This window comes from Petromyzon marinus, chromosome 7, assembly GCF_048934315.1.
Source record: "Petromyzon marinus isolate PM22_M1 ecotype Great Lakes invasive population chromosome 7, UKy_Petmar_22M1.pri1.0, whole genome shotgun sequence".
In the NCBI taxonomy this organism is placed as follows: Eukaryota; Metazoa; Chordata; class Hyperoartia; order Petromyzontiformes; family Petromyzontidae; genus Petromyzon; species Petromyzon marinus.
Window position 1 is genome coordinate 9,585,001 of NC_133673.1, and position 62,231 is coordinate 9,647,231.

General features: G+C 47.3%; 1 protein-coding gene across 2 annotated transcripts; it reads left to right on the forward strand.

Annotated features, from left to right (window-relative positions):
• The first annotated feature begins 29,272 nt into the window (after positions 1 to 29,272).
• GPR19 (G protein-coupled receptor 19) lies at positions 29,273 to 42,057 on the forward strand. Of its 2 annotated transcripts, XM_076065340.1 has the most exons (3): positions 29,273 to 30,449; positions 32,421 to 32,507; positions 39,997 to 42,057. In XM_076065340.1, the coding sequence occupies exon 3, from the start codon at positions 40,025 to 40,027 to the stop codon at positions 41,204 to 41,206; it is 1,182 nt and encodes a 393-aa protein (XP_075921455.1). In that variant the 5' UTR covers positions 29,273 to 30,449; positions 32,421 to 32,507; positions 39,997 to 40,024; the 3' UTR covers positions 41,207 to 42,057. The 2 variants fall into 2 exon arrangements, with proteins under 2 accessions (XP_075921455.1, XP_032804883.2); XM_032948992.2 differs by lacking the exon at positions 32,421 to 32,507 and having other exon boundaries at positions 29,283 to 30,449.
• The last annotated feature ends 20,174 nt before the right edge of the window (positions 42,058 to 62,231 follow it).

Sequence of the window (62,231 nt, forward strand, 5' to 3'; positions counted from 1 at the left end):
CTCGTCGTCGTCTTCTTCTTCTTCGCCACGGGCATGGAGGGCGCAGTCGGAGCCGGAGGGCTCGCGGCGGCCAGGGCATTGCTGGGCTCGCCCGGCAAGGAGGGCGCCCGGCGGAATCTGTTCGGCACCCGGGTGGACGGCGCGGCACTGCGCAGGGAGCTGGACGAGCTGCTGCGCGAGTCCCTGGACGCGGCGCGCAGCCGCTGGTCGTTCGACGTCTCCTCGGAGACGCCCGTGCCGGGGGGACACTTCGAGTGGGAGGCGGCGAGGGCGCAGAGCATCCCGGCCTTTTACCGGGGTCGAGTCGCGAGCCGGAGCCGGCGACCGGAGCCGGCCCGGTCGACGGAGACGCGGAGTCGTCCGCCCGGGGCCGTGGAGCAGACCTCGTCGCCCGAGGACGACGAGGTCTGCTGCGCGGGTCCCGCGCGTAAGCGGAGGCGGCAGCAGCAGCAGCAGCAGCAAGCGCGGATAACTGGTGAGCGGTCACCTCGTTCGTATCGGCTCGCGCGTCCACCCCTCGCTCATCATCATCAGCAGCAGTATCTCGTGACCAATCTACTGTTGGCTGAAGGCCGTCTCTGACGACCATGTGACGCGCGGTGTTTGTGAATGCATCGAACAGCAGCTGCGCACGTGCCAATTGCAGCGTCCCATGTCGGTCGTGTTGGTGTAACCCGTGCACCGTCGCAGCGTGGATGGTATTTGGCTACGGTCAACCGGGCTGAGCAGCTGGCTCTGCGCGACTGCTGTTTATCTCTTAACAGATATGACCTTAGCCCTGACCCATAAGTTTAGCCATAAAACCCGAACCATAACCGTGACAGATGACTGTAAACTAACATTGAGCGTGACTTCTCTCTTGAGCGTGTTTTTTTTGTTACGTAATATTGCCTAGCATTATATTATTCACAATGTGGACATATTCGGATTTTTTTAAAGTGTATATTGCCCAAAAGTCCTTGCTAATTCTCATGCTCTCCATTTACCTACTTTATATCATTACTGGGTATCACGCATTCGATATTGTAATTGTATATGTGATTCCTTATATTAAATAATTATAATAATTATCCCAGAGCATCATATATACGTTCACTCTCGTATGAGTACATTTATTTGTAATTCAATACATTAAATTGTTATAATCAACATCCCCGGGCATCACCTTACATTCACTCTCCCTATTTTATCAGCACATGTATGTGTAATGTAATATATCCATGAGTAAAGTGATAGTCAAATGGAACTCTAAACATTTAAAGATTTGACCAGGACCTCCGCTCGAGTTTTTAGTAAGAATCATCTAACCTGTAACGTGACAGACCCACACATGCTTCCCACGAAACAAGTTTATTAGCTGAGGCACAGCAATGCCATCAGCAGTTTATCGTTAACAGGTCAGGACTCAGGGAGACAATAGCCCTCAATTAACTTGGTGTTAGAGGTGGAGCAGTGGCATAGTGGTTCGTGCACTGCGTTACGAGCCCAGCAACCTGCGCTTGATTCTCAGCCCACGACCAGGGTCAGTGAAGAGCGATATCTGATCCCGTTCCTGGTTCTCTCCCACCCCCGTTCACCAACCCACACTGACCAAAGCGGTGAAGTATGGTCCAGCGACCCTTATCAATGCGGTGTGGGGAGCCCTTCGTCCAGCAGTGGATTGAGAAAAAATAGCTGTGCAGCACAATTATGATGATTAACTTACTGTTCACGAGTCATTTAGTACGCAGTCTGTGATGCACCAGCCACAGCAGAAAAATCAGTGTTGGTTATCATCATTTTAAAACTTAATATCATGCCTCGCGCACATGAAACAAATCCCAATATAACCGAAGCGCAATTTATTACAGCGTTGCACGCGCGTCGTTACGCGCTTAAACTTGGCATCGCAAAACGTCTCAGAGATGACCGGGAGTGCAAACCAAATCGAATGAAGCGCTGGGCGCAAATCGCACAAGTTTCAAAGGCCTTTCCGACCCGCCTGCCCGTTTCAGATTTCTTCACGAGCAAGAAGGTGAAGACGTCCCCTGCCAAGCGAGTGGCACAGCCCACTCAGAGGCCGGCAGCTACAGCAAAGCGGCCAGCGATGTGACTCGCATCATCTACCCACCCGACCTGCCTGGACTCCTTTGCCTGCCCGACTTCCCGGTGTCCACGGCAACACACGGGGGAGGGGGCGTAATTATGCACAAAACGTCGGACTTCAATCAGAACAGCATTTTGTTTGTTTGTTATTAAATTATTATTGTTTGTTCATAAGTTCAGAAACAACATTTAATAAAAATACAAAGTTTTTGATACCTGTATTATTATTATTCCCATGCCAGGGAATGTGTGTAAATACCAAAGAATGTGGGTATTTTATTATATAACACAACGGGAAATAATGACACTATACAACTTATCTGAAGAAAGCTCACACATGTGTGTGAGCTGTGGGCAGTTCTTCATACTTTCGGAGTCCCTGACTCTCTGCTCATAATCATGAAGGGCCTTCGTGACGGTGGGTAGGCCCGGGTAAAGCTACGTGGCCACCTTGGGGTGCGACACGGATGTCCTCTGGCTCCCACATTATTTTCCATCATAGTTCGAGACGCTTTCCATGGCTGTACCTGAGGAATTTCCATCTGGTACAGATACAATGGGAGACTGATCGATACCCAGGTGCGGTCGAGGGATGGCTCCCTATTGGTCAACCATGTTATGTGTGCTGATGATCTGGTGATTGCTGCTCACTCAGAGGAGGAGTTGGAGATGTTGCTGCTGAACCTGGAGTGTGCCACTAAGAGGTGGGGTTTTTTGTGCCACCAAACACTCCCTCAGCTTCCCATTGGTGATGGAGCAGTTGTGGAGAGAGTGTAAAGTTTCCCATACATGGGCAGTGTGCTTATGACCAGCTCCGGTTTGACAGTAGAGGTCTCCAAATCAGTCGGGCGACATCTTTTCATTGACTGTGTAATACTGTATAGAAGCTCCTGGCTTGTCGCTCTGCACGAAGCTTCGGGTCTTCTCGGCCACAGTCATGCTTGTGAAACGTGGACCCCTCTAATGGCACATCTGCACCAGTTAGAAACATTCAGCCTGGCATGCCTATGATCCATCCTGGGTTTAACCAGGGTGGATTGTGTGAGAAGCTCACAAATCCTTGAAAGATCTGGACACATTCCCATCAGTGAGCTCCTCTGCCAGGCAAGGCTGCATTGGTTGAGTCATGCCCAGACACCACATTCTGTTTGGCCACATAGAGGGGGCTAAACATGGGCTGTAGAGGAGATGGACTGATGCGGTACGGGAGGATGTGAAGCTGAGTGGACTTGCCGACGACTGGTACAAGCGGTGTCAAGATCGGCCTCTATGGAGGAGGCTCGTACAGGACGCTACTGGGCAGTTGGAGGCAATCGCCCTCCAGCAACAACGGAGGGCAGAGGAGCGATGCTCACAACAACGAGTAGAGCACTGGGCGGCTAAAATGCAGCAAGTTGGCAAAGTCGGGGGTACAGCTGGTGCATGTATTGGTCATCACAGTCAGCCAACCCATGGCACCTGGGTCTGTCCCAAGACCTGTCGGCGAGCTTTCGACACTTCATGTGGCCTCAAAGTGCACCTGGCCTGGCACAGGCGCCGTGGTGACGTCACCGTCACTTTGCGACGAATGGCGCTGGGTATTGAGGTTGGTTTTATTGGGTCAATGCTTCCACTGCCGTTGTGGAGTTCTAGTGGGGAGCGGTGGCGCAGAGGTTAGCGCACTGCTCTACGAACCAGGTGACGTGAGTTATATTCCCGCTCACGGCCACCAACATCTGACGTACGTGGTGCGGTGTGTAAAATCATCGCCACTAGGGAGACAAAGGCAGCAGAGCGTGGTGCTGGCCACCCACCCCCTCATGTGCCGTGCCTGCCTTCAGGTGCTCCCTAACAGCTCTTGCCCCAACAGTCTGTTAAGGGCTATACAGGGGATCTTTGTCTTTGTGGTTTTATATTGTCAATTCTTCCACTGTCCTTGAGACGTTCCAGGCTCTTTTTTCCCATGGATTTGAACAGTTAAAATTATGAGAGAAAAAACACAATTACTTTTCAATATCTAAACGTGTGTTCAATTTAAAGTGTGTTCATTACACAGCACTGATATACACGGAGTAAAAGCCAGTAAAGTTAAAACGACTGAGTTTGTCGTAAAACTAAGCCTTTTAAGCGACAATAACAGGGCCTATGTTTTCGCAGACCATACACATTTTCCTCTCTGTAACTTTTATTTGCCAATAGCCTACGCTACAATTGGCACCGAGTTCCCATTTAAAGCAGCTATTTTATCTGGGCATTATACAATATTAGGTTTGTTCAAATGTAGACCTGAATTTGGTATATATTTCAAGATGCAAATATATTGACATGAGCTAGCATAAAACACAATAACATTATGCCCTACATTGTGTAGCCTAATATAAGTAACAATTGCCAGACCACTGAAAGTGTATAGTTTCCCTTGAAAGACTACCTGTCAAGCAAAATGTATTTAGCGTTTGTGCTATATTTCTGCCTTTTACATATAAATACGTTGTGCACTATTGTAAATTTACAGCGTTTTTGTAATAAAGTCACAACTTGTTTTCTTTACATACACAGCATATATCTGGTGTCATTTTTCAATGTCGCCTTCAGGGGCTATGGATATTCCGCCGCATATCACCGTGTCCTCCCGGATTATAAGACGCTCCGGAAAGTGAGACGCAACTGAAACGTGTGCCCAGTATCAATAAAACTATGCGAGTTTGCTTACATAAGCTCGCCAGACTGTAATATGCACCAAAAGCTTTTGGTTTAAAATGCAGGGTTGGAAATCGAGTCTTCTAATCCGGAGAATATGATAATAAAGCAAACCTCACTGAGTCAAGACTTGTTATCTATCAGCAGGGTCCTGCATTTTACCCATTCCATGAATAAAAGTTCCATCTTCATAGAGGAAATTGGAGAACCCAGAGATGCTACTGGACGTCTGTGAAAAAGAGCTTTATAGCTCATCGGATTCCTCCCGTTTCAAATAACGATTCTGACCCTACCACCCCAGGGGTCAGCAACCCGCGGCTTCGAAGTCACGCGCGGCTCTTAAAGGACTGCTTCGTGACGCTAATCATACGCATTGCGGCTCTTAAAAAATATATTTTTTTAACGAATAAAAAAATGCCGCGTTATTTTGGTTTTCCGATCCCTGCACTCTGCACACCAGGAAGGTAATGCTCAGCACTGCCATCTCCTGCTCACACCTCGCTAGTCCCACCCCTGAGATCGCCCATTCAAATACTCGACGAACCAGACTGAACCTTGCTGCGCAGAGTGTCAATTCAATGCGTGTTAATATAAACATGACCAAATGTATGACTCAATATTCTCCGTAACGCTGCTTCGGCTGGCTTGGAGTAGCGAATACTGAGATAAGGCACTGCCGCTGGAGTGCAAGATAAACCAACCCATGATGTTAGACTATTGTACCCTATATGCCATGAATCATATGAACAGCATTCCAGTATGTTTATTTTAATAAAAAAATAATGCTATAATACATTGTAGCCCGACAGAGAAGGGGAAGGGATATATGTATTTCGATTTAAAGCTTTCGTGACTGCAATGATTCATCTTCTTTGGTTCTTTCGGTAAAGTCACGTAGAATGAGAATAAAATAATAAATGGATAAAATAAAATAACACAATAATATTCTGGCCGAAACGTCGTGAGAATATTATTGTGTTATTTTATTTTATCAATTTATTATTTTATTCTCATTCTACGTGACTTTACCGAAAGAACCAAAGAAGGATGTATGTATGTCGAATTTATTTCCCGTTGTACGTAGCTAAACGTGTTAATCGGAGGTGCGGGAGAAGGACAAACGAAACTCAAAAGGCAATTTCTAAGGGAATGAGTTTTAAAACTACAGTAGATTTAAAAGTGCATAGATCCAGTGGCTTCTTACTATCGGAAGGAAGAGCGCTTCGGATGGGCGCAGAAGCGCATCTGAAAACGCGCGATGCGATGACGGTCTTTGTTCGGCGGCCAACCAAGAGCCGCTGCGAGGATGACCGGAGTTCACATGATGGTTTCATGCTACTTGACGAGATCAGCAAGGGATGGGGAGGAAAGGAGAGAGAGCGAGAGAGCGAACACATTCTCGGGTTAATTAGACGCCTAAAAATAGATGCGAAGATTTTAAACAAACGGCGGTTAAACCTATGCCTATATATGGCCGGAGCAGTCCCGGGGGAAGATAGGCACAAGAGGCCGGCACAGCTGAGCAGCGATAAGTTTTTTATCTCGGCGAACGTGAGCCCGCGTAGTCGTCGCTTTACCACAACAACACAAACACTCCCGATGAACGGGCGGCAGTAACTGCAGATATTTTTTTTTTCCAAATGAGACATCGCACAAACAAGCGACGCTTTTGTAGATGTTGCAGGATCAGGGCTTAATTTTAGGTTGAGCTGTCACGGGCTGAGATTTAGAAACATAAAGTTTATCTGGGTGCTTTTGGGGGTGAAGGCGGGGGAGGGTGGCTGCCTCGGAAAATATCCCATGCGAAATTACGCCCCAAAAAAATAGTGGTCCATTTATAGATGCCCGAGAAATCACGGGGAAAAAAACATGTTACTTCAAAGCCTTCGCACGTTTCCCGTCAAACTCGATACGCGGAGTGAATATATTTAAATCTCCTCTGAACGATATGGATCTATGGCCTTCGCAATATTCAATCGCCTGTTGAGAAGAAAGTATGATGTTTAGTGGTAAGCAGTGGGACATCTATACACTGATCACCCTATATGTATTGTGCTGAACTGAAATATGCCCCCACGGCCAAGCACGAGTTTGAAGCTTCATGACATAATTAATTTTTGTAAAACTTTTTTTAAAACACGCTCTCATGAAATGTACCGTACTAGCAATGGAAGAACTCCACGACTCCAGGAAGTGGCCCCGAGGCTTGCAATAAGGTATGCGGGACCGTGGTCAGTTACAGGCAACGTCAGTTGAGCGTGGACAATTAGAACTAAGCCGAAACATATACAAAATAATGTTCTAAAATATATGTTTTTTTATGATAGAATATAGTATTGTCATCAGTATGACATAAGTATACCAGGTTTGCAGTCGATACCACATTGGGAAGTGGGTAAAAATTGAGTTGCAAGATTTGAGGATACAACAACAACAGACAGAGTGAGTTAATAAAAAGCGTGTAATAATAAAACAACATACCTTGACCATACGGCCAAGCCCTCCGCAATAGCGCTCCGTGACATATAACAGCACGGATGTATTTTAAAACACGGGAGTGACACAGAGTGCCATATTGATGCGTGACCGTACCTTTATCAAGCATCAAGAATAAGTTTAGAATCAGGCACTGTGTTGTTGGGCCAATTCCGTTGTTTTTTTTACTGACGCGTGGTTTTACATCATGTGGGTGCGAACCAGAGTGCCGAGAGAAACTCCTAGCACAGAATGTCCAGGTAGAGGTGGACCATCAGCAGCGGTAGCGGCTGGTGCCTTACTTTGATTTGCGGGCACGTTGCTGCCCGGACGCACCGAGACTTCTGTGTTAAAGCGGCGGTGTTCATGGCCATGGCGGTGGCAAGAGATTCACGGTTCGAGTCCAGACGGTCCACCGCATCGCGCGCATTCAGATGCGCTTCTGCGGCCGTCTGGAACGCTCTTCCGTTCCGGTATTAGGAAGCCACTGGAGCTGTGCACTTTTGCATTTGGGTTGAGAATGCATTTCTGTCAGAACTGCGTTTTGTGTTTAGTTTTGTTGTCCTTCCCCCGCACCTCCGCTTAGCACGGTTGGCTACGTACGGTGTGAAAGAAGTTCAACATACATACATTACTGCATGTGTAATAAACATAATAATACTAGGCGCTGTCCGCTTCGCGGTGGACGTTAAACATTCCCGGACCTCATTGCATTGTGTGGCGGCGATATGGTCCATATTTGCCAAATACGAAAGTTATCCGCATATTACTCGATTCGGATTTACATATCAATCATTGACCCTTACTGGCAAATCAGCGGCTTTAAGATATAATTGTTGTTTGCTCCTATTTCGCTTATGATTTTCGGGTCTCTATACTTGATTCACCGTCTACTGAGCTTCATTCCACATTTAATATTCTACGAGGCCCACTTCGCCAATGAACTGCCCTGAAAAAGATATATACTTTCAAAATCTCAGCTTCAGAGAAATTTCCAGCTGATTTTAATGCCCCGTCATCACTCTTCTAAGCGAGACCAAGCCTCTGGTCTCTTGAGGTCTGCTCTGGTTAAACAAAGCAATCTTGAAACTCGCGTGATCACCAACACCCGGTAAGCCGTTCGTCACAAAGTGACGGCGACGTCATCCACGGCGCCCGTGCCAGGCCAGGTGCACTTTGAGGCCACGCGAAGTGTCGAAGGCTCGGGCTGACAGGAGGCCGCTCTTCGTCTACGACCCTCACTGCCAGCCTGTGGCGCCCCGCAGTGGCAAGCGTGAGGATTGCATCGCGTTCGTTGGACGTTTCGTGACTCGCTGAACACGCGTCAGTTTAACACTGGTCCGTCTGAATGAGTGTTGTGCCCCCCACACGAGTGGGTTTTAATCTGTGAATTGGCCAATAACACCTTAATATATATAGAGGACCCCAGAGCTTAGACAATTGTTCGCGGCGGCTCACCGCGTGGTTGCTCGTGCCTCTGAGTCGTTATCTATCTTCAATAGTAAGAGCATGCTGTGGGCTGCAACACCGTTACAAGTTGAAATGAGTACTGCTATCCAGGCTCAACTTTGCTTAGCTTCCGAGATCTGACGAGGTTCTGGCACATTCCGGGAGATTTGGTCACGGCATGTAACGTGCTGAACGTAGGTTAATGAAATTTAGCACCTTCTTGTAAACATGAATTTACAGCTTTGCTCTTTAAATGTGGCCCGGCATATTGAGACCACTCTGGGTTTGTTCAAATGTCTCTTTAAAACACAGCTGGCTTTTAAATAAATCCGGCTGAAAATAAATCCACCGGGTCATCTCGGGACACTTCCACGAGGTATGTAACGTGTACCACCATAACCCTGAGCACCAATTTTGAGCCCACTGTATTCAAAGTGAACATCTGAACGGAGGCATGCACACACAACCAAAAATGATTGTACAGCCCTTTTTTAAAATCCACTGCTGGATAAGGGGCCGTCCATAAATGACGTCACGCACCTAGGGAGCGGTGGGTCAGACATTTGTGACGATGTGTGACGAGGATGGGGGGGGTTTGAGAAATGTGACGTCACATCAAAAATGCGCAACTTTAAACAAATATATACAACACGTTCTACTTAATTAAATAGACTTTTTAATAAATGTTTTCTCCTACAACATCAGAGTGCAGCGCCACATTAAATACGCACTACAGTGACAATAATTAAAAGCGATTTGAAGCATGTTTTATTTTGGGGGGGGGGGGGGGCAGAGCTTTGTGACGTCATATTTGAGGGGGGGGTCTGACTTTTTGTGACGCGTGTAACCAAAATCGCGTGACGTCATTTTTGGACGGCCCCCCAGGTGCAGTACTCATTTGAGGCTGAGTCGACCTAGGCGACACCTGAGGACGCGAACCACTGCGCAGACGCTCCGCAAACACGCACACGCACAAAGATCCCCCGTGTAGCCTTAACAGGCTATAGGGGCAAGTGCTGTTAGCGACCACCTATGAAGACCGGCATGGCACACGAGGGGGTGGGTGGCCAGCACCACACCCGGCCGCCTTTGTCTCCCCAGTGGCGATGTTTACACACAGCACCAGGTACTCATTTGAGGCTGAGTCGACCTAGGGGAGGCCTAGGACCGCTTCAGATAATCGTCGCTGTGGTGTTGGCCGTGAGCGGGAATAGAACTCGGGTCGCTGGGTTCACAGCGCAGCGCGCTAACCGCTACACCACCGCTCGGCACAGACACACGCGCGCACGCGCACGCAGACGCACGCGCACGCAGTCGCACATCAGTGGCGAGCGCGGCGCTCACAGACAGAGCGAGCGAGACGGAGCGCCAGGCGAACGTCAGCGCCTGGCCACGGAGCTCACTGACAAGGGCGCTCAGTCAGCAACGCGACAGGACTGTGGCCTCGAAAGGAGAGAGAGGGGAAAAACACACACGTGTGATTTGCGACGTTTCGAGCAATGGCCCCTTCCTTCTTCGTAGCACATACACGTGGCAATATCCCTTCTTAATATCGCCATGCTTGCAAGGGACGGGGGCTGGCGATGTCACGCCTCCTCCTCGTCGTCGCTTGTCTCGTTCTTCTGTGTTTTGTCAAAATAAAAAATAATTGCGTATGCTGAGAAACTCGTCTCATCCGCACGGCTTGACCGCAGGCCTTGCTATTAACCGGCTTTCCAGTTCTAGACTTTAAGTAGATATCTGTTTCGCTCTTACCCAGGAAAGCCTCCGTGAGGCTCAACAGGGTTGTTGGTTTTTTTTTTAATAAGGGCCCTGTTTTTAGGATGATTATCTATTTAGCCGTTTCTTTCCCCGTATTCCCGTGAGTTAGATAGGGCGAAGAGTTAGATAGGGCTAAGCTAAGTCAAGATTAGATAGGGCTAAGAGTTAGATAGGGCTAAGATAAATCAAGATTAGATAGGGCTAAGATAAGTCAAGATTAGACAGGGCTGCGTTTCAGGCAGAAGAGTCCAGAAACGATGATCCGGTAATTATTTTGGCACCCAGCCACATCCATCTCGCCTGAGGTTGTCTTCGTGACACGGCCGTGGCGCGTGTGGTGGTGTGCAAACATGTTCATGCGATTATAAGAATATAGGGTATCATAAAATAGACATATTATTGACAGGCCTACTTTGTACTCTAGTGGTAGTACTTTACGCGGTGTTCTGGAAAATATTGAATGCGAAACTAAGCCCGGAGAGATTACAAAAACATGATAAATACTTCACTAAGGGATGTGAGGATTCACCTGGTTGCCATGATTGTGTAGTGACATTCTGGTGAGTGTAGCAGCCACTAACGGTGAACCCATAAAAACAACGTATGTGAAGCAACACCAATTCTTACACAAGCAATTTGATGCATATAACGTGCACTTAAAACGTCGCTTATATATGATTAATAAATGCATATTTACACTTTTAGAATATATTTGTTTGAATCTACTTACAGGTAAGAAATCTACTATCTGTACTGCACACCAAACAATTATTATTACACTGTTGAAAAGCGACTTCCGCAGATCCATCTCTGAACGAGCCACAGGCACCCGTTTCAAAATGTTTGGACTTCAGACTACTGCCTTGCTCAGTCCAATCTGCGAGGGAGATTGAAAGCCGGAACTGCGGTCCGGATCAAGTTCAAGAGGTCATCACGACCAATTCCATTTGGTGTCGTTGCACTCTCACGATGTCTCTGCGAGATCCCCGGAGCTCTTGAAAAGGCAACACCACCTTCACGAATTCCCTCTTGCAGCAGCAGTAGCACAACCGACGGACTGGAGGTCTTCCACTTGCCTGCCAACCTATGGTGGTGCTGCTCCATTGCCTGTCATCTCGGCAACCTCTCATCCATCCATCCCGCACACGCGTCCACCCATCGCAACCTTCTCCTTCTTGACTATATATAGTGGTCGACGCATGTTAGGTTTAGGGAGACACGGTGGCGAAATGCTAAACACCTCGCCTGGTATATAGGAGGTCATGGGTTCGATCCCAACCCCGACTAGTATATATTCCGCGTTTGCATGTTCTACCTGTGGTCGCGTGGATTTTTCTCCCGGTCCTATACATTTCCACATGATAAGCCATTTCGTTCAGCTATAATGTGTGGCCAGATCGCTTCTGATAAAAGAGCTGTATAGATCAATGAGCCTAACCTGGTGAAATATTTTTTTTAGTTTTAGTTGAGGTTTACACGACAACAGCTCTTCAATGCCAAACAATTCCATTCTAAATCACGGAGCCCAGGAAAAACGTCCAAGAGCCTGCAGGCAACCAGGCGTGGTTGGGAATGTCAAAATCCGTGTGCACAAAATTCCAAAACTGTGTGCCTTCTCGTTTTCATCTCCATGTGTAAAAGAATCACCACATTTACAGGATTCTCCCGTGGTAATCTTCGGGGAATACGAGTGCTCGATTGAAAAAAGTATATAATCATGTTGGCAGGTATTCTGCCTACTTCTGACCCAAACTATGTTCATGGTTTCATGACTCGTAAATCCTCGCCTATATTTGGGTTTTGTTTTATACACACACACAAAAAAACACGTAGTTTTCAACATTTTATTGCATATTTTTTTGGCCGGTTCTGAATTTGTGCTTCCGTTGTTGCCCGGCGTCATTCTCAGCTCCCCTCCAGACGGTGAGACGATCCAACCAACGCGTTCTATTTTTTTTTTAAACCTTCATTGCGCCTTTATTTTGTCTATCGTTGATATATATAAAAACCCCGTTATAAATACACTTTGGAGTTATAGACGGTAGCCAATGTCATGCGCCAACTGTAACAATAACAACTTAAAAATAACACTGGTGACTCACAGAAAAAGTCACTGGCGCGGTGCATCCTGTTTCACATCGCGTCACCGTCCAAAAATATTGCGTAAAGAGCGGGGAGGAGGGATGGGACAGAGCTAATGTTTGTCTTTCTCTCGCCTTTTTCGTGCGAAAAACGGTCAAGAGCTACTCGTCAAACGTCGCTGCAGCGTCGGTGTTACCGCCCTGAAAGTTTGTAGCCGTGCAAGCGTAACGTGTTCGTGATGTCTCCTCCGCTCGGCATCAAACTGGAGTGCGAATACGCGACGCGTGGAAATAAAGCTGCTCACGGACTTTTCACGTCACTGCAGGAAATTGAAAAGATGTTTTGGCTTCCCGCAAAGGGGAATGTTTACAATGCCCTCCGCAGCCATTGATATTTATACTTCTACGACGGGAAATTAGACAAAACGCTTCATTAATTTACGCTCGTCTGTGCTTTTTATAGCCACGGTGTTGACTGTTTCGAAGCAGCGATGTCTCGTTTTCCACGGGCTCAGTGTAATTTTACTCAGAATGTATGACGACAGTGCAGGACATCTTTGTCTACAAGCAAATTACCTTGAGAAAATCAGCAAATTCAGTCGGATCTCAGAGGTAAAGCTGGGTCGAGCCTGAGTAGTACTGCACTTGGATGGGCTAACGGCCAGGTCTAACCAAGTGTTGTCGGCTTGGGCTAAGAGGTGGTCAGGAGCTGACGGTGCAACAATATATTTAATTTATCTGTGCGGAGCATTGAGCGTGGATTTTCTTTGGGTTACTACGCCTTTGTTTATACCTGCGTGAAGGTAAACTCCCACGAATGGAATTGTCCAAACGTTCCAATGCAGCACTGAACTCTTCTGCAAAGGTTTTGAGACTCAGCGAAGATTTTACTGGGTAAATAATTGCCATTATTTTTTCTTTTTTTTCATTCAGAAACAACTGATAGACTTACGCTTGTCTTGGGTGAAAAAAAAAAGAAAGTGACGATACATTTGCACGTGAAGTTCGCTGTCCACGTTTAACTCGCCCACTGTGCGGTTGCACAAAAAGTAAATATATTCAACATTTAAATTATTCATAGCCAAAAATATGAAGTCCGCTTTGGCTGTAGAGCGAAGGTTGCGCCTTGATATCACTCAACCTCTTTTGATTTAAAGCTTTCGTGACTGCAGGGATTCATATTCTTGGTTCTTTCGGTAAAATCACGTAGAAGGGAAACAATAAAATATTAAAAATATTAAACAATTGTTTATATTGTTTTACATGTTTAATTGTTTTATATTTTTAATATTTTATTGTTTCCCTTCTACGTGACTTTACCGAAGGAACCAAGAATATCACTGACCTCATTCGCCATTCGCCCCGAGTTATAAAAGAAACATAACTCAAAGTCAGGCAGAGAGAAGGGGCTCTCAAAGATATTTACCCGTCGGTCGACACACTTTATACTGTGGACCTTTAAGGGGGAAAAAACGATTTCATGAGAGTTGACAAGTTAATTCATTAAAATGTTTTTCATCACAAATACAATTCGCAAGTATTTCTCGTCGTCTTCGGACTGTGTTGTCATTATTTTTGTCACGTGGCATCTGAAGACAGCACAGACATTCCTTGTTGTTGAATATCATATTGTAATACTGTAAAGTAATTTGAGTGAATGTGCTCTGAAGTAGGGCCATTGCCCGAAATGTCGCCTAATTTTGTTTCCTTTTTAAGGCAGGGTTAATGGCGAATGCGTCGGGTTTTTTCTACTTGTGCACCACTACCAGCCACCCCTGCATCACTAAATAATTAGTTTAAGTGCTGGATGTGAATGCTGCTCAGCAGCACGCGCTATGGCATTGAACTGTGCTTGCTCCCGTAGATGCCAATGAAAAAAGAAATACGATTTAAAAGCGAATTTGTAGACCAGTCCGCCACCTAGTGGAATGTTTTGAATCTTGCAACTATTACGTGTTTCCGATGTTTAAATATGGTTGGGGCATACGGTTAAATACATTATAATAACTCTTCAATTAATGAAAAGATAGTCATACAATATTGCCGCCTTATTCAATGAAAAGTTAACTGAGTCTCAAGGCGACTGTGAGGAGGTTCCTGCATTGGGATGTTTGATCAATTCTAATGGTTTGCAAGCAAAAGCCAAAACAACGGATCACCTCACTCAATTACATTTCTTCAAAACAGCAACAATATTTTGGGCGAAATATTTTGGGCACAGCGGTTAGCGTACTTCCCTATGAACCTGATGAATTCAATTCCAGGCCACGGACAATATCAGTGGCACATGATATCTGGACCGGTCCGGGGCCTCCCTCACTGACCGGTATGGTGAAGTGGATTGTGGTAAAAAAAATCAATTGTCAAATAGTAAATATGTAATAGTCTGTTTCAGCACATAAAAATACAATAACACTTTTATCCATCAGCCAATGGACCTTCCAACAACAGTATTTGCATATTTAGCACCATTTGTTGAAGCATAAAAAACTAACCTGGACTGGTGTTCGCTTTCTGAGTCTAATCAGCAGAAAGTCGGAATATGTTAGGCAAAGTCCTTTTTTTCCGGGAAAAGCAAATTCAACTTACTGCATATAAACCACGGCTTAATATCTCACTGAATATGTTGAAGGCCACTGGCATACTGGAGTAAGCATGCGTGGAGAAGCCTCAGCTGTAACCAAAGGTTCCCTGGATGTGGAGTGCAGGCTGCGGGGAATATATTCTGGGTCCCTGAATTGGACAGATCTGGTTGAAATTAAGCCCTACTTATAACTCTCGACAAAGGCCACTAACTATAAAAATATATGTGTAGATTTTGTTTAATTTGAACTGTACACATTAAATTCCAATCATACTCAGATTGTAAATGTTGTGGCTTGGCTCTCCAACACACCGGTGTGCTGTACTAGTGACGAATTGGCCACGTTCTGTTTACGTGACAACCCTTACTAGTTGGTTGTGTCGGGTGGTGGCGGGTTTTAACGACACATTTCCATTATTTACGCGATGTAAGCCAAAAAAACTATTATTATGCATACCTTTTATGTTTTTTTGTATCTGTATTGCCTATGCATTTTCAACAATACCGTAAACAATTTATTTTCTTAAATGTGAAAATGCTAGACAAAGCATGCCAGATAATACTATGCCATATTTCAGGTACAGTTTGGGTTAATGTTACGGGCAGGGTTAACCAAATCCGAAATTTGTTCGGAGACCAATTCCAAAACCATTTGTAAAGTTAGAATCACATCCTTGTCATGTTTAGACGTTACTTTTCCATGACACATTCATTGCCTCAGCTCCAATGCAGCTGCAGCTCATTGTTTTCAGACACGCGTCCACATTTGGTCACTCGATCCCCACTTTCTCCCCTCGCTTAGCAACGCTAAGTCCCAATTTGCACCAAACATTTCTCACCTCGATTTGCAACGACCAATCGAGCCACATGCTGTGTTTTTTTGCCATGCCATAGAACGGGTACACTAACACATTCATAAATAAGATACGCCGCGTAATTGATTTTGTGTTTGCATTGAAAGCAGTCCAATAGTTTATATGGAATGCTCGTGCCAATGACATCTGGTAATCCGGCAGCGTTTGTTTAACAAGCCTGTTTATGCTGATCAGAACACCGCTCCAGAGTTTGCTTGCTTAAACAAAGGCTGCTATATAATATTGGTCTGGAAAAGCTAATAGGCTGTTGGACTCAAACGTAGAATTACAATTATTAGGGTGCCTCTCAAGATTCTAATTATTATTTTTTCAAAGCCGCGCCTCTTGGTTTTATTCATTTTTCCTGTTAAAACGGAAGAACTGCAGGTTTTTACAGAGAATCCGTTAACATTTACCGGTTCCTCAACGTAATTGAAAATGCATTACAACTCAATAAACGCAGAGTCGAGGTCGTGGTATAGAGACACAGAGGAGAAGAAGGGGGGGGGATGTTTAGCAACCTATAATTATTCATAGTTTACACTGACATTCTCGGTAGTTGACTTTTACAGCAACAGTAACGAACCAAGAGGGTGCGATCCAAGAAAATCGAAACTTCACTTTCCATTCACACATTGAGTGGCACTCCTCTCTGCAGTCTTTCATCTTACCCGTGTGTGTGGCACATGTGTGTGGCACATTAGGAATGGGCCACTCTTTTCGTGTGGTTTTGTGAAACCCTTTATGTGATGTGCAGTAAATCGATGCATGTGTGTACACCAGCATGCGATAACGGAGTTGGGCCTGTGGGTGGCTGGCAGGGTTATTGAGTAACCTGAATTGTACACCAGTCACGTGGTTAATGGCGACTCGGGTTGAGGATCGCCGTGTGTGACACCACGTGCTGTTGCATCTTACAGATTGACCACAATGAATGTGTTTGCCCTCGATTTTGAGCACCTACCCACGTCCTTCATTTCGAGTGTGCAACCTTTGGAACGAGCGGAGGTTGTGCGCACGAGCAGACACCCCACGCATTAAGGGGACGTCCATCAATGACGTCACACCTGGGGGGGGGGGGTCAGACATTTGTGACGATGTGTGACGAGGGGGGGGGGGGTGAGAAATGTGACGTCACATCAAAATGCGCAACTTTAAATAAATATAGACAACACGTTCTACTTAATTAAATAGACAATTTCATACAAAAAATTCTCCTACAACATCAGAATGCAGCGCCACATTAAATACGCACTACAATGACAATAGTTTAAAGCGATTTGAAGCATGTTTTATTTCTGACGGGGGGGGGGGGGCAGAGCTTTGTGACGTCGTATTTGAGGGGGCGGGGGTCTGACTTTTTGTGACGCCGTGTGACGAACGGGAGGGGGGGGGGTCAAAAATCGTCCAAAATCGCGTGACGTCATTTATGGACGGCCCCTAAGCACATGCCCTATCCTAGCGGGTATCACATGTAAGCACGTGACTTTCGTCGTCACTGTCACGAGTGCCCTTCGTTCAGTTGTGCAACCCCACCACACGGCCAGCATCACCAACGGTGCGGCATCATCAGCAGCGTCGTCGTCGTCGTCAGCAGCAGCAGCAGCACCTGGGAGGTCACTCGCATGAGCCCCGCGGCGACAAATGTATTGTTCACTTGAGTCTGCGGGCGAAGCCCTGACGAGGACGCGTTAGGCACACCGTTCATTGTTAAAGGTTCCCCCCCCCCCCCTCGGTGAGTTTGACATTTAGTAATAATAATAAAATAACACAAACGTGGATGGCGTCGCTCGATCGTGCAGATACGCACCTCGAAAACGCTGTAGGAAAATTGGCTTGTCACGTGGTACATGTATAGAAGCCACAACAATGTAAATAATCTAAAAGCACGTTTATAAAGGTAAAAAAAAACCAACTCAACGGCTGTACACGACAAATTAAAACATAGGCAAACCCGTATCACTCCAAAATCCTATGGCCACGCCCTGCGGGATGAGTGCCTCGCCATGCCCTGCGAGTTGTGGGAGTTGTTTGACTATACTTCACCACATTGGTGGCCAGCGAAGGAGGGAAGCATAGATGTTAAGAGCACTATCGGACAACAATGACTGCTGCCTGTCGCGCAGCCTCAAACCAGACTCCGCAGGGGCGGATATCCGCTGGTCAGTCGCACTCACCCAAATTTAAAACCACAATCGTCTGGCTTTTTAGGCCACGGTTTAGCCTCCATGCAAGTCGCGTAAGATTGGAGTCTATGCAATTCCAAAAAAAATACAGCAGGTTTCTTCCTTTCTCTGCACCGTGCTGTTTAATAATTATCTTAACACACAAACAACATAACCGTGTTTATAAATGTACAAAGTTGGTAAGGATTTGGAGAGGTAACACTGGGCATGAAGCCATTTGGAATGAACATGTTGACGTATGGATCGGGCCCATCTGGAAGGGCCTTGAGGATAATGGACCGTGGGTCTGTGTTTTGTCTGCACTCTCAATACACACCGACTTGACAAAACACGCCATCCTTGAGAAATATTCGTGCAAAAGGGGGCCGCATGGATGAGCATTTTAATGTGCTCTGTTCCTCTTTAAAATAACATTAGCTCTCAAGAAATAAGCTATACACATGGCATTGAAAAATTACTAAAAGAAAGCAATATGATGTTCTTTAATATTACTGACCTAATGTTCGATTCATTCAGAAGGCCACCTAGGTATGCAGTGCTGGAAGCGAGTTTGATGGCGTTTGGCGTCTCGCAATGTTGAAAACATCACAAGCGTGGATCGGGTTATATATTTGTAAAAGTATTGTAAGCAGCACCTTTTAACTTTGAATGTTCCACAGCTGCATTGAAGTGAGAGGTGGAGTCGTGGCGCAGTCACTTGCGCAGTGCTATTCGTAAGGCAACCCGAGTTCAAACCCCGGCCAGGTCTAACATCATTTGCGAATGATATCTGCACCGGTCCTGACCTGCACTGCCCAGTATGGTGAAGTATGGTCCAGCAACCCCAATGACTGACACGGTATTGGGAAGATCTCTAACCAGCAGTGGATTATAAAATTCTACGTATTTTAGCATTTTGCATTAAAGTCAAAGTTGTTGTTCTTGAGATTAGACACGTTATATTCTGTCATCACGGGAAGCACACAGCCCTGCCCACGCCTGTGCTATTCGCTGCCCCGCTGCTCTGAGCGGCTACATTCCATCATAATCCAATTACATTTCAAGAAACAGGAGCCACGGGCGTTTGTGGGCGTCAGGGACAATTTGTACCGAGCGCCAAAATTCGTGGAATCTTCGCAGAAATCCATGGAACTCACGGCGCTCCAAGCCTAGAGAGAACAACAAAGCTCGCATCTACTCCAATGCAGTGGTGGAAGAACACTTTGGAGATGCAGGGGCAGTATGGTGGTGGTGGTGGAGAGGGTGATGTGGTTATGCGGGGTGGGGGGTGTGCATGGCAGGGCTAAATACTTAACAGCATTTCAAGATGATGTCTAAAGGTACCCCCCCCACCCGCCATCACCACCGTCACCACCCCTCCTTACCCTCCCCACCCACGGTTCCGTGTCAGCCACCGCAGTCTGCGCAGCCCAGGCTCTGGGATCCGCGGAGCAGCGGGTCGTCGGTGGAGCGTGCACTGTTGCCACGGAGACTTTGACGTCAGCTGGCCCAATCGCCAGAAATCATCTTGTCAGAGAGAGAGAGAGAAAGAGGGGGGTAGGGGTGGGAGAAGGGTGGGGGAGAGAGCGAGGGAGAAAGAGGGAGGTGGGGGAGCAGCATTACCATTCACTGGGATTGTCTGGATGCTTGGGGTGCAGCAGGAGTCCTCGCCCGGCTGGGTTTGACGCGCCACGCGGGCAGCAACAGCGAATGATACAGTGCCACGGTCCACGTGCCGCTGACTGCTGCCGCTGCTGCCCTTACTCAAACGGTCGAAGGAATATACATTCAGCGGCGTGTAGAGAATGTTAAAACTCATTGTTATTATGTTACAATTTACCAAATTATTATTTTTTACTCTGATGTCAATCATGGCAATTATTTACCAAGGAAATCCTCGCTCGGTCTTTAGGGCCCTTTTCCCATTGGGACGTTTGGCACATTCTGTTAAGTAGTGGCTTGTGTTGTGGCCGAAACGTCGTGAGAATTTTATTGTCTTATTTTGTTTTATTGTTTTATTCTCATTCTACGTGACTTTACCGAAAGAAGATGAATCCTTGCAGTCACGAAAGCTTTAAATCGGGTTTTAGATTGTTATAGTTGTATAAGAATAGGGTTTTTCCCCTTTTTTCTGGCAACAAAACTGAAACCTTTTTACAAGGAACCATGTCTGCATTAACGACAATGCTTGTGGTCAGAATGCAAACAAAAAACATACTCTGATAATATGATGCATTGTCCTTGAAACTGATTGGTCCACACCAGAGACAGCTTTCTTTTGAGCCTCGTCTCAAACGATGCTAGACCAGAGGACGCCAAAAGGCGTATATTATATTATCAGTGTGTGTTTTTTTTCTGCATTCTGACTACAAGTATTGTGGTCAGAATGCAGACATGATTCCTTGTAAAAAGGTTTCAGTTTTGTTGCCAAAAAAAAGGGAAAAACCCTATTCTTACATTTTGGTACTGGCAAAGGAGGTCAAATGATGTGATGTTATAGTTGTAATTATAGAGTAGATTCCTTACATTTGTGCCAACTGTATTGTTTGCTTTTAGAACTTGCAGATCCGCCTATGCCGAACAGCTGTGAAAAAGAGCTACACAGCTCATTGGATTCCTCCTGCAATCCAAACAGAGATTCTGATTATAGCCCCACTATAAGATAAGTAGAGTTTACATTCATCAGCTCACGATTGTCTATATAGTAAGTTTCAGATATAGCCAATGCATGGTAGCTCTCGCTTTTTTCATACATGTATTTAAATTTAAAAAAAAACAATCTCAGTTGACAACTTCCAGTCCTGTCGTGGAAAAAAAACATTTTAAAGCTGTTCTTTAACGGTAGTCAATCTCCGTTCGCCATCCGCCCCCCTCACCTCCTCCCTCCCCCCTAGAGGGTTATCGGAGTTAAGGAAGTGGACATCAGGAATGTAGAGTTTATTGAAACGCATGGCATTGACAGGTTCAAGATGAAGGGGAAAAAACGTTGGTAATAATCATTGTACTTCGCATTGCGCCTTGGTGTCCATTTCCATACGTGCCCTCTGTGGTGTACCTGCATCGTGTGTTCAATCAAATACTTTTGGGGGACCAAAAGGTACTCAAACTTCCATTCACAAGTGGCTCTGTAACTCACGAGGGTTGGTACTCTGGAGAGTGCTCGTGGCCACGCCGTAACCACGTGTGGGAGCACGTTTGCGTTCTTGAAAGAGTCAGGGCTACAGATTGGCCTCAGTACTTATCTGTTTGAGTACTCCATTAGTATTAAGTGTAAAATATTGGATGTGTTCCCGAATATCAGATGAATCTGGGAAGAAAAAAAATCTGATATCTGGACTTGATATGGGATCGCCACGGTGGCCAGATGTTAACTACCTCCCCAGGTATTCAGGAGGTCGTGGGTTCGATCCTCGACTTTGCATGTTCTCCGCGTGGTCGCGTGGATTTTCTGCGGGTCCTCCGATTTTTCCCTCCACATTTAGAAACATGCGTTTAGAGTATTTGGCTGCAATGTATTTTCACGTGATAAGCCGCTTCGTGGAGCTATCATTCGTGGCTGGGTCGCTTCTGAAAAAAGAGTTATATATCTCAGTGGGCCTTACCTGGTAAAATACCAATAGTTTATAGTTTGTTATCGCGTCGCTTAAACAACGAGGACAGGTCGTGTTCCTTAAAAAGAACGCTTTTACGTCAGTTAATAAAATTCAGTCGTGACAAATCAGCATCGCATGGGCATTTCCCGCACCTACCCGGATAGGTGCTTTTGCAACACGGACGTAAAAATAATTACCCACCCTTCGCTTTTCATTAAAACACCTACCTAATGTTCTGAAGAGTGACTCTTGTGCAGTAGTTGAGAGGGCTATTTGAAGTGTGTGCTAAATTCAGTGTGGAGAGGTGTGTGTGTGTGTGTGGGCAGAGACGCTTTGCAGATTTCACACTCTGAATGCAAACTCGACGCGGACTCCCACGCCGGCCGTCTGTCGCGATCACTCGCTAAGGGTGCACGGCGCGCGGCACCTCGTGCACACAGAGACACAGATCCCTCGGTATAGCCTTCACATATTTTGGGGGAAAGTGCTGTTTGCGAACACCTATGAAGGCCGGCGCGGCACACGAGGGGGTGGGTGGCCAGCACCACGTCCGGCCGCCTTTGTCTCCCCAGTTGTAATGTTTACACATCGCACGAGGTACTCATCTGAGGCTGAGTCGGCCTAGGGGAGGCCCAGAACCAGCTCAGATATTCGTCACTGATTGTTGGCCGTGAGTGGGAACGGAACTCGCTTCGCCAGGTTCGTCGCGCGGCGCGGCGCGCTAACCGTTGCACCACCGCTCCCCACTCATGCAACACGCACGCGCACCCACAGGTGCCACGTGGCTGTGAAGGGGAAAGAAGAGTCGTGTGGGAGTTCCTTTGACTGATCGCCTTATAATTGGGTAGTCATTCAGATACAACCGACCAATGATGTTCCGATCTGCGTCTGCTTAGCAGCTATTTTGGTTGCTAGTACAATAAAGTACAGGTCTGGCAAGCGTGGCATGTCAAACCGATTTTATTTTCGCTTAAACATCAGGCCCCTTTCTCGCACAAATCTGCCACTCGAAGGGCAATCGCCAAAATTAGTACTCACAAACACAAACATAGAAAATTCCATACAACGTGAAAAAAATAGACATACTATCTACAGTATAGTTGTTTAAAATTTTAAAAAAGATCAAAGCAAGTCGTGGCCGTGTGATAGTTGTTGCAAGCGCGCAAGAAGTGCGTTGTTGAGTTGCGACTTTAAGGGGCCGTCCATACAGTGAGAGAAAAAAGTATTAGATCCCCTGCTGATTTTGTACGTTTGCCCACTGACAAAGTAAATGATCAGTCTATAATTTTAATGGTAGGTTTATTTGAACAGTGAGAGACAGAATAACAACAATAAAATCCAGAAAAACGCATGTCAAAAATATTATAAATTGATTTGCATTTTAATGACGGAAATAAGTATTTGACCCCTTCTCAATCAGAAAGATTTCTGGCTCCCAGGTGTCTTTTATACAGGTAACGAGCTGATATTAGGAGCACACTCTTAAAGGGAATGCTCCTAATCTCAGCTTGTTACCTGTATAAAAGACACCTGTCCACAGAAGCAATCAATCAGATTCCAAACTCTCCACCATGGTCAAGACCAAAGAGCTCTCCAAGGATGTCAGGGACAAGATTGTAGACCTACACAAGGCTGGAATGGGCTACAAAACCATTGCCAAGCAGCTTGGTGAGAAGGTGACAACAGTTGGTGCGATAATTCGCAAATGGAAGAAACACAAAAGAACTGTCAATTTCCCTCGGCCTGGGGCTCCATGCAAGATCTCACCTCGTGGAGTTGCAATGATCATGAGAACTGTGAGGAATCAGCCCAGAACTACACGGGAGAATCTTGTCAGTGATCTCAAGGCAGCTGGGACCATAGTCACCAAGAAAACAATTGGTAACACACTACGCCGTGAAGGACTGAAATCCTGCAGCGCCCGCAAGGTCCCCCTGCTCAAGAAAGCACATATACATGCCCGTCTGAAGTTTGCCAATGAACATCTGAATGATTCAGAGGACAACTAGGTGAAAGTGTTGTGGTCAGATGAGACCAAAATGGAGCTCTTTGGCATCAACTCAACTCGCCGTTTTAAAGCTTTCGTGACTGCAATGATTCATCTTCTTTGGTTCTTTCGGTAAAGTCACGTAGAATGAGAATAAAATAATAAATTGATAAAATAAAATAACACAATAATATTCTCACGACGTTTCGGCCACAACACAAGCGGCCTTCATCAGGTGAAGGGAGCGAGACTGTCTGGTAGGACAGCGCTGGAGTGAGAGAGCCACGTTCAGATCACGGCTTTTAAGCTGTGTGAGAGGAACAAAGAGCCTTAGACTCTACAACAAAGAGCCTTAGACTCTAAGGCTCTTTGTTCCTCTCACACAGCTTAAAAGCCGTGATCTGAACGTGGCTCTCTCACTCCAGCGCTGTCCTACCAGACAGTCTCGCTCCCTTCACCTGATGAAGGCCGCTTGTGTTGTGGCCGAAACGTCGTGAGAATATTATTGTGTTATTTTATTTTATCAATTTATTATTTTATTCTCATTCTACGTGACTTTACCGAAAGAACCAAAGAAGATCAACTCGCCGTGTTTGGAGGAGGAGGAATGCTGCCTATGACCCCAAGAACACCATCTCCACCGTCAAACATGGAGGTGGAAACATTATGCTTTGGGGGTGTTTTTCTGCTAAGGGGACAGGACAACTTCACCGCATCAAAGGGACGATGGACGGGGCCATGTACCGTCAAATCTTGGGTGAGAACCTCCTTCCCTCAGCCAGGGCATTGAAAATGGGTCGTGGATGGGTATTCCAGCATGACAATGACCCAAAACACACGGCCAAGGCAACAAAGGAGTGGCTCAAGAAGAAGCACATTAAGGTCCTAGAGTGGCCTAGCCAGTCTCCAGACCTTAATCCCATAGAAAATCTGTGGAGGGAGCTGAAGGTTCGAGTTGCCAAACGTCAGCCTCGAAACCTTAATGACTTGGAGAAGATCTGCAAAGAGGAGAGGGACAAAATCCCTCCTGAGATGTGTGCAAACCTGGTGGCCAACTACAAGAAACGTCTGACCTCTGTGATTGCCAACAAGGGTTTTGCCACCAAGTACTAAGTCATGTTTTGCAGAGGGGTCAAATACTTATTTCCCTCATTAAAATGCAAATCGGGTGATTTTGACGTGTGTTCTGTATTTGGTCGGTAGCCAACGTGGAAAGAGCAGGTCAAACTGCCCTCTGGAGGGGGCTCGCTCGAGCTTTTCGCCAGCAGTGGCGGGAGAAAATAAATTATAATCGCGGGGCCGCACATTTATCTTTTACATAATACAGGGTGATCCACGAATAGATACCTCGCAGATTTACAATGACCGCATTCTCAGCGGGTGACACTGAATGTTATGAAAACTATTTTGCTCAAAAGAAATCTTACAGAGGAGAGAATTTAAGGATGCTTAATAAACGCATTGATATGGGCGGGAGGCAGAGACTTCGCAACCAAAACGCTGTTTGCTCGGTAATGTATTTCTATTATTTTAGTTGGGTGTCTATAAATGGATCGCCATGTAATACCACGTCTGGGTTTGTGTTATAATCTGGGTTTATGTTATAATCTGGGTTTGTGTTGTAATCTGGGGTTTGTGATATAATCTGGGTTTGTGTTATAATCTGGGTTTGTGTTATAATCTGGGGTTTGTGTTATAATCTGGGGTTTATGTTATAATCTGGGTTTGTGTTGTAATCTGGGGTTTGTGATATAATCTGGGTTTGTGTTATAATCTGGGTTTGTGTTATAATCTGGGTTTGTGTTATAATCTGGGTTTGTGTTATAATCTGGGTTTGTGTTATAATCTGGGGTTTGTGTTATAATCTGGGTTTGTGTTATAATCTGGGGTTTGTGTTATAATCTGGGGTTTGTGTTATAATCTGGGTTTGTGTTATAATCTGGGGTTTATGTTATAATCTGGGTTTGTGTTGTAATCTGGGGTTTGTGATATAATCTGGGTTTGTGTTATAATCTGGGTTTGTGTTATAATCTGGGGTTTGTGTTATAATCTGGGTTTGTGTTATAATCTGGGTTTGTGTTATAATCTGGGTTTGTGTTATAATCTGGGTTTGTGTTATAATCTGGGTTTGTGTTATAATCTGGGGTTTGTGTTATAATCTGAGTTTGTGTTATAATCTGGGTTTGTGTTATAATCTGGGTTTGTGTTATAATCTGGGGTTTATGTTATAATCTGGGTTTGTGTTATAATCTGGGTTTGGGTTATAATCTGGGGTTTGTGTTATAATCTGGGTTTGGATTATAATCTGGGGTTTGTGTTATAATCTGGGTTTGGGTTATAATCTGGGGTTTGTGTTATAATCTGGGTTTGTGTTATAATCTGGGGTTTGTATTATAATCTGGGTTTGTGTTATAATCTGGGTTTGTGTTATAATCTGGGGTTTGTGTTATAATCTGGGGTTTGTGTTATAATCTGGGTTTGTGTTATAATCTGGGTTTGTGTTATAATCTGGGTATGTGTTATAATCGAGTTACGTGCAACCGTCGGTTAATCCAGGGCGATGCGGGGCGGGGTGACCCCCGATAAAAAATAAAATACGGATGATGCGAGTCGTGTACCCGAGGTTATGTAAACGCGTTAATCATTCACCTACGCAGACTAGAGAAGGTCGTCCTGAGTTTTATTGAGTTTTTTTTGTTGTTAAATTGGTTGCTGTGCCGAGACATTTGCGGTCTTGCTGGCTCTATGTCACCAACCCTCGACGAGTGAGGAGCAGCTAAGAAGGTAACCAGCGTTTCCATCAAGATAGTTCATGTGCTGTCAACACAAGCACCTTCAATATGCACGGTTGGCTACGTACTGTGCGAAAGAATTCAACATACATATATCAACCTACTAAAAGGAGAATCTAACCATGGAGAATCGAGCGTTAACCGTTTTTTTTTCATGTAAAGCCTCAATGACTGAGTCTCAAGACTTTCTTTTTCAGTAGGGCACTGCATTGGGATGTTTGGCTATTTCCTTTCTAAGATATTTTTTTTTATCTAAATCCCTAAGGTGTCAAGCTCCAGCCAGGACAAGGGCATCGGCATCCCACTCACTGGTGGGGGGGGGGGGTATTACACTCAAAAAGGTCTGCGCAGACCGGCGAGGAATCCACGTTGATGCACCCGCGATCATCTTCACCGCTACATTGCAGCCCAGTGCATAAGGGAGTGTCACAAATCGCTTCGACGCGATCCACTAAACCCTTGACTCCGAAGCACTGGATCGCAGTCGTGCACCACACGATGCTCGATCCCCTATTTGAAGCAAAGCCACATTGCCACAAACCTTCCCATGAATGTGTGGTTCATTTATTGGCATCCACACTCATTTTTTCTTTCGTTCATTCATCACTTTTGCACGGACCATTTGTCGTTTGGCGCGTTGGCCAGGAGAGGTCTCACAGTTCAAGGGAATGGCAGCCTCCTCTAGCGGCGGCATGAATACTTCCGTGACAAGACCCCGTTTCCAGCCCACGAGACGTGCTATCAGCCGTCAAATATTAAATCAGGTGTACGGACCTGTAAACAAACATCTGTGCGCAGACGTCCAGGTTGTGGCGTTAGATGATATTCAGGCGAATGTGTTCCAGCGAATGCACTCGCGGCGAACACGAATTTGAAAAAATTTGCTAAACAGAGCTTTGGCCATTTTTGGCGTACGCTGGGCTGACTTACTTCTTAACGCGGTTGAGCTTGGATACCTCTGATTATGTTAGCTCGGCACAAACATACCAAGCATTTAATGGTTTACCCGAGGAATGCTATTCCTATTAGCACGGTTGGCTACGTACGGTACGAAATAAGTTGAACATACAAAAATTGCGATCGTGTAATTTGTTCATCGGCAAAGACAGCTTTATAAATGACATAGCTTACCGAATGAATAATAAAATAAGAGAGAAGATTGTGCTTAGCTAACAAATAACGTGAATTAGAGAAAACCCGAGGAGTGATCACACGATGGGCCTCCTGGAACGATGTTGTCAAACCATGTTCAGCTGGCAAATTCTGAACATGGTTTGAATTTTTTGAGTCTCATCAGCAGTCTGTCGCTATGCTGCGAGAAAACACTGATTCAGGAGGCCCATGTGCAGGGGTCGACAATCAAAATAACAACAAGAGCCACTTATTTCGAATTCGGTATAAAAAAACACCTCAACATTTCAAGAGCACGTGAACACGAGACGATGGTCCTTAATAAATGACGTCACGAAGCTGCCCTTAAAGAGCCGCCGCATGCGGCTCTGGAGCCGCAGGTTGCCGACCCCTGCCCATGGGCTATTGGATCAAAATGTGTTTAGTTTAAGCAGCGAAATAGCCCCTTTGGCAGGTAATTTATCATATTTGTTAACCCCCGTCGAACACAACAGCGTATTATGCATTTGCACAATTGCACTTGCATGGAGCCCATTGAGTGTGTTCCGTGCGATGTGACCCCATATGTCTTCAGGCTGGGGCCTACTCAGAACAGGATTTGAAAAAAACTGAACATTGGTACTAAACTGCACAGCCGATCATCATCATGCCTCATAGCGACGGGTCCAATCCCACTTACTTTACTTCACGGTCCATGTGAGTCCCGTACGTATGCGTGCTGAACTTATTTTGCACCGTACGTAGCCAACCGTGCTATTTGGAGGTGCAGGGGTGGGGGGGAAGGACAACAAACTGAACACAAAAAGCAGTTCTGAAGAAATGAGTCTTCAATCGAGACTTAAATGTGCGTAGCTCCAGTGGCTTGCGAACATCGGAAGGAAGAGCGTTCGAGACGGCCGCGGAAGCCTGACGTGAAGTCACACGGGGCGTAACAAGTCTGCGATCCGGCGTCTTGAGTGGTGTTACACGCCTGTGTTCCACACACTCTGGAGGGCGAGAGTCGGTGGATCGTGTAGAGATTTCTGAAATACTATGCCCCATATTCTTAGTTTTTTCGGTAAAGTCACGTTGAAGGGAAACAACAAAATAATAAAATATATATAAAACAATAAAAAATTCTCAGGACGTTTCGACCATAACTAAAACGGTCGTCTTCAGGTGTGTTGGTTTGCATACATTTATTTTTAAACGGCGCATTTATTTACTATGCCCCAGCCAACCGGGCTGCGAGGTGGTCAGGAGATGGCATTTGCAGCAACACAGCTTGTGAACCCCCCCCCAATCTGGTGAATCCTTCGGCGTCATTACCTCGTGTGCACTGTGGGTTTCTGCCGACACTCCCGACCATAAAATAACAACTCACAATGGAATTGGCCTCACGTCCCAATGCAGGACTCTCCTCACAAAGAGTCTTGAGGCTCAGTGAAGCTTTCGCCGATGAATAAATAACCAGATTTCTCCCTTACCCCCCCCACCACCACTGCACCGCCTCCCACCGTTAATCCACAAAGGGTGATGGACCTGTGAAGCATACCAAGTTGCAGGCACGCACAAAGAGCTCCCTTTGTTCAAGCAAGTGTTTGTTGGCGAGCGCCTATTATTAATGCCGGGTGTGATGGTCAGCAGCACTCTGTGCTGGGGTTCTCCCCAGCGCTAAAGTTGAGAATCCCGCAGCATCACCACGCGTCTCAACATGTGGTCCGAGTTCACCTAAGAGAGGTCCGGAGCCGTGCTGACGTTGTGCAGTGTGGCGTAGGGTGATTATAATAAACACGTCCCCGATTCACACACGCGCTCACGCATTCACACGCAAAACAATTTATCATCCGTAACATACTTTTGGGGCAAGTGATGTTAGCGAGCACCTATGGAGACCGGCAAGGCACACGAGGGAGTGGGTGGCTGCCACCACGCCGGGCATCCTACGTCTCTCCAGTTGCAATGTTTACACATCGCATCATCTGAGGCTGAGTCGACCTAGGGGAGGCCCAGAACCGGCTCAGATGCTCGTCACTGAGTGTTGGTCGTGAGTGGGATTCGAACTCGGGTCGCCCGGATTCGTAGCGCGCTAACCGCCTACACTACCGCTCCCCGCTCAAGCATTCACGCGCCACTCATATACACACACACAGGGCGCACAGCACAGACAGCGAGCACACGCATTAGAATCACATCGCTGGTTATACGTGTCCATTAAGTCGGGATGGTGGATGGGGGTGGAATTGGACAGCGGTGGTGAAACTGGTGGACGATGCGTGGTGGAGCAGGAATGGATGAGCCAGGCGGGGAGGAATTAAATTAATTAAAAAAATGCAGCAAAACTGCCCTGGCTACAGCCTCTCCAACCACAACCACATCCCTCGCATGCACATCACCATCCTGCACCACCACCACCACCAACCCCCATTGAACCCACCCCCTGCTCCCCCCACTCCCACCACGCGCGCTTCGCACGGAGTCACGAGCAGGACTTCCCATCCGCAGCCTCATTCGGAGCTCGTCATCCATCCGAGGAGGAGGAGCGAGAGAGACGCTTTAACGTCGTGCACCGAAATTCGCAAACAAAATATCTTTGCGCTCACGTCTCAGCGGCGCACGGAGACACGCGCGCGCGCGGTACACACGTACATGGACGTATACGTTGGAGCAGTGGGCACATAGGGACGGCGTGTGAGCATAGGAACGGCGTGTGTGAGACAACAACAAAAAAAGAGGCGAAACGAGAAGATCATCGGGAGCGCAATGAGCTCAAGATGTCCCGTCGAGGAGCCAGCGCTGACCAGGGCAACTGTGAGCGCGGATCATCGATGCCGGTTCGTGTGGAGACCACGCAAGACTGTGCCTTTTATATATGTATATTTGCGTGTGTGGTGTGTGTGGTGAGGGTCAGGTCCGCAAATCTATACGAGGGGGGGTTTCGCTACCCTTCGGTAGACTGCTGCTGGCCTTGTGCCGCTGCGTGTTGTATTGGGCTGCACTGTTATTGTCGTGATTTTGCTTGTGCCGGTGCGGCGTTGTTTGTTGTGGCACCAGCTCATGCAGGGACGGGGCGTTGTTTTGTGTGCGTGTGCCTCTCTGTGTGTGTGTGGGGGGTAGGCGGCTAGCGCCCTGCGCTACGAACCCGGCCACCCGAGTTCGAGTCCCGCTCACAGCCACCAACACCCGGTGACGATTATCTCAACTGGTTCTGGGTTTCTCCTAGGTCGACTCATCCTCAAATGAGTACCTGGTGCAATGTGTAAACATCGCCACTTGGGGAGACAAAGGCGGCCGGGCGTGGTGCTGGCACGGCCACCCCCTCGTGTAACCGTTCCGGCCTTCATAGGTGCTCGCTAACAACAGCACTTGCACCCTACAGTGTGTTACAGGCTACACGGGGGATCTTTGTTTGTGTGTGTGTGTCTGTGTGTGTTTGGGGAGCGGGAGCATAGTGGCTAGCGATTCTCGCTCACGACCAGAAAACAAACAGTGATGTTTATCTAAACCGACCAGTAAACGGTGATGTTTATCTAAATCGGCGTTGGACCCTCCCTTCGGTAGACACTAGCTCCAGTGAGTACCTGGTGCAGTATGTAAACATTGCCACTGGGGAGACAAAGGCGGCCGGAGCCGGCCGTGGTTCTGGCCACCCACCCCCTAATGTTCCGTGCCGGCCTTCGTAGGTGCTCGCGAACAGCACTTGCCCTAAAACGTCTATTGAGGCTATGCGGGTGATATTTGCCCTGTCTTTTTTGCGTAAACTAAACAAAACGAACCGGGGAGACAAAGGCGACCGAGCGCGATTCTGGCCACAGCACCCCGTGACGTCCTGACGAGGTGCTCACCAATGGCACTGACCATGGTGTAGCCTGTCAAAGGCTATACACTGAGAACCGATCATGAAAGTCATTTACAGCCCTTTGTAAATCCACTGCTGGATGAAGGCCTCCCTACGCCGTGGGTCATTGGGGTGACGCGTGGGGCAAAGAGGCCGATCCAGCCATCACTCGCCACTGACGTTAGCCGTGGCCCGGAATTGAACGGAGGTGTCCGGGTTCAAAGTGCAACGCGATGACCACTTCGCCACCGCTCACTATGAAGTACTGTATACGTTGATTCTCGTTCATAAATTCATGAGCCCTTACGCTTGCGCATTTACAGTCGCCCGAGCTGATGTCTGCTCATCATTACATGTGCAGCCCGCACGCACGCACGCACATACACACCGCGTAACCATTTACAATGCGGCGACTCGATGGAGCCTTCGTACAGCAGTGGAGAGAGGTCATGCATGGTGGGGGCTGATGATCATGGTGATGGTAATCAATCACAATATCGACGACTTACCAAAGTATGATATTTTTGGGAGGCTGCTGCAGGCCGGCTTGGTGTATGACAGACCGGAGTTAAGGCACTACTACCACGAGAGTATACGCTTATGTATAATAATACGATATTAGTGTACCCAATATTCCTGTAAACACATTGACAGGTACAGTATAATACAAAATAGGAGGCTACTACATGGATGTGGGGGTGCCACAATGATTCCGGACTGTTCCGGCTGAAAGTAATAAAAAGCGACCGCTGCTGTTCCGTGCCAAAATGCTGCCCGGATGGATGCCGTTGATTGCAAAGAAAACGCACGGTCAGTCGTGAACAGTGCACCACAGACCATCACCACCATCACCACCCACGGTGCACTGCCATTAGATAGCTGTGCAGTATAGGAACAAACAAGCATGTGCCCAAACGGAACACGATTATTTCTGTCTTTTTGTTATATTTTGTGTATATATATATAGACGAGCTATGGGTAAGGCAGCCAAAGGAGAGAATTGCGTGCAAGAGGATGGCCACCGCGGAGATGGAGCGATGGAATCAGTTCGCGTGTAAGAGTGGGAAGGATTGCATCAGCACTGGACCGTGAGAAATGGTGACGGCGTGTGGGAAGCCTTCATCCAGCAGTTGATAGAACATGGATGATGATGCCCTTCCTCTCCAAAGGCTATACTGTTGTGTGCGTATGTATATAATGAATAGGCAAGGACATTGTGTGAGGTTCATTACGTGATTTAGAAATTACTCCATTATTATTACATCTTCTTGCCAGTCGTTACTGTGAATAACATTTGCACTATTATTGCAGGGGAAGCTGCAAAGTCTTGGCAACAAAGCAAAGCGTGTCCACCGTCGGCTAAATCCATTATAGGGGGGTGTGAACAAAAAAGAACGATACCGTCTATTACTCAAGAATCACAATCACGCAGCAGTTTGAGCTTGGTCGCGAAAACACTGTAACAAATACGCGCACGCTCGCTCGATCTCTCTCTCTCTCTCTCTGGGCCGTGCGAGGATTTCATCTGCGGGTGTCACAAGCCCCGTCTAATCCTCCACGTGTCCGCCGTGGTTGTTGGTGACGCACGCCGCGTCGCCTCGGCCGCGATCGTTCCAAATGGCTCGGCCACGCTCAGGCTCGTGGGTTAAATAACATTGATGACGCGCGCATAAGGGAACATATTGGCCAGCATTGCAATCACGCAGTTCAAACTGCTGTCTCATCAACAACATATAGAGCAATATTCATTTGCAGACGACCCGTGTCGATGAAGGCCACAAACACCTCTCCGTCCCCTACCCCCCCCATGCCGTTTCAAGCAATGACTTGTTTGTTTTTTCTGTGCCAAAAATCACCCACGCTGCTTGATGAGGGTTTTGTAAAGGGGTTCCGCTGAAGCGGTCGAGATATAATTTGCCGCTGATGTTATCCCAGACCGGGAAGTTGTACTCAGGTGCTTGGGTTCATAGCATAGAGCGCGAGGCACTGCGCGCCTGCTCCACACAGCCGTCGAATCGTAATTATTTCATAACGGATGATGGTCCCATCGTGGACCAATCAGCCGTGTACTCCATAGCACTGCGTTATAACGAAGGATAGCACATTACAGGGAGATCGGATCATTTGTATTCCGTACATTTAAGTCCATGTCTCCCAGATCCAGAGATTTTACGCACTGGTTACAAACTTTTTATGGGCACATTGCGACGTTGCTTTTTCATAATTAAGTTCAGTTTTCAAAAATAATTCCATCCTGCCCTTGTCCGCCTCTTTTATTTGATCGCACTCAATCCGGTCTGTCTCCATTAGCTGCCCCAGGTTACTCGGTATTCAAACTTGGACGTGTTGTCCAGGTGAGACATTAAAACAGCCCTAACCAAACAAGATATTTACATTTTGATTAAAAGCTTTCGTGACTGCAGAGATTCATATTCTTGTTTCTTTCGGTAAAGTTACGTAGAAGGGAAACAATAACATAATAAAAATATAAAACAATACAATTCTCACGACGTTTCGACTGCAACACAAGCAATCATCATCAGCTGTGAAAACCACAGCAATAAATTTAGAAAAAGTGTCGTTTTTTTAACGTTAGCACTACGGAGAGCGATTTGGCAGTTATTCAGATAGACGAGTCCATCTATGTTCGGAAAACAAGAGGGGGGAGACGAAAATAATGGATGCGGTCTGAAAGCCACCGTAAGCGTGAACAATCAATTAAGACCCGAAATGTTTTATCAAATCCTTCCAATGATTGCTAAGCCAGAATCCATCTTCTCGGTTGAAATTGTCTCTGTGTTTGTATATGTGGATAGCCTCATGAACGAATCTCTCATGGTAGCCAGATGGCTTGCAAAGAACCTCTGTCTTGGAGAAGTCAATGTCATGTGAGCCTACTGAATTATAACAGCGATCTGCCACGGCCGAGGTGTTGGTCCTATCGTGTTTTAGGTCTGCTTTGTGTTCACGAATGCGGTCCGAGACATGTCGTTTGGTTTCTCCAATGTAACTACTACCACAGAGGCAACTTCTACGTGACTTTACCGAAAGAACCAAGAATATAAGATATTTACAGTTGTTTAATGCACAAACGATGAAGCGTGCGAACAGAGAGGCACGGAGACCTTCCAATTGATACCGCGCTTCGACGTGCTCTATCACGAGCGTACACTGAGAGGCAGAAAGGTGATTTTGCGGAATATAGGAGGAACAGGAGTCACTTGAATAGGGAGTCACTTGTAGAGTTACATAGGGATCTATGTCAGAAGCTTTATTAATCCTGGAGAAATCCGATGAGCTATGAAGCTCTCTTTCAAAGATGCCTTAGTAGATGCCCAGTGGAGAGAGATCCACACAGTTACATTATTTCTTTAGACCAGCACGGTTGGCTACGCACGGCGCTAGAGAAGTTCAGCACGCACACTTCGAGGAATCATTTTGACCGTTGAGTTAAAGTGGACTTGGACAGGACACGCCGCCACGAGGAAGATGGACATCCACCGCGGAGATGGAGCGATGGGATCAGCCTGTGTGCAGGCGTTTATTGGACTGTTGCATCGCGAGACCGCGAGAGACCGAGACGGTTTGGGGAGGACTTCATCCAGCGGTGGACAGATCCTGGCCGACGGTTATGATGAATCATATACCGTGTAAACCATTCAATGTGGTTCATGACACAAGCGTATTCAATAATTTTGTTAGGCATGAGTGTCGAATCATTCTGGCACACTTGCCTTGTGCGCAGAGTACACGAGTCTGTCTTTGATGTGTTTTATATTTAGTTTTTCCAACGGAGGTAGAACTCTATTAAAATGTCCTTCATTCGGGTCTTCCGTGATTATTCCGCTGACGTACTTTCGTAGAATGTTGACCATTTAAAAATAGACAATACATTTATCTTCGTGGGCGATAATCGATGCCAGCTCGTATACACAGTCATGTCCGTGGTGATTTCTAACATCAGGCCCGCGCCAAACCAACGGGTTACAATTCACTCTTTACCTTACGACAGCCATCGCTGATACACGATTCAATCTCCCAAAAGACGAAGGAGCTTGCTGCGATTTCAATCGATCCGATACCCTTACAATGCGATGAGTCTCCCATTCGGCACTGCAACTAGACCACCGTCACTGTGCACAGTTTATACATACGGCGCTTTGTCTGGTACACAAATGAAAGGTCAATATATACACACACACGCGTATTAGCCATGAATAATAATTGCATCCTCTGCTTGTTTGTGATGGGGGGGGGGGCAGTAGTGCAGCGGTTAGCGCTACGCTGCGCTACGAACCCGGGGACCTGAGTTCGATTCTCGCTCAAGGCCAACACCAGTGACGATTATCTGAACCGTTCCTGGTCCTCCCCTAGGTATACTCAGGCTCAAATGCATAACTGGTGCGATGTGTCAACATCGCCACCATGGAGACAAATGCGGTGATGGCCACTAACCCCCTCGTGTGCCGTGCTGGCCTTTATTAGGCGCTCCATAAAAGCACTTGCCCCAAAAGTATGTTAAGGCTATAAGGGGGATCTTTGTCTTTGCATATATTGTGGGGGCTAGGCGATTGTTAATACATCAGCAATATTGCATTGCTATGAACCCATGCGATTAGAGTTCCATTTCAGGCCACAGCTAACAGTGGAAATTATCTGAACCGACACTGGGCCTCATCGAGGTCAAACTCAGCTTTACATTTGTACCCGGTGCGATCGATAAACGTCTATTGGGGAGACAACGGCGGTCGGGTATTGCTGCTGGTCACGCCAACCCCTCGGTGACCTTAATAGGTGCTCACGAACACCACTTGCCTCAGTCTGTAAGTAAAGGTTATACAGGGAGTGTCCAGTATTTAGTCTGAGATTATTTGTTCCATTATCCTGATCAGTAGAAATGCCGAATTGTGCAGACGCGATATATGACGATGCACAATCACTTTACTTTGTTTACCAACGTTGAATAGCTTAATTAAAAAGTCAGCCTTACTAATGCTGCAATCTCCATCGCTAAAGCTACAGAAGCGCTTGCTTATCGTCGTGCAGCATGTTCTAAACGTAAGATGCAACCCGTATCTGCCGATACTCAAATTGTAAGACCATACCGACGTGGCCGATATAAAATTCAACAACAACAAAAAAAACACCTCAGCCCTTTATCAATTCACGAATGGATGAAGGCCTCCCCCATTCAAATGTCGATCGTGAGGGGTGCTTGAAATGACTTCAGCACGCTGGTCGGTGCTAGTCGGGGGAAAGACCGGTTTTGGTATATTTCGCCACTGATGTTAGCCGTGACCAGGTGTCCCAAGTCATGTCGCCCGTACACGACCCACTGCGTCACCGATCCCCACCACATCTACCCTCTCGCACGCAAATCTACAGCAACACAACACCTAAACAACTCTTTTCTCATGGAATATTTTCCGCACAACGCAATCGCCCACCCCCCAACCCACCTCTCCCAACTCTCTGCGTGAGTGGGTGGGTTGGTGTCGGAGGAGTTAATTTCTGGAGCTCAGTCCTGGACAGCTCCGGTTAAAACGAAGCCCTGCACACGCTTCACTCGAGATGGAAGCACGGCAAGTCGACATGCACGTGCGTACGTCGGCAGCGCTAACATTTGGCCAAAGAGTAATCCCCGGACATTGGAATGTGACGAATGTTGTGATTGACTTCGAACGCTGTTTGTATGGCACGCCGTTTGTCGCTGTATTTGATTAATGATACTTTATACTTTATATTGTCGGTGGAATATTTAACACACGCATTTAACGCATCATCAATTATAACCGACAACAAATCGAGCAAGGCGGTTAACTCGTCGCCCATGACCGATGACGTAACCTAAATAAGCCTCTTAAACATACCGTCGGACATTCAACACGCCGTTATAAAGCATCCAGCCCAGCGACGCGTATCACGCCACTAGATTTGATCAACCTCCACGAAACGTGTCGACCCCCCTCCCCCCCAGCAGCCACAGCCACAGCCACGCGGTGCCTCTCTCCATGCTCCACCAGACGCGCGTCGTTACCCGTAACGCGCAGGGGGGTTGTGTTTCGTTCCACGGCGTCGTTCTCCGTGAATCGCCGCGGTGGTGGTGGGTGGTGGTGGTGGTGGTGGAAGTCGTTCTCGGGTCAAATGTTCGGTCCGGATAAATGTTTTTTTGGGTTTGTTTGTTTGTCCAGACGATGGCGACATTGCTTCGAGTTCCTTGCGAACGACCAACACAGCGGCGTGCGGTGATGTTGCGATGTTGGGACGGTCATGCCAAAGAAATACAAAACACGATTACCCACACACCACTTCACGGTGGTCACTTGTGAGCCTGCTATTACCGTGTTCTCAAGATTCGTGTGTGTGTGAGACCAGATTTGTGTAACTTTATTTCAAGGGGGGGCTTCGTGTTCGGTGCGTCTTCCTTTTCGGAGCGTATTATCATCCGCACGCAACGGTAATTGACGTAGCTATGCAGATGAGCTGCCTGGGCACCAATTACCTGGTTACAAAGGGTATGCTGCTGTTACGATCATTACGATTGCTATCGCGAAAAGTCTCGCCCCACACCCTCATTCAAAGGAGCACATTATTCTAATCCAAAGAGCATCCTTCAACTTCTTTGGTTCTTTCGGTAAAGTCACGTAGAATGAGAATAAAATAATAAATTAATAAAATAAAATAACAATGAAATTCTCACGACGTTTCGGCCACAACACAAGTGGCCTTCTTCAGGTGAAAGGAACAGACCTGTCGTGACGACAGAGCTTCAATAAACGTTGTTAAGATTCGTAGCGTATTTTAAGCTGGTTTAGAGAAGTGAGGCACCTTGACAAAGGAGTTTACATATCAAACAGGAGAATTTAGCATTGAAATAGCTGAGTGATTAGCTTGTGACTGGTCATAGAAATAGCTATGTTAAAGTCAAAGCCTACACATCCACAGAGGCACCTAGTACAAATCAAACAGGAGAATTTAGCATTGAAATAACTGAGTGATTAGCTTGTGACTGGTCATAGAAATAGCTATGTTAAAGTCAAAGCCTACACATCCACAGAGGCACCTAGTACAAATCAAACAGGATAATTTAGCATTGAAATAACTGAGGGATTAGCTTGTGACTGGTCACAGAAATGGCTATGTTAAAGTTAAAGCCTACACATCCACAGAGGCATCTAGTATAAATCAAACAGGAGAATTTAGCATTGAAATAACTGAGGGATTAGCTTGTGACTGGTCATAGAAATAGCTATGTTAAAGTCAAAGCCTACACATCTACAGAGGCACCTAGTACATGGACGCCAAAGGGGCTGCAACAACTCGACTATCATATAGTAAACCGATGTGAAAAAACCCAAGTGTAAATTACATCAATATAATAAATGTACTCAATATATTCTTCAATAAGCTGAGCTATTAAAATAAAATAACAGTAAGTTATTTTATTTTATTAATTTATTATTTTATTCTCATTCTACGTGACTTTACCGAAAGAACCAAAGAAGATGAATCCTTGCAGTCACGAAAGCTTTAAAAATCGAAATCATCCTTCAATTTAAGACTCTATTTTTTATTCACGAATTTTTTAAACCTTTTTATTACCGCGTACCGAATTTTTCAGTAAAATAATAATAAAAAAGCGCGAAAAATAGTTTTTTTTAGCTTTTTAATCCCATAAAGTGGTATCGTTTAGCTTTAAAAAATCAATAAGCGCTAGAAGGGTTCAACAATCTGCACCCTACCGCTGAAAGCGTTGGGGGTTGGCAAGTATCGCACGGACACGTGTACTGGAGTCCTCGTGCGTGTGAACTCATCTCCAGGGGGTTAAACACAAGGCTTCACACAGCCTGCATGTGCTGCCAGGTGATGACTCTGGGACACAGATCAGCTCAGCTTGACTTATTGGTCTTGGCCTAGTCGGTAGCAATCCAGTGAACATATGCAACGTTGTTGTCCTTCCCCCGCACCTCCGATTAGCACGGGTGGCTACGTACAGTGCAAACGAAGTTCAACATTAAACGGGTTGGAACAAGGTTTAGCCCAACGTTGCATGTTAACTTTGGAGGGATGTCACTCTGGGGACCCCACTTGCTTATGAAAAACTGGGCCTAGAAACCTGAACCATTTTGTGCCCGAAGTTTTAAATATGAGTTTTGGTAAGGACAGCATTCCGAGCAACGACGTCCCTTTCATTGTGTGCACAATAGGCCACGCACGAAACGTGACATGTGCTGTGTTCAATGAGGGAAAGGTATGTCCTAATACCGAAAGATTAACGAGACATCCGTGACCAATCGATGACATAGTGGGCAGCAGAGAGCTTTCCACAGCTACAGGCTCTGGCCTTCACCGACCGCCACTAACTAGCACGACGTGCGATCAAGTAATCCCCCACCCTAACCAAACACGCCATGGGAAGGCCCTCGTGCAGCAGTGGGGTGGACAAAAATAAAAACAACGGCTATCCATGTGACACGTGATCAAAGAGTGCACATTAACTCCCCCGCTGTTTTTTTCTTCTATTCCTATTCCGGCTGCTGTAGATAACCGTCGCGAGCCACGCCGAGCGCCATGGAGTCGCAGGTGCCTCCGCTGCTCGACTTATCGGGCCCCTCCTCGTCCCCGTGCGCCTCCGCCACCGCCGCCTCCGCCGCCGCCGATCCGCCCGCCGAGCTCCGCCCGGCCGAGGCAGTGGTGCTGTGCCTGCTCCTGTCGGCCTCGTGGCTCACGTCCGTCGCGGGCAACGCCCTCGTGTGCCTGGTCATCCACCGCAGCCGCCGCACCCAGTCCACCACCAACTACTTCGTGGTGTCGGTGGCGTGCTCCGACCTGCTGCTGGCCGGCACGGCCACGCCGCTCGCGGCGCTGCAGGTGGCGATGTCGGGACGCTGGGTGGCGGGCGACGGCGTGTGCCGGGTGGCGAGGCTCGCGCTGTACCTGGCGCCGGCCGCCCAGATCTACGTGCTGCTGTCCATCTGCCTCGACCGCTTCTACACCATCGTCTACCCGCTCAGCTTCAAGGTGTCCCGTGAGAAGGCCAAGCGCATGATCGGCGCCTCCTGGACCCTCACGGCCGTCCTGGCGTTGCCGGCGTTGTACTTCTACCGCGCGCGGGAGGGCTGGCCGGTGAGCTGCGCGTCGTACCTGCCGTACACCTGGGAGGGGCTGCTTTACGGCTGCCTGCTGCTGCTGCTCGCGTTCGTGCTGCCCTGCGTCTTCATGGTCCTCTTCTACCTGAAAATCGTCAAGTACATCTGGAGGATCGGCTCCAACGGGCGCACGGTGCAGCGCACCATGAACAGCGTGCCGCGCACCAAGGTCAAAACCATCAAGATGTTTCTCATCCTCAACGCGGTCTTTCTCGCTTCGTGGCTGCCTTTTTTCGTGCTCCAGGTCTGGCACCCGGGCGAGGACGAGCGAGCGGGCTCCGCCTCCACGTTCCTCGTCGTCTCGGCCCTGGCGCTCAGCTGCTCGGCCGCCAAGCCGACGCTCTACTGGGTGTACAACTCGAACTTCCGCCGCGGAGTCAAGGAGACGTTCTGCATGGCGCCCATGAAGTGCTACCGCAGCAACGCCTACACCATCACGACGAGCTCGCGCATCGCCAAGAAGAACCACGTGGGCATCGTGGACCTGCCCGCGCCCAACAAGACCGTCACCAAGGACACGGTCTACGAGACGTTCGACAGGGACGCCAAGGAGAAGAAACTCGCCTGGCCCATAAATACAAACTCGCCCAACACATTTGTATGACAGCGATGACGGTGATGACGACGGTGATGACGACGGCGATGGCGGCGAACTCTGGACACGTCTTCGCTTTGCGCAATTACAAGAGGTCACGACGGTACTTCTCCCGATGTGACCCGATGATCATTTTGGGTGCAGATAACGCGCGCAGTCAACATTTGGTGGTGATACATGGTGGAGCCGACAAGTGGGGGAGAAGCTGCGCTTCGGGCAGGTTGAGTTTTTCAGAGACCACAACTCGTAGATCAGATGCCGGGGGATGCACGGAGCCCTCCCTTGGTGTCCAGTTTCGTACCAATGTACAGATCCGGCCACGTCACCCACCACGGCACAGCCCATGATACAAGGGTGAATAATACCCACTGGACCGAGGGCATTATTATGGCCTCTCTGGCATCACAAGAGGCAAGCTACTGGAAAAAAACTTGCTACTAATTATTATTAATGCTATGGACACAGTCGAATAATGTAAAATACTGTACATACGCATGGCAATGAAATACAGGGTGAAATGATGCAGGACTTTTTATGTATGTAAATGTCACTTGGGATCACTTTTGTTTTTCCTCTTTCCCTGAGGGAAGGGGTCTGCCGATTGCACTCGCCTGCTTTGTTCGTACGAGTTCGTCATCACAACGGAGAGAGAGGGTGGGAGGGGGCGCTGCAGTGGCACCTGAAATGAAGCCGTTCTAACCCAAACCAAAGCAGTCAACGGAATGGACGAACGTATCGATTGTTACCAAGTCGGGCTGAAAAATGGCACACGGGCTAGATTTATTGCGTGCGTAACGGTTACGCAAAAAAGCGAAACCGATATTTTTTTGTTTAAATAAAGCGGAAGCCATTTCAAGGTGTTGACGTGTCTCGTTCACGTTACTTAACGACTTGCGATTCATCTTTTTCGAGGCCTCGTTCAAAAGTTCACATATATTTGCTGGCACACATAAGCACCACGTGCCATGGTTAAAAACATATATAAATACATACGTACAGCCCCTTATCGATCCACTCCTGGATGAAAGCCTCCCGATGCTGTCCGGCCATGGGGGTTGTTTGATCATACGTCACCACGGTTGGCTGCGTATGGTGCGATAGAAGTTCAACATGCATAGATGAAGGCCAGTGAACACTGTGCAAGCTTGTCGTGGGGACTTGTTCAGATATCGCTCGCCATTGGTGTTAGCATGGCTGGCAATTCGAACTCAGGTCTCACCGGGTTAATAGTGAAATGCGCTAACTACTGCGCCACCACTCCACCCACACCATTAGTTAATGCAGTCTAATTGTCTCATTTATTTGCTGCTGCTGCTACATCATGTTTCCATGAACAAACTGCTCCTAATCACAGTTTGCAAACAGATATGAATTTACATTGCAAACAAGGTCATCTAAAATCTATTGTTCAAAAAAATTCTAAACACGAGACAGCCACTGGGGCAAAGTACAACGCATTTGTTTTGGCAAATGCATTGCGCTTGTGCTCCCCATTGGGCCTGCCTAGGCTTGAGTGCTTCTATTGACCTTGGTTTTTCTAGGCAGCATGGTCCACCCCAACTCGGCAATTGTTGAACCTCTTCCCCGCGTCCTTCGCCACGTCCGTCGGTTGTGAGTTGCAGTGGAGCTCATTGACAGCTGACTGCTTTAGCAGTGACCCCGTGCTGGGCAGAGGTCTCACGTCCAAGGGAGACACGCATGCGTGCGGTTGCATGGGACACATTGTGGCACTCGTGTTTGTAATTTAGAAAGCATCGGGTGCAATTGTTGGCTTGCGATAAGTAATGCAACATAAGCATGAAAGAGAACGTACAAACGTCAGTCATTCTCACAGCAACGGCTTTTGGCTAACCATCACACCCTTTCAGATGCACTTCTGTGGCCGTCTGGAACGCTCTTCCTTCCGATGTTAGGAAACCACTGGAGTTACACACTTTTAAATATACATTGAAAACTCATTTCTTTAGAACTTCTTTTTGTGTTTAGTCGTCTTTCCCCCGCACCTCCGATCAGCACGTTTGGCTACGTAAGAAAGAAAGAAGTTCAACATATCCATACATACAGCGTCAGTCTTTTTGGCAAAAATGTTGCACTGGATAAGACGTGCGCAGGATGAGGAATGGCCAGTTGCCAAGACACGAGTCCAGTGACCAAGGGAAGACCGAAGAGCAGATGGTGGGATATTCTTAGGTCACATCTATGGGTCTCTGTAGGAGTCTGTGGTACTCTGTGTGAGTCTGTGGGTCTCTGTGTGAGTACGTGGGTCTCCGTGTGAGCCTACGCACCTCTGTCCCAGTCTGTGGGCCTCTGAGTATAGGGCAGATGTTGTGATGCTGTCAGGGCAGACCTTGGAGGTCGCGCGTCTGCTGCTCAGCATCTGCAGGATTTGACGGACGGTATAAACCGTTGGTGAGCAAGTGGTGGCATCAGCAGCTATGTCCATGTTGGCACCTTTATTGGCTGTGATGTCGTTTTTCTGCCGAGGTCACAAGGGCTTTCGTTGGCTTCCCCAACACCACGTCGCGGCATACTGGCACACATTGGGAGTCAGGGTGTCGGGGTGTTGCAGAGCTCGCGAAGGCAATCTATTTGGAGGCATTTGCAGAGGAGCGGACGAGTTTATAACCGTCGCCGAGTTTGCAAAGCCATTCAGATGGCGGCTGGGGCCGCTAGATGGATTCCATTTGCGATGATAGGCGATGTGAGCAATGGATTAATTCCGCGTATCAGCAGTTCTGATACAGCAAGTGAAGGTAAATGGAAAAGGGGCCAAATATCAGAGTGGAATGATGAGCCACAGTTTTATTTTGCAATAGTGCACAAAACACTGTAGGAGTGACGCACTCCCAGGAGGCCGTGTGGTTGATGGAATGTGTAAAAAAATATATATACACACGCTTTTGCATTTTTCTCACGTGGAAGGACAGATATGGAAAGGAGGGGGTAATTGGGTGCATCATTTATGTTGTGTTGATACGTGAACACCATGAGGATGCACATTCACACTGCCTCACCACGAGTTATGTTTTTGCCCTTTTGTCAAAGTATCGTTCTGAGCAACATCCCTGCCGCATCAGATCAAGCTCTTGACCGATGACTCCCCCACACCCTCCGTAAACACTGTCTGCAGATTGGAAATATTCATAATACCACGATGTTTGGATGAACCAAAAACATCGACTCAGCGGTTCAAGGAGTTCAGGCGCTCACTACCCCCCCCCGTCCTCCCCTCCCGCCACCGTCCACAACATCATCAACCCCTCCACGTCTGCTCCACCCACTCAGCACTCACCTTCACCAAACACACGCAACAAACACAGGGAGCAAGCCCATTATTATGAGATTGAGTAATCAATTGACGTGCGAGAGATACGTAATGTTCCCAGTCATTGTCTAGAATGTTATAATGTAGACCTGACGGTCCTTTGTCAATCCAGTGCTGGCTGACGAAGCCCTCCTTCCTACGCCGTGCCTGCTATGGCATGAATCAGAATCTCAATTTATCCTGGAGAAATTCGATGAGCTTTGAGGCTCTTTTCACAGATGACCAAACTTTTCTACACTGGTCGGTACGTGTTTCTGAAGGTGGCGGTGGGAGGGTACATCCTCGGGAACATTTCAGACACGGTCCGAAACACCACTGACGTCAGGTATAGCCGGGAATCGAACCTTATTGCATCACGCCTCAGCTAACCGCTGCACCACCTCTTTACCCAATTCATTTGCAAGAGCCACTTTCATTTTTTTTGTTAACTTTCAAATTACGAGTTCGCATTCTGCTATTCAAACGAAGGTTTTGTGCTGCCCATCCGCTGCTGAAACGAAGCCCTCTCTCGCCGAGCTGTTGTGTGGGTGGCTTTTGATTGGATGGCGATGACATCACCCGCTGATTGAATTCCCACCAGGGTCGCTCTGAGTGAGCGATTTTGACGGAGCCCTGTCAGCTTTTCATCGCCCCCACACCCCCCATCCCCGCCTCATCCGATCCGACACAGAGCATCGGCTCCGGCGGACCCTGCCCATTCATCGAGCCAAACGCTGCCCCTCACCGCTGCGTGCAGAGGTGGGGAGGCGGGGGGGTGGAGGGGTAACGAGAGGAGCACACGTTGCTCACCAGCAGCTGACCACCCGCTGGGGTGTTCTATGCGCGGTGAGTGGACGTTGCACAAATATGGCGAAGCGTGTGAGACCACGGGAACGATTGTGTGTTGTGCAGGAGGATTTCAAGGCGGATTTGGTCGGGTTTCGAGGATGAGGTGCCGGTGGCGACGCAAAGGCTGAAGGGAAGCAAGAAGGAGCTCACGGACGCCCCAAGCCGTTAGCTCGAGCAGTGCCAGATTCATGCACACACATTTGGGTGTATCAAATATCAGCTATGAAGGTCAAATCTTAGCAAGCTACTTAACATGAAAATGTAATCCATCATCTCAATTTTGGCTTTATTTTTTTTTCATCTCAATATATCTCTTATTTTGTCAAAATTTATCTAATCTCACTACATCTACATCTCTTGTCTACATCTCTTTTGTTATCTCATTAGGGTGTGCTAAATTTACAGTGGCTCGCACCGCATGCCCACTGACATTCTGACTGTCCCCGTACCGAACAATTACCTGGTATCCAATTCACAATTTTTTTCTTCCCAATAAGCACCATTTATTCACAGGAAAATTGTTTGCAAAATCAACAAGACAAAAATGTTTTAATATGCTACCAAAAAATATATACCCTGCGCATGAACAGGATACAAATACATGTCCATCATATGTTGTTGAATACATGCGCATTGAAGATGCAATTAATACGTTTCAAGCCGAGCGAACATCTAGACATCTGTAAAAAAAAAGAAAACAGAGCTTTATAGCTCATCGGATTCCTCCAGTGTCAATACAAATTCTGAGTCTCAAGCTCCACGCCAGCCCGCGGGATGCAGGAGGTGGGGCACCCCCCTCCAGCCAGGGGCGCAACTATGGGGTTGTGTCAAGTCGGCATCAAGCGGGCCCCGAATCAACAGATAAACAACAACAAAAATGTTTAGAAAAATAATTGTAAAAATGTTTTTCATTCAAGATTACCTGCTGTCCACCATGGACCACGCCCGATCAAATGCATCTGGCTATCGTATCAGTAGAGCAGCGGAAAGTTCCCCCCTTTGAGGGAATCAGAGACCGATGAGCAGGCATGAAAGCAAGACGCGTGAAAACGTAATTGTGAGTTATTGTACCTTTAAATATATTTTTTAACACGTAGGATTTCGCGACCAATATTATCCATAATAAGAGGGGTTTTTTTAACAGAGGGTTTTTTAATATATAGAGGGTTTTTTTAACCCCTCTATTTAAAACCGAAACAGGAGGATTTCTCCACAAATGGCTGTCGCCTGATGAAGCTAGTTGTAATTACCGGCGAAACGTCGTACTCGAATTGTAAATGTTGTGGGTTTCTTCTCCAACACACCGGTGTGCTGTACTCGTAACGAAGTGGCATATTTTGTTTACGTGACAAATCTTACTAATTGGCTGTGTCGGGTGGCGGCGGGTTTAACGACACATTTCTATTTACGCGAGCTAACCCAAACAACCCTCTATTATGGATACATATTTTATTTCACTAATACCGTCACTGTGAGACCGTCTTCCTCGAAACCCAAAGCACAGTGCAACTAAAATAATAATGTAGTTAAGGGCTACATATTATTGCATTCGGGTTACAAACATCCGTCGCTATTTCAGTAAAAGTGAGTCGGGAGAAAGGAGTAGCCATCCGTTGGCCCAATCGTGGCCACGTGACGGGTACTAGCGCAAGTTGCCCCACAGCTTAAGTTCACGTCACGACGCAAGCGCCGCCCAACGCGGCTGCTGACCAATCAGGCGCCGAGCCCCTAACAAACAAAGGCGCGCACACGAGGGAACAGGACCTCAAGCGCCGAGCAAAAAGGTCACCCCACGGGCAACGGAGAGGCCCCCCACTCGCTCATCTCCATGGGCGGCCCCGAGTGGTGAAAATTACCAATTCCCATCACGGGACCCAGTCTAATCCCCCACCACCTACCATAATGATGCCACCGCTGTGTGTTTGTGTAAGCATTCATTTGTGTGTGGGTTTGCGTATGGGGCTGTCCATAAATGACTTTATGCACCTAGGGGGGGGAGGGGTCAGACATTTGTGACGATGTGTGACGAGAGGGGGGGTTCAGAAATATGACGTCACATCAACAATGCGCACCTTTAAATAAATATAGACAACACGTTCTACTTAATTAAATAGACTTTTTTAATAAATGTTTTCTCCTACAACATCAGAGTGCAGCGCCACATTAAATACGCACTACAATGACAATAGTTTAAAGCGATTTGAAGCATATTTTATTTTTGGGGGGGGGGGGGGGCAGAGCTTTGTGACGTCCAAAATCGCGTGACGTCATTTATGGACGGTCCCAATGTCCTGTGAGCTTGTGTGTACCGTATATGTGTGTATCACCCTCGTTGTCCTGAGATATAGCCGGCAAATATTTGAAGCGGTCCTGGCATCCTCGAGGTCAGCGGTTCTTAACCTGGGGGTGCATGCAGCCCCTGGGGGTGCGAGACATGCCACATTTCTTTTTTAGAAGGTAAATAATCCAAATTTAGCACGGGCACATCAGTACGACTACTTTGTTGAATCAAATCGATGTGTTTATTAACATTCTATTGTTTTATACGATTGAGAGCGAAAGGGGTGCAGGCTGCAGTGAAGGTTAAGAATCACCGCTCTAGGCCGACTCGGACTTCAATGAGTACCTGGTGCAGTGTGTAAGCATCACCATTGGGGGGACAAAGGTGACTTGTCGCGCGAGAGGGGTGGTGTGGCCAGAAGAACGCCAGACCGCCGTTGTCTCTTCAATGCTCATGTTTACACGTTGCGACAAGGACTAATTTAAGGCTGAGTCAACCTAGGGGAGGCTCAGGACTGGTTCAGATATTCGTGTTTTTTTTGCCCGTGAATTGAACTCGGGTTGCTAGATTCGTAGCCCGTTGCGCCAATCGCTACGCCACCGCTCCCCCTACACACACACACATACTCAAACGTGAAACTGAACACCTAAAGTCCTTCAACGTCAACATCCTTTAAAGACCAGAGTGCATAGTCTGCCTGCCAGCCAGCTGGAGCGTAACGCGCTGTTGTAACCTTGGAAGGTGCTTAACTTGTCATATGTAACTTTACATAGCGTGCACATTTCCCCAGATTTCCTGCTTACAACTGTTCCGTTTTTTTAAAGTTCCTCCAGACCTGCTCCTTTAGTGTGACAATTGTTATTTTAGGCACGCTCTGCACGGCAGCTGGTGCCGTATAAAATATTACCAATGGAAATAATGGAGTGTAGTGCAGGGGGAGATGACGGGCGTAAGGAGCAACGCGCACACACGCGCGTGTTTATGTTCAGTCCAGCAGCTTTAGCAGACTCTACTCCCTCTTATCCGTCACCCTATCAACGGCGACTTCTATTATCCACTGGGAAGGGTCTGACAACAACAACAACAACAACAACAAAACCTCTTATCAGTGACGCTATTGTTACGATTCTTAACGATTTTCCGTGCTTTTTACGCATCTTCATTTTCCGAATAGCTTCCGATTATCTGCAAAAAAATTTAACGGATAAGAGGAGACGTAATATCCGGGGCTTTTGCTCTACGAGTCAGTAGAAAAATATCGCGGAAGATTGGATCCACGATATTAGTTCCCCATACCACCAAGAAACAGGATAATTATTATACAAATTAAGTCATTGCATGCTGCACGCACCCGATGATTGGTAATAACCACCGAAATAAATTAAGCCAAAGTTTTAGTGTGTGTCTAAATGTGTTTCATATGTGACTCAAGGGCACCGATTCAATGTATGTATTCCCCGTTGGATGTTTACCAATCACCAGGCACCACGTGCAGCGTGTAACGACCTTATTTTCATTCGAACGGACAAGATAAAAGGCGCCTGTAGAAAATGCCAGTGGTGAGTCGCAAGGCTTGTCCGTGTAATGGTCTGGAAATCCAGCGAACACTCATAGAGGACCCTTGCAGTTGTTGACAACTTCTGGACAGATTCAGGTAGGATGCTCTGTTTTGCAAATCCGAGGGAGTCAGTCTAAACAGCCTTCGTTGATGGTTCAGCAACAGAGCACACCCATCTATTCAGGGAACTCGACACATTCGTCGACAACGCTGCCTTGAAAGGAAAAATATAGTTCGTAATCGTCGACGTTTCGAGAAATGGCCCTTCTCATGAAGAATTTGTTGAGTTTTTATGCTTGTGCCCACTGCCAATGCAGCAAAATCACCGAATGATTAATCAATGTATTCAGAGATTCATTTCATATAGAAGCCGACCGAAATTCGGTTTCGGCGCCGAAAGTTGGCAAATGGCCTCTTTCGGCAAAGTTCCGGTTTCGGCCGAAAGTAAATTTTTACCTTTCGGTCGAAACCAGAAATTCAGTTTCGGTCGGCCTCTAATTTCATATTTAAATATTCTCCGGGGCCTCCGAATTCAAGCAGAAGATTGGTGGTGAATACAACCACATTTCAAAATTTGTTTTGTAATTGTGATCCTTACTCATTGGATTTTTCGGTAAAGTCACGTATGTAGAAATACAATAAAATTATATTAAAACAAAAAAGAATCACGACGTTTCGGTCACAACGCAAGCGATCTTCATCAGGTGTCAAGAACAAATCACGGAGGTAAATACAACAAAAAGATGAGAGACGAGAATTCAACAAACCTGAAAAAACATTATGTGAAGCACATCCAGTCAGGCCAACAACACAGTTAGACACTTCCTGGCGGACCACGAATTTCAGAAGAGTGTTAAATTTCGTGTTCAACCTTTGGATTGCACATACCAGCATAGATAGAATGAAAAATACGAGGTACACGGTCAGTAGAAATACATATACAAGTCCACCAAGAGGTAAGGAGGGAGGAAAGACGGACAGGGAGGCAGAGAGAGAGGGGGGGGGGATGAACAGAAGCTTAAATAGTGCAGTCACGAAAGCTTTAATACTTAATTGTGATCCTTACCCGTGAATCGAGAGTTAAATTTTAATGTGCAATATTTTTGAGAGACTATGTGTTGGCTTGGTGTGACCTGGGACTGTTGTTGTTGATTTTTTTCCGTGCAAGTCGCCTCTGAAAAAGAGCTATGGGCTCAGTTGGGCCTTACCTGGTAAAATATAAATAGTAAAACAAATTTTAAAAATATAGTTAATAGGCTTTGAACGATTCACCCGTTCCACGAATCGAGGACTTGGGAGCGTGGTTCGTTGAACGAATCGATTTATTTTGCCGTTGTGCTGTTTGTTTTCCACGAATCTATTACATGCAACATCGACCCCTATCTCCCGGATTATAAGCCGCACTTCAAAACAAGGCCGGAGGTGGGGTGTGCGTGTGTGAGTGGGAGCGGTAGTGGAGTGGTTAGCGCGCTGCACTACGAACCCGGCGACTCGAGTTCGATTCCCGCTCACGGCCAACACCAGTGGCGATTTTCGAAACTGGTCCTGAGCCTCCCCTAAGTCGAATCAGCGTCAAATGAGTACCCAGTGACGTTTGTAAACATCGCTACTGGGAAGACAAAGGCGGTCGGGCGTGGTGCTCGCCACCCACCCCCTCGTATACCCATTCCAGCCTTCATAGGTGCTTGCTAACAGCACTTGCCCCAACAGTCTATTAAGGCTATACAGGGGATATTTGTCTTTGTTTCTTTCTTTGAGAACATACTTGTTGGGTGCGTCTCACTTTCTGGAGCGCACCTTTCAATCTGGAGAATAGAATATCCAAAATGAATGAGAAATAATAGATTGTTACACGCACGATTCTGAAGCATTAATCGTACGCGAAATGAGCCATCTTATAAAACTAAACTATTTGGTTTTTATTTTGCCAGGTAAGGGCCCACTGAGCTATGTAGCTCTTTTTCAGATGCGACCTGGCCACAAATGATAGCTCAGTGAAGTGGCTTATCACGTGGAAATTTACAACAGCCAAATAGTCCGAACGCGTGATGTATCTATATGTGGAGGGAAACCCCGAAGTACTCGGAGAAAAATCCACGCGACCACGTGGAGAACATGCCAACGTCAAATATACAGGCGTCAGGGTCAGCCCCACGACCTCCTGCATACCAGGCGAGGGAGTTAACATTTCGCCACCGTGGCACCCCAGATAAGAGGCACTCGTTCAGAGTGTGCATTGATGTCATCGGGAAAACTCAACCCTTGCTAGTAGTTCCAGATTTTTTTTGAAAAAATAAACGTGTTTTAAACACGCCGATTAACTTTCCCGATCATTCGCTTTTCATTGTACTACCCACGTCCCAGGGCCACAGTAGAACTGGGTTGAAACTTGGTATTCATTCAATATTCGCAACCAAATCACAAAGACGTATCAAACCAACAGGTGCTCTGAAACTGCTCAAGCAGTAACTTCCTACACAACATTCACTCTTGTTGTGAATCCTATGAAAAACGTGTACAGTACAAATTACTTAGAAAATATTATGCATGCGTGTATCACACTGATGGGAATGAGCAAGATTGCTCTTTGCAACTTTACCAGCTGATACAAAATCCAGAGTCTGAAAGGATAAAATCGCCCGGAATTTCATACAGTACTTTAAATGTGTAGTGTCAACGTTTCAGAGTTTATAGGAGGCACCTTCTTGATTAACAACTTCCACAGTCTCGTCCACACACTCTCCACAGCCTAGCCTGCACACAACACTAGCCGTCTAACACTGATGGCGCTGACTGAGATAGTCAACTTCTCTCCTTCGCAGCGCAATATCTAGCGGAGACGTTTAGCGACGACGTCGACGAAACGACATCAACCACGAGACGAGTCCACTCCCAGCACCGACAGCCTCGAGCCCCCCCCGCTCTCGGCTCCTTTTATCCTCCCAGCGTGGCCTGGCTCTGCCCTGACCGCGCACTCCCTTCTCGAACCCGCTAGCGGCAGGTTCCAGGGGCCTCCAGACGGGGTCCTCCGTGACCCTTGCCCTAGTTCTTGCCCTCTGCCAACACACACCGTGCTCACGCTCACCGGCGTGTTTACTGTCTGTTCACCACAGTTGTCGCTGCTGTCCACCAGCCGGCGTTATTACACTACACTTGGAGGGGCGATCACAGTACGGAACAGGTGCTATAGGCTGCGGCAAACTCGCGAGCAGTTCTATGCTCCCACGTGTATGCTCTTGGCCAACACTGACCAGCGTAAAGGTCAAATAATCCCTACGACCCGCACAGCGCGGGCAGGCCCACCGCCGCCAGCAGTGGATTGAGGATTTTTCGTTTTTCCAGAGACTGCCGTGACAATAATTCAAGTGTCGCTGTTCCAGGGTCGCGCGATTCGATTCAACTGCGAATGTTTTTCATTTTGTTGAATGTAGCGCCCTCTACTGGCCCGAATCGGGTTCACATGAACTGAACACAGAACGGAAACGTCTCGCACACAACTCATCACATTCGCCAACAACACAATTTAAATCTCTATGTTAATCAATGAATCGATGCATTGATACAGCCCTGGTTGGCAGTGAAGCATGGCTTGTTTGCTCTCAAGATCGCAATAAATCAGAATCGCTTTTTTTTTTCTTTCAACACGGCAATGATTAATTGTGAACGACGAAAAACAAAACATTTAACTCGGCAGACTTTGCAGAAGTGAACATTTGGTGACGATGTCGTGCCGATTGAGTTTTGAGGACGACAGCTGTGCCCGCTCGTCTTACCGCTGCGTCACTGTGGGTCACATTTTGCTCCTCCAACGTGCAATATTTTGGCGAACTTCAGGGCCGGTGTTCTCTTCATTGGAAGGCCATCGGGCCACTTGGAAGCCCCCCCCCCCCACCCGGTGGCATTTCGTGCGGGGCCTGTAGCAAATGTTATAAAGGGGCCCTAAATATATATTTTTTAAAAACATACATATTCAAAACATTTTTTACTTGCATAGTAGGGCAATTGTATTTTTTCATTTGCTATACAGACAGATAATACGACAAATCGCTAACGTTAAACACCCAGTCGTTCATAAAAGTTGAAGGCAGTTTAGTACTTTAGTAATTGAGCAAGTTCAGAATCACTGAATCGGAATTGATAGCTCGAAAGCATTTAGCGCGGGGCCACTGAAAGTGCGGGGCCCGTGGCTACTACTACATATGTAGCTACTACGTGCGTAGCTACTACATACGTAGCTACTACTACATATGTAGTTACTACATACTAGCTACTACATACGTAGCTACTTTTGCTACTCGGATAATCCGGCACTGGCGGCGGCACCCCGACAATACACAAATGCGAGAACACCCTTGGAGGCGGCGTGGCGGGCCTCACACTGATGGTGTCCTATACATGTGCGAAAGTGACTCCCCACACACCCCCCAATATGTAAATATAGCTAAGAACCACTGCACAAAGAGGTTCGCAATGCACTTCTTCCCGAGCCACCAACACCATCATCATCAATTAAAATGACTAAGATGGGAATGGGCACGGCGGCGAGTGAACGCGCGTGAATGTGGAGTGGTTTGGCCGAGCTCCGAGGGCGCGCAGAAGGGAATTAGCCGAGCGTGTGGCAATGGGTGGCGGTGGCACTTTAAACCGCGGTAGTCACAACCGCCCCGGGAAGTCCCGTCGCTGCTCCACGTGTAGACACGCACCTCGACGCATGCGCGATGTTGGTACTTTGATATGTGAACGAGCGTGGGGGGGGGGCTCTCTAGTGTAGCGGCGGTCAGCGGCGCGCTGTCCCACGGGACCCAGCGAGCCCGAGTTCGAGTCCCGCTCACGGCCACCACCAACACCGGCGACGATTATCTGAGCCGGTCCTGGGCCTCCCCTAGGTCGACTCAGCCTCAAAATTAGTACCCCCCCCCCCCTTCTGCGATGTGTAAACATCGCCACTGGGGAGACAAAGGCGGCCGGGCGTGTCGCTTGACCACCCAGCGCCTCGTGCGGCGCTCACTAACAGCGCTTGCATCAAAGACTGTTGAAGCCTATACGGGTGGATCTTTGTCGTAGCGATGCGTTTCATTGTATATGTGATTCTCTTTGTTTCTGTCCGTGTGTCTCTCTGTGTTTCTGTCGGTGCGTGGTTTATTCACCGATATCCGAACGCGAAGAATCCAGCGACAGATGTCAAATGACACCGCTTCCGACAAAAAAAAGATAGTTTTCGCATGAGCGCGAGTTTGCATGCGTAACATGCACCTCCGATGAGCGCGTTTGGCTACGCACGGTGCGAACGAACTTCAACATGCAATAGCATACAACACCTGCAAACACCGATACGAGCAGAAGGGAACGTGATTGAAAGCGTGCCACACTCCGCTACGACTCCGATTGTGAATTCGCCAAATTCGTGGTTGTGTTTGAAATTAAATTTTGACTTAAAAACTTTCGTGACTGCAGTAGTTCATATTCTATGGTTCTTTCGGTAAAGTCACGTAGATAGAAAAAGAAAAAAGAAAGTGATAATAAAATATCACGACGTTTCGATCGCAACACAAGCGATCGAAACGTCGTGATATTTTAATCACTTTCTTTTAATTGTTTCTATCTACGTGACTTTACCGAAAGAACCATAGAATGTGTTTGAAATTGTTCGAGCACACAGCGTGTCTAGCAATGTCCTCTTCTCCCTCCCTCGCCCCGGAGGCTCCTGACAACATTAGCAAGGCCCACGCAACCAGTTTGAGTTCACACAAAAACGGGGCCTGTGCATTTAATTGACTGTGGTCAACGCCTATGTTTAACGTATACGACTTTGTGAGGCAGATCTGCTACATGTATTTGTATGTCTCTTCGGCAACACACTCCTGGATTAAGACCTCCACACGCCGTGTCGCGGTTATTGGTTGTTGTTGTTATTGTTGTTTCAATATACTTGAAAGTTTACGCTTGGCGGAATGGGAGGGACAGGACCGGTTAAGGTATAAAACTCGCCAAAGGTGTTATGAGCATCGCCCGGGGAATCGAACTCACGCAGCAGGGTTTGTAGCGGCCTGCGTCACATTACTGCTACCGAGTGCCACCATATCGTGGCGAGGAATGATCAAATAATCGCCACGTAGTTAGGAGTGGTGGTGGCGAGGTGGTGCAGATGAACGGATGCCCTCTCTGTGCCGGAGGGGCCCAGACGCCGAGCTACGAAGAGAGAGGAAATTGGGCCACCCCCCCCCGACCCCATTTGCATTCCAATGCCAAACATGCTATGCCATGGGAGTAACATAGAGACACATCGACTTCCACAGAGACCCCACACATAGAGAGCCACAGACTTACATAGAGAGACCCATACATAGAGACCCACGTACCCACGCGGACGCCCGTACATAGCGACCCACAGATGTACATGCAGTCCCATACCCTTAGAGACTTAGAGGCTTACACAGAGACCCATACAAAGAGACCCACAGACTTACACAGTGGTGTATAGCTATCGAGTGTACAGGGGATGCAACTGCACCAGGTCCGCATGGGAAGGAGGGAGCCAGGCGCCTAACATTAATCTCGACCCTCCAACTGCCACAACCAAAAAGGTTTGGGGAGGCCCTCATCCAGCAGTGGATTTATATATATGAAAAAAAGTGTCTGTACATGTGCATATATATACAAAAAAAGTGAGATTTGTACGTATGGCAAAGATGTTGTTATCCACGAGCTAACACAAACAAGGGGGGGAGTCTCCTGTGACAGACGGGCGGCTAAATGCAGCAGTAGCAGCAGCTGCTGCTCATCGAGCCATAACAACGCGAGCCCCTGTGTACAACACGCAAACGCGGCCGAGTTACGCACGCGCGAACGACGTCCAATCGCCAATATGATGAACGCTCTCTTTCCTCCTCTGTGCGTTTTTCTCCGTGACGCATTCAACGGCGCGTGCGTCCGGGCCTCTCTCCATTTATCACGCTGTCCTTATTCGTACTTTCTATTGCGACTATATAATAAATAAAACACAAGCGCCGTTCCATACGAGTGGAAGTGCGTGCGCGCGCGCGTGTGTGTGTGCGCGCGCGCATTTTGTGCGCGGCTGCAGGCTTAATGTGAACTTAAAGCGACGTGGAAAGCCTTTTATTGTGGGCCTTTTCAGCCGAGCAGAAGCGAGCGCTCTTTTCAACAGCTACACGCGGGCCCTGCAACTCTCCACGCCTCCCCGTGCGGGGACCCCCTTTTTGGTATTCCATCTGTGAGCAGATGCAAGCATCAACGTACGGAAGAACACCATCGCCACGTATAAAGACACTTGTCTTTTTTAAACCATCAGCCAACTCGTGGCTTTCCAGACCAAATACTACAAAAGCAGAATGTGTTTGGGAAACATATGCCATCGAAGTAAAGAGCATCTCCACCAATAAAATAAATATAAGGCGAACTCCTGGCACATTTGTTTATGCGAGCAGCTGGGGCTTGTTCAATAAAATGCTGCTGAATTACCTGATGTTTTTGCCAAGAGTACTCCGTATAAACTATGGGTCTCTGTTAAACGCAACAGGCAGTTACCGTGTTACTCCCATTAATGATTTTGTTTATCCGTTCCATGGTGTCGCATAATCGTAAATGGTAAAATTTGTCCTCAAAAGTTGAACGGGGTGGGGGGGGTGGGGCGGCTGGTCAAATATGATGTGAGTACTCAATAAACAGACAAAGGGTTATCTGTCCCACCACGTGAACAAAGAAAGAGCATATTATTCAATCGTCCCCCTTCTCGAGCAATGTTTTTAAGCAACATTTATTTAAAATGTTCAGCCTTTTATCAGTGCACTGCTGGATGAAGGCCGCCCTCCTCAAGTCGGGTCGGATGTGGGTTTGTTTGTATGTATATACAGTATGTCGACCTTCTTTCGCACCGTACGTAACCAACCGTGCTAATTGGAGATGCGGGAGAAGGACAATAAACTAGCACACAAAAAGCAATTCGTTTGCATGACCATACTTGACCACGTTGGTCAGTCTGGGTTGCTGAAGACGAGGAACATAGACATGGCAGGAATTAATTTCAGTGCGAAGGAGTTGGCTGCACCGTCCCTCTGTTGCCCCAAAACGTCGCCCCGCAGCCTATAGCACCTGCTATGTACAATGTACGCCCACCCAAGAACTATCCAGCCTCTACTCTGATTTGTGTGTGTTTTTTAGTTATTTGTCCTTTCGCCGCACCTCCGATTAGCACGGTTGGCTACGTACGGTGCGAAAGAAGTTCAACATACATCCAACTCTGTTCAGCTTCTGAAATCATTCCGCGTGATGTGGGTATAGGCACTGGAGCAGTTTCAGCATGGACACATGGAACAATTGTCGAAGTCTTGAGAACCCGTGGGAATATTCTCAATCGCACGATCTGCACCAACCGCTATGAGACGATGGAAATGTCCACCGGGAGTTTCCGCAGCCACTTTGAGTCAGAACAGTCGAAGACGATGCCGCCACGTAACTCTTTCTGAAGTCCCTTCAATTGGCCTCGAGACCTTGACCTATAACACCTTCCGGGCTGGGACCTTCAACCCTTCTACCCTTGAGGACTCAATTGAACCACGGGCTTCTGAAACCAACATTGCTGGTCGAGGGTCCGCAAAAGGCAAAAATTATCTTGCTCGTGACACTTCTGGCGGAATGGTTTCCGCACCCGTGGGAGCTCCAGAGAGCGCCGTCTAAGAGCGCCTCCAGAGGATGCTTTGGCCTACTCTTCCACACTGGCCGAACCGTCTTGGAAGAGGAGGGAGTTGCCCACACTTTACACCCACCACACGCGACCGGCCGATCGACTGCGATTTTCCCATTTATACTGCTGGGTGGACTGAGGCATAATTATGTCAACTGCCGCTCCGGAAGATCGAATCGAACCGGCAGACTCTGCATTGCAAGTTCAGCGTGCTATCCATTACTCCATGGCAGCACGGAGTAATGGATAGCCCCTTGAGCGACTGGGGCGCTGCCAGTTCACCAGCATTGGTTTAAGAAGGCCTGGCTGCTGGCGATACACCGAATGTAGAAGTCCGTCTTTTGTTGATCAATGGTACTGAAATTATGCACTTCCAGAAAGTCGAGTGGTTAATAGAATATGTAAAAACATATTTTTGTGTTTTTTTATGTCAAGGAACTTTTTTTTTTGCTCATAGGATGTGTAGAATACTTTTTTTTATGTCGCTCGACGGATATTGTGTGCTTATTTTGACGTTGTGTCTGCTTCCAGTTCGCATTGGGTTTCCAGGAGGGCGTCAGATCCTCGCCAAGTACCAAAAATAGACCTGAAACGTCGCAGGAAATGAGACCTGAAAGCATTTTTTTTCTAAACAGCTCGTAAAATGCACGCGAACGAAAGTCCGTCTTTATGGACACGCCACGGGGAGGGACATATGTTTAAAACAAAGGGGACCCCACAATATCGCCCAGCGTGGGTTGGGGTGGCCACCTAACCCCCGACAGTTACACCTCAGTGGTGCCACCACCCACTCCAGGCCGCATCAATGTGGGCCATTCTCTTCCCCCCCCCCTGCCCACCGGGTGGTTTCAAAGCCACGCTGCCACGTAATTATTTATTTGACGGTGAGATTTAAATGAATGATGTAACGCTTGCCGCTGCAGCGATGAATGACGAAAGGGTGTTTAACATAATGGCCTCGTGTGTTTCGCGAGCGTCATACTAACAACGTGTGACAGCAGGGGGTAAGGTAAAGAGTGTGTAACGTGTAGGCGAGGTGCCGTGTGTCCGCAGGCAACAATATCGATGTTTGTGAAACACTTTACCGTTGATCAAACGCGTGCTTTGGAATTACATTGAGAGACAGAAAAAGGGGGGAAGGGGTGGAGACGCGTGGCGAAGCGTACAGCAGGTTGATTACGTATTGCCTACGAATTGAGTTTGTTACTAATTAAGGGGTCCCTTATTTTAACACTCAGCTTTGTTTTAACGAGTCACGGCCCACAACTCAGCAGTTCATATCGGTACTGTATATGGCTACGCTTAATTTGTTGAGGACAGAGAGAAGTCGCTGACGACCTCTGCGATTTGTCCGTTTGAATCGAGTCAATCTCATTCCCTACATTCTCCGTACGGACTTCGCTTCAACCGTTTCCCATAACATTTGTTTAATTAAAGCCATTAGTTACTTTCATGTATTTTTCTAGCCAAATTGGCCAATCATCTTCTCGCCGCTACACTTTTGGTACAGATACTCTGCATTTAAGTCACTCATTACGATGTTGCAATGCGCGTTGCTCTAATTTACCAGTTGAGTAATGTCGTCATACATTTAGTCTGCTGCGTATCCTCGTGGTAGTGTATAGATGGCTCAATTGTCAAGAGTGTACGATTGCATATGTAGACAGTCAATACTTGGGCCACCCTGTTCCTTGAAAACACAAGGATCTGTCCTGCTAACACGCACGTGGGCGCGATTTCTGTTTAGCGTTAATCAGATACAGTATTTGCAATTGGCGAAGTTTCTATGCTCGAAATTAAACCTATGCATTTTAAGTGATATTTACGCTTTAGTTTAGGCTTATTTTTTTCATTGACCAGATGAGAACTCAAGAGGCCAGGATATTATCGTCTCATTGTCAAGAACTGACCTGGATCATCAAAATAACAAACGCAATAAAATAAAAAAAACGAGTACAAGAATGTCTTCATTATAAATAAATAAATCGTCAACCAGTGAAGGGATATTTCATTGAAAAAAAACATACACTTGAAATCTGTACTTTCACTATATTTGAAATAATAAAGCAAACACACACACACGCGCACGCACAAAAGACTCCCGATATGCAAATAACCCGTACGTGACGCATTGTCTGAATGCGGGCATAAGTGCGTATGGAACAAAGCGTAGCCGCATCCCGGCTTATTTTGCATGCCCTTGGGCTCTTGTTCGGTAGGAGCAAGGGGGAGGAATGAGTGGAGACGCGGGGGGGAGGGGAGGTCGGGTGCTGAGTGGAGGGGTGTCCGGGGATGCATAGCCCACTGTGACTCCCTCCCGAGGCGGATAAAGCGATGATGTCATGGATGTGAGCGCATCTGTGCACAGTTAATCACGCCGCCGGCCAAGCAACCCCTAAACGGTAGCGGGCAAGCGTCGCACATTCTAATGCATCAAATTGCAAATTCTCCACTTTCTGCTGCGCCCAACACGCGCGGCTTACATACTGGGGACGCGTAGCTGTGTGTCTGTTGTACACGCGCGCATATACGGTACACACACTAAGGATTGCACCGTTCATAATCTGTCTACGGTGCGGAAACGATGTTAAATCTAAGGTACGTCTGACGTGGGTTATGCATGCATGTGAATGGGCGTTAATAACTGCAGTCGTCTAGAGTGTATAGTTTTTTTTTACAACGTAAACACATTCAATTGTTTCTCTCGATTCAACAAGAATTATTCAAATCAGTGCAGCGTTGTGCTGTGCACGCGCAATGATGTAATGCTTACTACGTCATCCATCCCTCCCACCAAATGTCCCCCACCACCACCACCAACGACGCTATTGTAATGACGATACGTCTTGTTTCAAATATCGATTCCTTTTTTTAATCTAGTCGTATGCACGCGACGCATACATCAAATTACGTGCGTCAGAATCTAGGTTTTTTTTTTCCCAATCGTATACGTCGTAAGTAAATTAGTTAACAATCACCCCTGCAGCCACGAGCGGCTGCTATGGGACACGAGCAGCGCATCGCACACGAATAGAGACGACACGAACACACCAATTGTGATGCACATATCCTCAGCTGCGTTTGAAGTCAAAGATATGCGTCCCTAATATGAATGGCACGCTCAGGCTTAGTTATAATAATGATTACTAAATGTTGTTATTTAGCACTTGCCGCTGATGTTAGCCGCGTGTCCGGGAATGGAATTAATCAGGTCGCGTGGATCTAAACGCGCTTAATTGGATGCGCGTCGCTCCCAGCGGGTCTGCGCCCCGGTCTGCATTTCGCAATCCTGTGCCATGATTTACAACAACTAAAATGCCCTGCCATGCACAACTTAAAACAACGCTTTCTTAAACTTTTATCACAGCTGCTGCAACAACAACAAAACACCGCATTGTGCAACGTTTTCATCACAAACACGCACAGCAACAACCAACGTCTTGGTATTAACATACACTTCATTTTAATGGATAACCAAGGTGAGCAAATTAAATTAGATCGTGTGGAGGCGTTCGATGGATCTGTACATCGCAGGATCGCGAGAGATGATGGCGATTTTGGGAGGCTATTCACCCAACAGTGGATTGAACTTGGCTGCTGCAAATGATGATGACGACGACGCAATGTGGAGAGCCCATCCCAAGGTAGACGATCAGACAAAATGTTGCATCAACAAAGGATGAAAAGGAGGCAATTTCAGAGCGATGGTGAGTAAATGTAAAAAACGAGAACACATCAAACCGGCATCAATCGTCCCCGGCCATGCTATAGATTCATTGCTGGGTGAAGGCCTTCCTTACCCATCTCGCGAGCCTGCGGTGCTACAATCCACCCGGCAACCACAAGACACGCTGATGTCATCCCAATAAAAAAAAGTCCCAATTGTCAGCAAAATGAAGAGAACAAAACGGTAAACAGGAGGGAACGCATCTCAATTCGCGCACGCATGCTTGCAAGCTCGTGTACACGCCAAACCATCTGCCAGGGGAAGAGAGAGTTGGTGGGGGGGGGTGTCCCAACACACGCAGCACATCTCAGCGGCAGAACCTACATCAACATGTACCTCCCATTAGCACCGTGGGCTACGCACGGTGCGAAAGAAGTTCAACATGCGAACGTGTGGCCAGTGAACGTGTGAACACAACGAATGTATATAGAGAGAGCGAGAGAGCCCCGTCAATTCACTGCTGTGTGACAAGCACTCTTCCACGCCGAGCGTGTAACTGGGGGCTGTTCGTCCCTGCTTCAAGCGCGCTGGTCGGTGCGGGGTGGTGAACGGGCGGGTCTGGACCAGGGTGCACCTGGACCCCGAGGTTCGCGTTTGCATTCGTGCGCCGCCTA

Coding starts and splice junctions, on each gene's coding strand:
- GPR19 (XM_076065340.1), top strand. CDS start 40,025: ATGGAGTCGCAGGTGCCTCCGCTGCTCGACTTATCGGGCCCCTCCTCG.